The sequence below is a fragment of the Ixodes scapularis genome, unplaced genomic scaffold (genome assembly GCF_016920785.2).
Source record: "Ixodes scapularis isolate PalLabHiFi unplaced genomic scaffold, ASM1692078v2 PGA_scaffold4__175_contigs__length_147842914, whole genome shotgun sequence".
Taxonomy (NCBI): Eukaryota; Metazoa; Arthropoda; class Arachnida; order Ixodida; family Ixodidae; genus Ixodes; species Ixodes scapularis.
In genome coordinates this window covers 11,279,540-11,351,628 of record NW_024609879.1, presented here as the reverse complement: position 1 = coordinate 11,351,628, position 72,089 = coordinate 11,279,540, and the positions used below count along the sequence as shown (strand labels likewise).

The 72,089-nt window shown below is 45.0% G+C and overlaps 2 protein-coding genes and 1 non-coding gene across 3 annotated transcripts in view; all 3 read right to left on the bottom strand.

Moving 5' to 3' along the window:
* LOC115330940 (venom metalloproteinase antarease-like TtrivMP_A) overlaps positions 1–20,961 on the bottom strand; it is a 107,589-nt gene extending 86,628 nt beyond the window's left edge. Inside the window, exons 1-4 of the mRNA XM_042293382.1 lie at positions 20,901–20,961; positions 14,903–15,078; positions 4,328–4,420; positions 816–942 (exon numbers count right to left, since the gene is read on the bottom strand). Coding sequence (XP_042149316.1) covers positions 816–942; positions 4,328–4,420; positions 14,903–15,078; positions 20,901–20,961 — 457 coding nt within the window. The remainder of the gene's footprint in view (positions 1–815; positions 943–4,327; positions 4,421–14,902; positions 15,079–20,900) is intronic.
* Trnas-gga lies at positions 13,535–13,616 on the bottom strand. Its single transcript has one exon. It is a non-coding gene; the product is annotated as a tRNA-Ser (tRNA).
* Positions 20,962–50,473: 29,512 nt separating the features above from the next.
* On the bottom strand, positions 50,474–51,578 carry LOC115320757 (histidine-rich glycoprotein-like). The gene has a single exon (XM_042293404.1). It carries the CDS (start codon positions 51,508–51,510, stop codon positions 50,476–50,478), a length of 1,035 nt encoding a protein of 344 aa, XP_042149338.1. The 5' UTR covers positions 51,511–51,578; the 3' UTR covers positions 50,474–50,475.
* Positions 51,579–72,089: the final 20,511 nt, after the last annotated feature.

The window sequence follows — 72,089 nt, the reverse complement described above, 5'->3', positions numbered from 1 at the left end:
CTAGAATTGTTTATGGACCGCTTAGCAGTGCGAAGAATATTTTTAAACAGTATTGCTATGTTTTTTAGCCAGTTTTGTTGATTGTGTTTTAACTTCCTAAACAATCTGCGTTGCATTACGCAAATGCGTGAACGAAACCTTATAATGCAATTTCGGTAAGGTCATAAATATTTAGTAAACTACATATCTAAATTGTTTTCGCTGTGTACCTTAAATACGTCGTTTAATACTTAACTTCAAGCGTCATGCCAACGTACTAGAGTTTCTGTCCTTAACGACATAAGCGAGTCTTAACAGACTTATAGTTTGTGTATGTGAGCCCTAGACACGCGAAAGGTGAAAAGGTAGTTGCTCGAGAACTCAAAGAAAGATAGTACGGTGGCGTCGTCTTATGGTCCTTCCCTGCTACGGGACATCCAGAACTTGCTCAAAATATCTGTGATCATCTCAGCAATAGTTAAAAAAAAAGATATCGCATGGAGTGTTTCGGAAGTCCAGTTGATGCTAGAAATCATAGGACACTTTTAATCACGATATATTTTTGATTGTTTCTGTCAAGGCTAGACGTAAGGTAAGTACGTTGTAAGTCTTTTAACTCCCCCAAGTACTCAAAATACCAGATTAGTGCAGATATGGTAATTTTTTTGATGTACGCATAATTCAGGAGGTGTTTAATTATTTTTGTCACTTGACAGTGACCTAACCGTTAAAATGTCAAATTGCAAAAAAAAAAAAACATGTCAAACATATTTATATTTTAACACACGCACCCCACGATATCTGCAGTACATAAAAGAATTGATTGGGCCCATTACCAACGTAGTCACGTCCACGGTGAGTTGGTGCATCCACTTGGAAAACCTTGTGCGCGATAGACCCGTCTTCAGATCGAGCCATAAGGTGAAGAGGAAGTATCCTCAGAGTGTCGCTGATGACACCACTCTGGAAACAAAAAAAAGGCAAATATATATTACGTTTAGTTTTGCTTCATAAAGCGTCTCAAATAATGCAATTTCTAAACAAAAAACAATTGCGTTATGATTGACCAAAATAAATTTAATTATATTTCTTCGAAGGTGGTAACATTTTAGCGATAATCATAAGGGTACCAATACTTGAAAGGATGAAACGTCTAGGACGGGGACGGAAACAAGATTCTGAAAGATGTCCTATTTCTGTCCCAGCCCTGATGTTTTATCCTTTCAAGTACTCGTAATTATTCACCAACACGCTCGTTTTCAATCCTTCCTTAGGGTGTTAGGTTGATGCTTGCCCTACAATTGGCGTTCCAGACGCACTGAAATACCAATTACTCTGCAAGCTTCAGGCGGACTTCTTCAATTATATAGTGAGTTCAAGAATTAAAAAATAAACAAAATATACCTCTCAAGCGAGTTTCATTTACTTTGTTGAAGCAGAAATATCTAAAATAAATTATTAATGGCGAATAATACCCAATGATATTGAAAAAACATTAGGCTTTATTTAATTATGTATTTTCCATTGCTGCAGTCGTTTAAAAGACTCATAAATAGTTAAAAATACAAAATGGTAACTTGCATAACATATGATGTCTATCGTAGATAGAAGCACTTAAAAAAAGGCTCACACAAGAGGTGGGCGATAGATCGGTGTTCAAACACGTACTTCCTTCTAAGCGCGCACAGATACATTCGTTAGCAGACTTTTCTCTTGGAGCAACATACGTAGGGTATTCTAGAATTTGAACTAGGCGCTAAAGGAAGAACGCTGCCGGGAAGTACATTTAAACAATCTATGAGCTGAACAAACCATGGTTACCTATCTATATTTATACAAACATTATTAGCAGTCCTCCCTTACAGGTGATGAACAATGCACTGAAAAATAGCTTGCCGACTTCCTTTCTGTGGTTAAACTTACAATCCATGAAGCTCTTAGCACAAACCAGCCATCGCCGTGTTTTTTCTACTCTTAGACTTGAAGAACTCGCAATAAAGCTATAGTTCTAGAAAGCAACGGCTATTCCAAACATTTCATCAACAGGATCAACAAGAAGCTACGCCGCCCCATACGTGCAAGCTCCCGGCTCATTCCAGCAGTGTTTGCCTGTCGTACGTGAGGTACGTCAGGGAGACCATCGGATGTGTCCTTTGTAAACATGGGATCGCGGTGACTCACGAGCCGGTGTCCACCCATCCGTCACCGACTCCATCTCCCCAAAAAGAGACAGGGAAAGGAGATGTCTCGATGCCTCGTCTACCGCATCCCGTACGTGGACTGCCCTGCTATCCTACGTGGAGGAAACCAAATATTTCCCGAAACAGCCAGAAATACGACGTGAAAAAGTCTTCGTTCAAGGTAAGTGCCCTCGCCGAACACGAAGCAAAATGAGGTCGCTGCGAGTGTTTCGACAAAAGCGAAATCCCCTGCATAGGGCGGCTCTGACGGAAACGTCTGCACCTGGAATTCTATTCCATCCAGACAACAAAAGAAACCATTAACAGGTCTTCGGGAACTCTCCCAGCCGTGTACGTCTCAGGACTCTGCCACATCATAAAAAAACCAGGACTCAGCCAGCCTACATCAGCAGCACTTTTACTGTCCACCTGACGGTCACCCGTGAACAAGGGACCGAGATGGTCCTAAAACGTCGGAAGTTTTCTTTTTCTTAAAACTGTGCTGAAAATGTTTATTTTTCGTCAACGCACTTTGTTACAGCAGCAAAGCTCGGACTAAGAACACATATATTCACCCGCTAACGGAAGCACTACTGGTTTGCCCCTATGGGGAGGAGTGGTTCCCTAGATATCTTGGAAGACGGGCCCTTTCCGACATTGGCAAAGCTGAGATGACGTGCCACGTCACAGCCGCAATTCGGAACTAGCGCGGGCCTTAAATCAGCAACAGTTGTCGTCTACCCAGCTAAGCGAATTCGAAACTAATAGTACAGAGAGAGCTGGTCAGAGATTCCGCTAAATCTAGCGGAAAAAATTGCTCTGGGTTGTCACGTGAATTGGGGGGTCACGTGAACCCCGCCGAGGTCACGTGACCCCACAGAAAAAAATTTAGCGGGGGAACTTAGCGGCGCAATTTTTCCGCTAGATTTAGCGGGGAAAATTTTCCCCTAAATCTAGCGGGGAAACTTTTTCGCTAAATTTAGCGGGGAAATTTACCCATAATACACTGCGCGGTTACGCCGACGGCGACGCCGCTCAAGCCGGAAACGGGCGCCTAAGAGCTGCGCTCTAAAAGTCGCATTTCAATATAAAAGTTATCTTACATTTTGATAACGATAAAAAACACATTCAGGTAATTACACGCGGAATGGAAACAGGCCTAAATTTGACCCTCATGAATCCCATGCAAAAGATTGAATGTGTTATTGGTGGTACGTAGAAGCACTTTTGCCATAATATTTTGCCCTAACTGTTTATTTTAACACAAACATTTAATAAACCTTAAGAAAATAGATAAGGGATAGAGACGGCAAATAAAAGAAGTATTACCAGACGTTAAACATAGCATATAATTTAAACCCAAGTATTTTTAATGACTGTTGTTAATAGATTTCGAGGATATCTAAGCAGTTCTTATGAGTTGTGAATGCGAAAGCATAAATGTCATTCTTCCGCGTCCTTAGCTGCTCTGCGGTATACTGCGTGGACGGCCAGGTGTCGCTAATCCCGAGGTTGCGGCCACCGGCGACATAGATGCCTCAGGCGTCGCCATGTTCTGCGGCGCCGAGTGAAGCAAAAGCGGCTGCAGCTTCCCCCGCCCCCTTCTCCGGCAACACCTGACACGAGCGGTCGAGCGCGCGCTGTCGTGAAGCGACCGCCAATGGCTGCCTAGGATCCGTTTCGGTCAGCCAATGGGAAAATGGGCATTTCTTTCATGCTCTTTCGTGGTTACATACGGCGCCGGCTCCGTTTCGTGGGATGGTTAACGCTTTCGCATTAAAAACTAAATTTTAGTTCAATAGGTAAATTTAATTTCAGACTTCGAAGTTTTATTTTGTATTGATAGCACACAAATCTGGTGGTTTCAAAAATCAATCGCTTGCCAGTGTTGAATCGAATGACTGCATGTTACCAAGCTTCGGTACATCCATGATTTCGCTATGTTTAGATTTGGATGTATCCTGAGCACTACCAATTGTCAGTGGTAGAACTTTTTGATAAAAACACAGTTCTCTTTATCCCACACAACCAGTAAGTTGAGAATATATCAGTTTGAGTTTTGAGCAGGGCATGTGAAATATCTTTAGTATTAGATTTGGCCAATTTCATAACGAAGACTGCTTGTTCGAAGTTGTGCACCATTGAAATCACTCTTAGAAGTATCTTACCACTTCCACAGCTCCATTCTCCTCCTTCACCTCAACCGCCGCCATTTTCTCTTTGTCATGGTACAGGTTACGTTCCATATATTTTCCGTTCATCTGAAAAACACCCAACGCGAACTGAATGAAATATTACAAATTTTTGAGAAACGTAATATTGTAAACAATTTAATTTTTATAAAGACCTATTTTTCTCGAATTTCAGGAATTGCTTACGATTCGCGAAACATAGGTCCCGCGAAGAATTCCAGTAAAATGTAAATACATTGGAATCTATATTCAGATCCCACCGCGTCGCGAAAATTATAACCCACGAATTATTTAATTTTGTTCTTTCACCGTGTCACTCTCACGCACTTACTAATTATACGCCGGAGTGCAAACAGCCTCAGGTGTTTCGCGGGCAGAAAAATGAAAAGGACATCTTTTCATCCGTCATTTCGCTGACAAGCGCGCCTACTATCAAACAACGAAGTCAACGGCAGGGATGTTACACTGGCATACTATTCTTCGTTTCAGCTTCGGTCCTAGCGCGGCCGGTTTATGAGCCGAAGGGCCAATCAAACACCGCAAAAAACGCAGCGTCATGGCGTGCTCTTTGCGCTTGATAAGACTAGCCGGCGGAGGAGCACGCACAGAGAGACGGCGAATACCGGCTGGTCCTATCAACTGCAGAGAGCACGCCATGACTTCGTGCCTCTTTCGCTGTTTGATTGGCCCTTCGGCTCATAACATCGGCCGCGCTCGGTCCGAAGCTGAATCGAAGTATAGTCGAATATTGCAGAACACCAAACTGTTTTTGGTGGCGCCAAGTATTGTCATAGAAGATTGAACTGTTAGATGAAATGCGGTTTTAAAAAAAGCATAGTTTATGTCACAATGGACAGATTAATATAATACAAAGCAAAATATTTATTCGATTACATTTTGTAACAGTAAATTTTGAAGAAACAAATGTCTCAAAAGTTTGTTAGACAAAAGTAAATTACGCATTACTTCTCGTGATTTTCTTTCTTTTTTTAAAAAATCTGAGTTGTCACCTAAAAATGCCAATTTTTATGTCAATAAACGCGAAAGTTTTTTTATCATTTAATAACATCATGTCAAATAAGAAACACCAATCTATTGTTAAGTATGTGAAGTGTGCCTTCCCTAAAGTTTATCAGCACGTGTCACGGATCGGGAATCGCATAATGGAAGCTGAAGAACGGGGCATATGTTGATTATGTGTTTTCCCGTATGAACGTACCATTGTTTTTAAACAGTCGTATGTTCATACCTGACGTAACGTTTTATAGCGTTTGCATCTTATACTAAAATGAAGCATGTAACTTTTTTAAGAAAATGACAACCCACTGATACAATGATAAATAATAAGCTCTCCACGCGAACATAAATTACATAACTGCGCTAGCACCTTCCGACAAAAAACGCGTTTGAGGTTATAAAATAAAATGTATGGTGTAAAATCCAAGCAAAATAATATTTCGAAACCAAGAAAAAATCCTCTTTATGTATATGGTTGCACATTCCCGCGGACAAGCAAAGAACTTAAGCATTCTCAAGTTGCAAAACACGCACCAAGAAACCCACAGAGCGCTGTCGGTCCTCATAGTTCGGCCTAATGTACGCATTTTAAGATTGCACGGTTAAAGTTTGAACAAAATGGTTTTTCGCAAACAATTTAACGCCTACGAAGTTCCTTCTGATATGCACAGCGGGCCGTAATTCATCTAAAATATGTCATAAGGAAAAAACGGTTAAGTGCAGGTGAGCTGGTGTAAGTTATACATGATGATTGAAACTGTGTTTCAAACAACAGTCTCAGTTTTCAATCATCATGTATGCCATAAGAGGCGTTTTTTTTATCGTGGTATGCGACGCACCCCGAATTACAAATTATTTAGTAAATGCATGTAGCAATTTGTCATTTATGATAATGATTTAAGCGGCACGTTTTGATGAAAATGCTTTATTTTGCAAAACCGTGCCTATTCCCGAAATTAGCTGGCACCTGTAATCTATGTGAAAGGAATTTTTGACAAGTGCCCCGAGAATTAAAATAAAACTGGAATAATAAACTTAGGGATGGACAGAACAGCACATCTTTCGACTTTCAATACAAATAGGTTTCTGTGTTGGAAGTCGAAAGATGTGCGGTCATGTTCGTCCCTATGTCTATTCTTTCAGTTTTATTTAATTTCACTGACGCGCTCCCGTCAAAATAAATACCCCGAGAACTTACTGCCCGATGTACAAGTCCTTTAAATAAAGAATAATGGTGGTCACTAGATCAGGCATTGCCGGATGATCAGTTTCTAACCAAATATAGCATAAGCATATGAGATTATATGTAAAACTTCTGAATTTACTGTAAACTGACAAAAATATACGGTTAGTGTTTCAGTTTACAATCAAGAAATGGGGCTCATTTCTCGTAGGTGATGCCATTTATACCTATGTATTTGCCGGGTTTTTCTGGCCGCAGAGTTCCGAAAATCGCCTCGAACTTTGGAATCAAAGGTCTGTAAGCCTTGAAACTTTTTTCATCTTTTCTCGAAATCTGGCGCTCGCTACATTTGGACAAAGACCGGGCGCTCATAGTTCCAGTGTTTATTTTTGGAGTGAAAGAGAACGGTTTTCGTTTGCATTGAGAAAACCGGTTTTCGCTTCCTCAGTACGATTTTGATTTGTGAGTACCTCTAGGAGTCAGTTGGATATGTCGCCTCTGCTTAGTTTCACCTCATTTGTAATACATAATAAATGTGGCCGCGAAGTTCTTCTAAATTTGAAATAAGTAAGCATTATTGTAGCTAGGTAGCTTTTGCATATTGTTTAAATTCCGAACGCTGTTTGAACTTCCGTGGCAGTTGATAGAGAACACAAATTATACAGTACAGAAATAACTGGCACTACCGATTGTTTACAGCAGTGGTTCTCAAATGGGGGTCTTCGGACCTTTTTGGGGTCCGCGTAGCTCTGCCTCAGCAGTTAAGCTCGGCACTAAAAGTTTTATCTCTTCTGAGATTGAGATGAAACGTTCCAATTTCCGGGTGAGTTTTCTCGTCTGTATGTCAATCAGAAAATTCTACTTCATACTAACCCTTGGTTATATTCATTTAATAAATCATTACCATAATTAACCTATTCCTTTCCCTTCCCCTCGCCACGAACGGGGTCCTCCATCATCTCCACCGATCCACAAGGGGTCCGCGAAACATCGTTGGTTGGGAACCACTGGATTACAGCAATGAGCTTTACTGGTGGCCTAGAGGGTTTTTGCTCTGAGGACTAACACATTTGACCGGCCTTGCAAAATTCGAATTCCAAACTTACAAACCTAAATTGGGCACGCGAACGCAGTTTCGGTTGGAGATTTACGTTCATTAGTTAAGGTCTGAGGTAGGGAAATATTACAAATAAAACACTCGGAGCCCGTGCATTTTCCTTCTCCCATTCACGCCCATTTGTCATCTGCACACTGGTTTATGAGCTCGCATTCGAATGGCTTGCGAAGCGCGAAAACGCTAAAAACCAGGAGCAGAGCTGGCATTGGAGCAAAATAATTGGGGCAATAATAATTTGAACAAAATATATGAGCAACGACCACCTGGGATTATGCTCCTAGAGCACCGTGCAGAAGACGATAATCTAGTGCAGGGCATCGTAAATTCACGACCGCCGTTTTTGCTATTTGTTTATTGTTTTAGCACATCTGCCTTGAGCTCTAAAAAAAAAATACACATTGCACTTCTTAGGAAACTACGTTCGGGTACCCCGATTCAGGTTTGTACACATTTGGAATTTTAATTTTGCGAGGAGTGCAAACTGTCTATAAGGAAACAGCTTGAAACTGAACACTTAAAGACCAAATGTGTTAGTGCTTAATGACGCAATATCTAAAAAAAATCTACGGGAAGTACTTGCGTACTCGGGTATCGAAGAAGACTTCCGTACGTATTTTTTTAATTAACTGCTTTCTTGGTATCCAAATAAATCTAGTGACACGCGTTCCTTCTATTTAGACAAACGGTGCATTAATCAAGATTACGGGTGTTTTGTCAAAGATAAGCCTGATTCTGAATCATTCACTGTATGTCACACAACACAAACTTAGGTGCATCAAGTATTTTTCTCATCGCTTAGAGCTGATGTACACGAACATTAAAGTTAGATTAATATGGTTTATGACATGCATTCAATGCTGCTTTCTGAACTACAGTTCATGAAGAGAATGTGGACACTATTCTAATTGCTAATGAGATATTTAACCCTGATAGTGCAGTCCTATGCTTCAAACTTTTATATTTAGCTGGTCTTTAAGGACTCTGCAGCCAAGAGATGTCAAAGTTGATGTAAAAATAAACATGATAATATTTGTCCCGATTCTCAGCATTTTGGTGACAAAACTCAAGAAAGTGCCCATATTCGACCTCACTGCCTGGTTATTCAGTCGTTCACCTGTATCTTTCGGCCTCAATCACCGAACAGGGATTAGAGTTAAGCTTCATTACTTGCGGTTTTGTATTCATCTGGCTGATTTGGCCTATGCATGTTACATTATCGCTCCTAAGGCAAACCAGTGAAAAGTCCATTAGTGACTTTCCTCCGGTTAGTGAGGGCCAATGCAAAGTACCCAAGCCCTGTCTGGCCTCTCGGAGCAAAACACTATTCGGCCCACTTCATGCCCTTTGAGATGCCAAACTTGAGTCAAGCTAGCTTTTTCCTTCCGCGGTGTTTGCGGGAGCGGAACGGAATGGGCAAAAGGATGTCATAAAACGAATTTAGGAGGGAATTTGCAACAAATATTTTTAGAGCTATATTTACTACTCGAAACGAATATCTCGTAAGCGCCAGCGGGATCTCAAAGTTAATTGTTACACTTCGTTTGAAGTGCAATGAAAGAACGAATATCAATAAAAAAAAAACATTTAGAGATCATAGGAAGCTTCCGAAAGACCGCAAGCACCACGTGATAGACCTGTGCGCAGGCCAGAAATTGACGGTGGCGGTGCGCCGCAGTGTACCCTTCCGGTAGCGGTGTGGACAGAGGCGTTCAGCCGGCACTCCACACCCAAAGTGTGGCGGCGACGCCGGGGTTCCGGTGATTTCACCGGCGGCGCTGGACGACTCCGGCGTAAAGCAGGGGACAAACATAAGCGGTGAAAACGGACACCAGCATCTATGGCCACAGGTGCTGGCGTCTCTGCGTCGCTGTAACGTGCGCACCTCGCGGCGCGGTGCCACTCCGATCTGGTCGGCCGGATGTTAGCACGCGGTGCGCCTAGCCGCGAGCGCCGGAGAAGCAAATATGGCGACCGTTTGTTTGATCGGTTCGTTTGGGGTTTGGTGCTGTGTGCGTCGCAAACTATCTCGTGAGAACAATCTAGTCGCCTGCGAAGTTATTTGCACTCCCAGGGGTGACACGGAAGGTCTCGTGAGATCACCATCTCAACTAGCAACAAACGAATCTTCACGAACGACAACGACGGGGCCGAGAAGCGGCGGTATGACTCCGAGTGAGCTTGAACATGGTTAAAATTGCGCACAAATAGAAAGGAACAGAGAAGAGGGAAGAGAGAAGAGACAAGCGCAAACTCACAACTCGATGTATTGAAGGAAGAAAAAAGAACAGCCCTCGGTATCAGCTCGAGCCGAGGCCACACTCGCACGGGGGCACCCGAGCACGCGGAGGACACACACCATCAACCACACTCGAACGACTGTAGAAAGGCTATTTCTTTGTCGGTTAAAGCCACAGAAGGATGGCTGACGCAACGCTCGCCTAAGCGGAGTATACTAAAGGCTTCAAAAATTTCGCGAGTGTGTTTTTCGGTGAATCTGCCAATTATCGAGCTTTTCGTAAAGAAACGTGTACACTCACACGCTTGACAATGCAGAGGTAGGTGACCCCCCACTGTTGAATTTAGAGAAAGATTGTGCTCCCTTAACCGGTCATTAATACACCGTCCCGTCTGTCCTACGTAGGATCTGCCACAGGAAAGGGGAATGCTATAAACCACTCTGGTTGAACAGGGCACGTAAGGGCGGACGTGTTTTGTGCGGCACCTGTGTTTTGTAATATTTTCTATTTTTGCTCGAACTTTAGAACAAATTTGACCCATTTTTTGGGGTGCCGACATCACAAGGGGACTCCGTACCTATTGGCTACCTGCTTGAGATTGTGAGATATTCTGTGTATATACGGAACCACCACCACTCTTTTTTTGTCGATATCACGTGCAGCTTTTTCGCATCCTTTTACTTTTTTATCAGAGTTCCTACCACTTCGGTTAGCACCTGCGCTGGAAAGCCAGACGCCGTAAGCCTCTCAATTTGAGTATTAAAACTGCTTTTGATGGTGTGGAGGCATGACTTCTTTAGGGCTGAAGTAAGGCAGGAAAGAGCCATGCCTCTCTTTGCGACTTTTGAGTGCGAGGACGTATAGTGCAGTAAACCTTTTTTAGAACGGGGTGAAAATGACCAGCACAGGTGGTTTGTTTGCAAAGATAGAGAAAGGTCTAGAAATTGCAACACACCTTCCTTAGGAGTTTCACAGGTAAAAATAAGTCCTGAACCGCACTTCTGGAATATGTCCATGATGCTACTAATTACATTATTGTCCAATGTCTTTTGGTACACTAGCAGAAAATCGTCTACATACCTAAACACGTCAAGAACTGGCATAGACGCTATGGCCGTCTTAATGGCGCGGTCGACCCCCGCAAGAAAAATATCACTTAGGACCGGTGCAACGCAAGAGCCTATACAGACTCCCGACTTTTGCAAGAATACCCCGTTTTGCCACCCAATGAATGTCGAATTAAGATAGAAATGTAGCAGCTCAAGAAAACTTTCTATAGGTACACCACTTGAGTTACGGAACGAGAGCTCACCGTGGGACTCAATACAGGACTTAACAGAGGCAAGTAGATGTTCGTGGGGAAGCGAGTAAAAAAGATCTTGAACGTCCACGCTGAAAACACTGTGATTGGACAGTTCATTTGACCTTAGTAATTCAACGACGGCTTCCGAATTGCAGACTCTAAAGGGATCCGTAATCTTCACACCCGAAAGGTGCTTTTGAAGATAGGCCGACATCTGCCGTTACCATGACCCTCTTTCGGTGACAATTGCTCGGAAAGGGCAGGCTTCCTTGTGTGTTTTGGCACTAAAGAAGACTTCAAGGTGTAGCCCTTCAGCTTTTTTGATGTTGCTTGCTAACTGGTTCAACGTGAAACGTTGACAAAGGGAGAGTGCCTGGCTCTTGGCCTTCTTCAGGACTATCTGCACTTTCCGGAAGTTCTCCTGAACCGCTGCGCATGCTTTTTCATTATACATGCCTTCGGGCAGTATCACAAAAGAGCTTTCTTTGTCCGCTTCCAAGACACGCTGCTGGTTGTCAACCAAAAAGTTAACAACTTGTCTAGGATCTTGGGCATGAACTCCCCTTGAGGCCAGATAGAGCGTCAACACATTCGGAAACGCATCTTGATCTAACCTCTTCACTGGTTCTGTAGGCAACCTTCCTTGCCAAAGTAAGAAGCTCCGGTGGTCGCAGGTTCGGTTCAAGGCAAAACTTGGGACCCAGACCCAAGGTTGTTTCTAGGTTCTGGTGAACCGCTACATTTCCGAGGTTGGTAAATCGTCCTGCAGCTGACACAGATCTTTTCTTTTTTGGGAGGTTATGCCGAATTCTTTGCCACAAAAACTCGGTTACGTCAGCCAATGTCCTATTCATTTTCGGAAAGGAACGCCGTTGCCTCTCCAAATTGCCCTCGCGTGCACCACAGGCGACCCATAGGCAGTCTTTGAAGAATCGGGCCTGGCGCCAATACTCAGATCTTAAGATTCTGCAAATCCTTCTTGTGTGACCAACGGATGGTGCAAGGAAGCCACTCAGTCCTAGAAGTTCAACAGGACAAGTACCTTGTTTGATGTGCCAGGATGCGGTTCGGGCGCTGCACACACATTGGGCGGCCAGGTTGACGAGAATGATAGGGTCTGTGTAGGGTAGATTATAGTAGACAGAGGAAAAGCCCGATGCACAAGAAATAGACTGTAGTAAAGTGGTTAGTTGGGCGAGTTGGTAATGATTGAACATGGTTAAAATTGCGCACAAATAGAAAGGTACAGAGAAGAGGGAAGAGAGAAGAGACAAGCGCAAACTCACAACTCGATGTATTGAAGAAGAAAAAAGAACAGCCCTCGGTATAAGCTCGAGCCGAGGCCACACTCGCACGGGGGCACCCGAGTTTGGTTTGGAGCTGGTGGTTTGAGTTCAAGGTGGGGAATCTGTTTGCCGGCATGTTACTGCCACAGCTGATGGAGGAGTTAGCACAAGGGGAATAGAAAGGATGCCTAAACAATGCACTTTGTACGTGAAAGACCTTTGGCGTTGTCAGGTTTGTCGAGCCAGCCATTCGATGCCGGCGGGGAGCGAAGAAACGTGTTATGTGGTTCAGAAGTTCTCTGCTGGGTGAGTACTTTGGAGTGCGTTGGTAGGTATTTTGTCTCATGCGTGATGTTTTTATGATGCTCGGGAATAACGCTTTGCAACTGTTCATTTGACTGTCCCTATCGTAACACCTGATAATTATTGCATTCGATGTGACTTCCTGACATAAAGTCAATGAAGCCTCTCCATGTACTTTCGAACGAGAGCGCCAAGACTCTCATGAAAACTGGTCGGGTCTCGTTCAAGCGATTTGCGCTAGATTTTTGTGCTCCATCTGAGCCTCTTCGGACCCCTGAATGCCTTGGTAGCGGCGTTCTGGGGTCCGCATACCTTCAGCGGTGTATTTTCTTCAAGACTGACCCGCCCTGCACCTTCAGTTGTCTCTGCGAAGTTGGACACGTTGCAATCAATTTTGAAATATATGTTTATATAGTCTACACAATTATTGATTGAAACGATTTTCATTTTTAATTTTTTTTTATTTGAAGTGTATTGGGTAAAAAACAAAAAACAAACACGACGGAGGTAGTGCTGTGAACATACGTTTTGCGCTAATGTTTTCTTCCACATTATTGCTCTAATACTGATATAATGGTAGCACAACAACGTTTATGCCGTTTTTTTTTATTTGAATACTTTAATTTACGTTTTGGGCATAAATATTGTGTTAGGGACGAAACTCCTTAGTGTCTAGCCTTGTCCGCCTGTCCGTCCGGACGGCGTCCGTGCTCACATAAAAAGAAAAAAAATGTTTGCGCAGTCGACAGGATTCGAACCTGTGCGGGGAGACCCCGATGGATTTCCAGTCCATCGCCTTAACCACTCGGCCACGACTGCGGGACGAGTAGGGGGCTCCGAGATGTGGTAGTAACTCAAGAGCTGGGGATGTGGATGAAACGTTGCATGTAGCCGCTCAACGTCTATACAGGAGAGGGCGCTGCGGTCAAATGCGTATATAATCGCGTTAAACTTTGCATGATTTGGCTCAACGTTTATAGACGAGAGGGCGCTGCAGTCAAATGCTCAAATGCGTAAATAACCACGTTCCATACCACAGCTCCTCCTTCTGGCATGGACCGTTGACCTAAGTGGTGGAGATGCGTTCCCACGGTTTCTAAAGGCTCCAAGCTGATCCGCTAGAATAACCACTGGCTCTGCATTTCGCCGACCATAAAGCAGCAATAATGAAGTCGAAACGCAACCCGGAACTCAGCACTACCTATGAGCAATAACAAATAATCGGCACCATCAGCACTACCTATGAACAATAAAATCAGTATCATCAGCACCACCAGAGCTTCGCCCGAGTCAACATCATTCACTACGTGGAGATAAGGTCATTTTTTTAAAGCGACGTACTGGCAGTCGCTCTACGATCGGCGCCACTGGTGGCCCAGCAACTATGTGCCGATCGCGCGACGGGCTTTTGCGTGCATGTGTCTTGGATACACATACATCTCCGTGTGTCGCCAGGTAGTGCGCCATGCGTAGTGCCGCGCTACGTCCAGTTTCGCCGCTCATGTGTTTTATGCTTAAGGCAGGGGAAGCAGCGATAAAAACGGTCGCCGCGCGGCAGCGCACTGCTGTATCCATAGCAACCGGTGCAGGCGTCCCTACGTAACTTTCGCGTGGCGCCGCGGCGCTCGGATCTGGTCGATACAGATAAAGCTGCTCGGTGCGCGTGTGGTGCGCCTAGCGGCGAGTGGCGAGTGGTGTCCAGCGCCTAGCTACAGCGCTCGCGTGTTAAATGCTTAACTTCAGGCGGCAGTGGCGCAGCGCGGCGGCCCACGGGTCTACCACGTAACTCGTGGCGGCTCCAGCGGGCGCCAACTACAAATTTCTTCGCGCTGCAAATGTAGCTTTAAACATTGTCTTTGTTCGTTGTATATTGAATGATTACATCCTTTTCTCATGCAGGCTGCTTAAAATTGTCTTGTCCTTTGCTTTTTTTATGGCAGGTCACAAAATCAAGCATGCGTCTTCTTAAGAGCACTGTGTTACCTAAGCGCGCCACGTGGAGTGCATAGCCTGCAATGTGTGGTACTCTTTTTTTTTATATAGACGTGCAGTTATGATTGACGGCTCTATTTTAATTGTAGGGCATGTTTAATAGTAATGCTTACCGGAGTTACAACTGGCTCCTTGCCACTGAGGTCTGTTAGAACCAAGTTTTCTGAGAGTATTGAACTTTTTTCCAAGTGAAGTATTAGGCCTTCTTTAATGTGGATCACTTTTTCACTTAAAATGCCTCTGCTTTCAAGGAGCTTTGGATAAGCAACTTCAAAGTTTCGGGACTCACCTGTAAAAACATCAATAAAGCTGAACTTAATAGTCAAATACAAAGCCTCTTTACCGTCCTACAGCAATAGTGACATAAATATTCCCGCGAATGTATTTAATACATGGTATTCGGGTAACTCCGGGCCGCCATGATATGTCGCAGGTGAGACTTCCGGTTAGGATATTGTTTGCATGTGTTTAAAGGGCAACATCATTGCTCGTGTGTTTCGCATTTAAATCTGTCTTTCGGTATGCTTACGCCTCTACTGGCCTTTTGAAGTACTTTTGGGCTTAGCAATTGAGAGAACAACTTTACCGTGGAAGATCCCCACGAAAGAAAAAATGGCGCGTGCCTCCGCCTTCGTGCTCGAAATGTCTCAAACGCGCGCCACGATTTCACGCTCAGTACTCTCCTACGCATCATCGCTTAATTTTAATATAAAAAGCACACATCCGACTCTTCTTGAGAGCGAAGAATTTTGATCGAACGAATCACCCACTTCACTTCTTATGCAAATAAATATTAAATGAAAGGTTAATTAATATTCGCCACTTTCGGACGTTCGGACGACGGATAATATAACTTTATAGCATAAACTGAATCCAGACGCTTATGACACAGACCAACTTGGTACTGCATAAAATATTTAATAACTAAAATAATAGTTTTTATTTTTTTATTTTAGAGAAAAATCATTTTCTAACCTTAATTTGTTGGTGTATTTGAGCTTGTGAACAGATGATTTACGCGAGATTTCTGAACAAACTCCAGCAATATCCACCAAAATAACTACGAATACAACGTCAATGATAAGAGATCGTGTCCGCGACGTGGAACTGAAACCCAAGTTCAGTTCCACGTCAATTTCAGACAGGCCAAAGTTGAAGTTCAAAAATGTATTTCTTTTTTTTTTTTCATTATGCAATAAAGCGTCTCTTTGTGACACGATTCAAGCGAGACCTGAAACATAGCATAACCCCACTGGTACCATCCTTTGGATTTCATAACTCGCTCACGTCGTCAAACGCAACAATTGTGTTAACAAAATTTAAAAAAAAAAGAATTATTTGAAAAAATGGGAGATATCTCCAGGGATGTCACGTGATGGTAACAAATCGGACGCGAAACTAGTTTTCTAAGCTTGTTCGCCTGGGTTCTAGAATATGAAAAAAAAAAAGTGCCAACATCGGCACAGACATGTTGGCTTACATAGCAGCCCACCCTCAGGCTAGCGTGCGTGACGTGAGCACTGATGTAGCTGTACTAAAACCGTCCGTTTGCAGGATTCTGAAGGAATCTAGGCTTCACCCTCCCACGTTTAGCTGCGTCAGAATTTTCAGGCTAGTCACTCCCAAAACAGAGCTGACTTTGCTAAACGAATTACGATCAAATTTGAAGAACCAGACTTTTTCAACACCGTGCTGTGGACATTTTGAAGCAAACTTTTCGCGAAACAACCAAGTAAACCTCCTCAACGCCCATTACTGGAGCGAGAAAAATCCCCACTGGCTGGCGCAGTCGCGACATCAGTACCAATCGGCCCTTAACGCCCAGTGGGGGATCACCGACGGCAGCATCGCTTGTCCCGTCTTTTTTGACCTGACGCCAACTGGAAACCCCCGTAAGAACGAGATCCTTGCAGGTGCAGTGGATGATTTCGGCTGTAGTCTTCTATTGGCACGCCTTCTACACCTCCTGCTTTAGCACGACGGTGCCGCCGCTCACAGCTGTAGCCAGCCTCAAGCCTAGCTCAACGGAGCCTTGCAAGAACAGTGTGAAGGGAAGTACGGGTCTGTGGCATTGCCTGCTACGTCACCGAGCGTGACGCCCCTTGATGTCTTCTTGTGGAAGTACGTGAAAGACCATGTCTACAGCACCAAGCCCACAACGCCAAGCGCATTGAAGGTAACAATTACGCAAATTTGCCGCGATATTCCTGGGCGTATTATTAGGAGTGCAACAGCGGACGTGTTAAAAAATATGTGAGTTCTGTATCCTTTCAGGTGGGCATTAATTCAGGCACGTTCTGTACGCAGCCAACTCTGTTTAAAGAACTGTTTTGAACCGTTGTCAGATTAACGTTAAAGCTGGAGACTCCTTCATGACGCGGTCTTGATGCCATTATAACTAAATCTCCGCGTCAGAACGATGTCAACATCAAGGACAACTCTGCCTGTTTGTCTTTTTAGTAAGGCGAGCCTTATATGTCGCATCGTTCAGTCGACCTTCAAAAAGTCTGTGAGCGAGAACACATCGACGACACGAAAACGACGAAATCACGCTCAAACTGTATATAAACTGCGTCGTCAGAGAGCGTGCTGTTTTCGGAGGTTCGCTATCACGTTTACGTCGGTGCGTGGGCTTTCGCTTCCAAGTCGTCTTAGGGATAACATGATAAATACTCCCCGTGACTTTTTCCGGTGAGACGTGTTGCGCGTCTATTTTTTTTTTAATGTTTTTTCAAATGCATTTTGTTTGCCTTTTTTTACTACCTTATTTTTTTATGAACAAATAAAATTATCATTTTCTTCCGTTGCCTCCAGTGAATACGTTATCGCGGGTAGAACTCGCGCACGCGCTCTCTCTACCCTTTCCAAAATGCGGCAGCGGGTGCTGAAGTATATCTTGGGGTCCACACAAACACGAAGCCCTGTCTTGTATAGCGCGAGAGCGATAAGGTGGGCTTTGTTCGTTCAGAGCACGTATGAGAGCGCTGCAATCGCAACGCGCGGGCACCTTGTCACAAGGTTCCTTTTTTTAATTTCGCGGGCTTTCTTTTTAGGTTAAGAAAGACAAGCGCGCAATGTATATCATTTAAAAACACCTTCATTGAGTGTTCCTTAGTGGGCTCTACAGGTTACCAAAACACACCTTGGCTTTTAAACGAGTAATTATAAATTAACTAAATATTCCTAGTAAACTCAAACACTAGACGCACTAAAAAGTTGTGGTGTTTCCCAAAAAGTTTTTTAAAAACATATACAGTTAATTTAACTCTCGCCAAGCGCTCCATTTTTTTTTATTGGCCAAGCGTTGTGCAAGTTATCGGGGACACTTTTTATACACTCCGCAATTGAAAAAAAAAGGAAGACAAAAACATTTGTTATGTGAATACACCGCACTATATGAGTTGCGTCTGCGGTCGGTGTGGTTTACACAATCTCTCTTTCCTGTGGAAGTATTTATATAGACGCTTTGCAGCAGCCGTGCATGGGCGGCGCCATAACCGACTTTCCGTGTTTCCTTCTACTTTTTGCGTTTGCTTCACTTCATCATTACCACAGCAGGAAAGGTTATTGCCATGATAGTTTCTCCTTTGTTGCTCTCCCAAGCGTTGGCCTTTCCGGACGCTCGTGAACGCCCGCTTCAATGGCTACGCATCTCCGTAGGACAAAAGAAGGTCAGCAATAGCGGCAGTAATCTGGCATACGTGCAAAGAGTCTATAGGACAACCGGGCAGATGAGTAAACGACCGGCTTCGTGAGCACTCTCTTTTTTGACGGTGCGCTGCATCGGGACTTCTCGCTGTACCTAGTAATGGATAAGGCTGTACTCCACACTTATATAATGTTGAAACACTGTCCAAATATCAGAGAAAGATCGCTAGAGTAATTTAGATTGCTTTTTGAACCTGTCTTCTGTGGCAGTGGAAAAGTTTGGACGTGAGGTTTGTGCCGGTGTTGAATCAATGAACCCTTTTGGTGGTGACTTATCTCTTATTAATCAGACTGTCAGATTTATGTTACCGTGAGTGTAATATAATACATCCCTGTACAGTTTTTTTTAATATTTTTTGGGGTCAACCTATTTTGTTTTGAAAGAGAACGAGTTTCGTTAGTCAGGGCTGTATTTGTTTTTCTTCTTCTCGTCCTTGTGTTCATTTTTGCTCTCTTTTTTATTTCTTCGAACAAGCACCGACTCGACCATCTTCTACCCTTACTTCAGTTCCTTTAAAAAAATATTCTCGTGTTAAAATAAAACACCCCCTTATATCAGGCGTGGAAAATTCTAATCAGTGAAAGCTTGCAGATTGCGATAGGAGTAGGCAAGAACGCAGCTCGCTTCAGTGATAAGGCTTTTCTCCCGGGAAAAAATAATTAGGTGTTGCTTAAACATGACCTCTAACCCTACAGAAATAGCAGGCTGGCATGTTTATGTAGCTAACATAAAATAGCACCCGATTCATAAAAGTTTTCGGATATTGCTACTTTATTTTAGTAGCCGAATAGATTAAAACGATTGAGTAAACTGATTTTTTTTTCGGGAACGATATGCACATCAAAACGAAATTCTCAAAAATTCTTAACAAGAGGTTCGGTATCAATGAGAAACAAAAATATAGACTACAATATTCTGCCGTACTTGCGGTAAGGCTTCGAAAGGCACAGAAAGGACTATTTTAGACAAATATAGTGTCATAATATGAATAAATTTGAAAGATCCCAGGTTCAAATTTCAGCTAATTTTATCATAGCACCTTGAGTGAACAATATGTCATTAAGATATTTGTAAACTACACAATTAGCCAGCCATTTCATGATCTTGTCGTGTGCTGACCGGTGGAACATTCCAGCGCAGACCCCCAGTACTACTTACTCAAGAAAACATAAGTGCACGGTACTTTTACTTAGTTTTACTGAATTTGCAATTTATGATGTTGGTGTTAGAGTTAAGCCTGTCGACTACTTAGAAGTCTCCGTAATATCACTAAAAAAGCTTAGCGTGTAATCACAAACATTTTTTTTGTGAAATCTGTATGCGGTAAACATTGTAAAAAAAAACTATATCCTTTCAACATTACTGAAGCGTAACAAAATGTTAGTGTCCTTCCATAAATGAAATCAAAACAGACACTTGGAAAACACGGAGTTCAAAGTGTAGCGAGAGATATTGTGGATGGTGTAATCACTGTAAGAAACAATAGCGTTTCCTTATCCGGTTATTGAAAATCGAGCTCCCTTAACATTAATGAACTTCGCTAACACCTCCTGGATAGGGAAGCCGTAGAGCTGATTTTTCTATGCCACCCACCAAAAGCCGTCGCTGACCAGAGATAGAAACGATAATTGAACACGAGTACCAGCTGAACGCCGACGCAGCCTTTCTGCCCATTCTGTTTTGTGCTGGCCATCAGTAAGTGATGAGGAAAAATCAGTACGACGACCATGTTATCAGGAGTTGTGGACGTCGTCTCATATTCACTGCTCTTCTTCATTGATTCGATTATCAAAAGTTGCTTTTCAGTTGTGTAAATACTAGAAAAGCGGTACTTGCATCTTCGAACAGATTTTAAACAGCTTAAGTTTTAATTTTATGCGCGCATTTGTTGAGTACATTCCAACATGCTAGCTAGCATGCAAGGGTCCGTTTACAAAGCATCGTGTGCATATGTTTGACTAAATTACGTCTAGCTAAAGCTGTGCATTGACGAACATTTGCGGGTCGTGTGCTGTGCGACAAGTTACACCTTGAATAGGTTGGCAAGCCTGATAGAAATCAGGGTTGTCTCGGTAACACACATCTGTTTCTTCATGTAAATATCTGCATTACTACGATATTGAACCTCAGATCACCGAAAGTGTCATACAATATTTAAAAACACTCCAAATGCTCTCTGTATAACAAACTTTAGTACATTTTGTCATGGCGTATAATATTTTGTACTCAGTTCCAACAAGCTATGTGGGGCACAAAGCGTAATGGTGGTTCTGTAAAATTGCTTTGACATATACGGAAGCACGCGTATGCACTAGTATATATGATATCTACTAAACTTACAATTCCAAATTAAGTGGTTTGTCAGGAACAAACCAATGAATTTTACTAAAAATTATACATACCTCTCGCAGTGGCATTTTGGATTAAAGCCGACAAAGCGCACATAAAAATATACCGCATCATTTTCTTCTCTACAAGGTGTTAGCTGTTTTATCATGAGTTTTTATAGAAAATGAACATCCTGTTAGTTCAATACATTGACCCCTTCAGTATTGACCTTTTTATTTTCTGGTGCTAAACGGCACCGGAAAATTACGTAAAAACGATGAAAGAGCGCATAGTGTGTTCTTTAATGGTCAACGGCAGTTGTTGCGTTCTTGAAATTTTTTTACAAGAGATTTGGATGTAGTTGACGCAGTATAAGATATTTGCTTTAGGAGTGTTGATTTTGTAGTGTGGTTTCATTTGAAATCGAACATGCGTGTCTAAGTGTGTGTTTTGATTCGCTTAAAAACATATATTTAGCCCCATTTCGCTTATAAACTAACCCACTCCGGTTATTTATTTTTTTATTTCTCCACAAATTTTTTGGACTAAAGCTAGGTAAAACGCTTCGTTTAGGCTGTTTTTTTTTATTCAGTTCTGGCAGTTCTGATAAAAGGGTAAAGGAGAATCACTCAGTAATTATTCTTGTTATCGTAAGTTGCATGGCCGTTTGACCAAACCGCTTTAACATATTTCATGCCCATAATAAAAAAGAAAAAAACACACATTTTTTACCTTTTTCTGCCAAATCTGGAGCCTTGAATCTTCGGATTCGTTGTAAATTTTGCTTACTAAACACCATATGCCTTTAGGCCTATTCATATGCTATCGACAGTTACCATTTTAGTTAAATTTATTTAGAGAAATAATAGCTATACGTTTTTAAATTTTATCAAAAAGTTAATGTAGCCATACTTTGAGCCCATATTATCTAAAAAAGAACTCTTTTTTGTTTCAGCGGGTAATCTGTTTGTGCAGGTAATCGAAATTACCCCTTTTTCGTTGTATTTTAGTTCGTGTGCGTAAACACACATTCACCCGAATCGGCTGTAGGATAGTTTCTCAAGTTGGCTTTAGTGCGAGGCTTTTAGCCTTAGAGTGCTAAGGGAAGGGGTTCGGAAGTGTTCTAGAGGTGAAGGGGCCACAGAACGAGTGAGCTAAAACATGTATTTGCTTTTATCAAATAATATCCTGCCTTGGTCGAGTGTTTTTTTAAGCTTAAGGAAATACAAGGGTTGATTAGGTGATTAGATGAGGAGATGAATACCGTATGTTATGTAATCTATCAATAAAATGAGAAATCCTTTCTTCTGTTGCGACGAGCCCATTGGCTATAATGCGCCTACACCAGCGTCCTTAGTTTGTCTTCTTTTTTTAAATAGTGGTGGAGATGGGCCGACGTGCCCCCAATACTAGAGCAAGTCTGTCCCTACTCCGGCGCTGTTCTGACGGCACTGGAAAACAATGTTTTTTAATGATGATGCTGCTGATGATGATGATCACAATGATGGTGATGATGTTGATGATGGTTATTATTATTATTATTATTATTAATTAAGTTAGAACACATGAATCGGGGTGTATATTCACATATCTTTTTTTTATCTCAGACTAGCATTTATATTATTTGTCGTCCCGCATCGTGTTTGTGTTTTTTTATTTGTTATGTTCATTACCTCCCAAAAGCGCTCGGACTCAACCCTAACGGTTTTTATAACCAGATGATACATTCGCACGGTAGACCTTTTGTTGTCGTTGGCACTGCAGACTCCTATCTGCTCCAGCTCCTTATAGTCGAAGTTGTATAAAGTTTTAGCAATGTGTGACGTTCATAGATATGGTCAGGTCTCAATACGATGGCCGACATGAAATATTATATGTCAGAATAAATGTTTTCTTATTATGAAACAACTCAACATGACTGTGCTAAAGTCAGTTTTGTAAAAGGCGAATGGAAAACAGTTCTTGCTTTGTCTTTCTATCCCTCAGCGAGTACAGAAAATAAAATAAATTGATACAGCACACGTGCACCCATGATGTTTGCTTTGAGCTGATCTTTATTCATTTTAGACGGAGTGAATAGAACGTTCTAATATCCATTTTGAATCTCAGAAATATCGGGCCGGTCTCCTAAATAGCCCTTATCAACGATATTTTAATACGAATTCCTTCCAGCAATTCTTAATTACTTTCACAGCATGTTTAAGTGCGGAATCTAGATAAAACAATCAGGATTATCCTTGTCCAGTTCTTGGTGGCTATGTTCAATATCTAAAGGCTAACCTTCCACGTACTGTAAAAATGGCACACATTTTTCACACGAAAGTGGGCCTGCAGTTCTGTCCATTTCAACAGCAGGTGCTTTTATCATTCGCTGATTAATCGTGAATTACTTAAACGCTTACAGAAATAAACATCAGGGCCCGTTTGCTCAAAGCACTAACCGCGTCTAAAGTTAGCCGCAGTACCTAGGAGAGGGATTTTGAAATCACGTGACTGGCTCAGTAGGGATGCGGGGAGACATGGGCGGTGCCCCGGTGAGTGAGCGCTGCTCGCTTTAAAACTAATATGTCGTTGTAGCTGCAATATCGGGTGCGTTAGACAGCAACGAATGGTGCCGGAGGCTTTCGCTTTGCCTTAACTCACCTAAATCGCAATGCATGAGCAATGACCTCGCCGCATTTTTTAGATAGTCTTTCAATTCTGGCCATTCGTAAGCCTAAATGAACGCGATAATTGACGGCATGGCAAAGTCTTTGGAAAGTGGATTGTCTTGACTTAATCGGCCGAGTATTGACAGCACACGAAAGCAGACAGCGCCCCAATAAATGTTTTTTTCTAAATTGGTTCGTTCAGTTCCCCTACACCCGTTCCAAGATGGTGTGGCAGAAACAAGACACAAACGCACCTTTGTAAACAATCCCACTGTTATACCTCTGTTCAGCATGAGAAACGCGCGCACTGTAGATTTTATTTGACTGACTAGTCCAATGCCCGTAACCCCTATCTTACAAACTGTAGCCCCATGGGATTGCAACCTCATTTTCTGTGACTGCTCACTTACCAAATACAATAAAAAAGACTCTTCTCCAGAGTCCATGGGACAATAGGTTTTTGAACTTTACAAAATAAATTTAGTGCACTGCTCATTGTACATGGATTACCCGAAGAAAGATAGAGTTGTTGGATGTGGCATGGCCGGACCCTCTGTTTGATGTACCCAAAGAATTTCACCCGCAACCACCATTCTAACGGCATAACTATGCGGTCAACGTCTTGCCTTTAACCATACTGTGAAAACAGGCGGCGTGCACGCTGTTGTCTTCAATGACTCACTTAGTTTTCTGCAAGCACTCACATCACTAAAAGCTAGTAAAATCCCGTTAATCACAGAGCTGGAGAACAAAATTAATCTTGCTTCCAGAAAAAAAAAAAAAGGATAGACATAGTTGTGTTGAGTTACTAGCCACGTTAGAATTCCTGGAAATAAAAAAAAGAATATCCCGCAGCCCGTTCTGCTGGTGAGAGGGAAGTGAAATTGCATAATATCCTAAATAAGGATTACCATAGACGTGTAAAACCTCGTGTCACCTGAAACTGGCACCGTCAGTGCGATGAAAATATAACACGCTCTATACAGTAAATCCATTGCCCAGTGAGTGGGAGAGTGCACGGCACAGTGAACATATTTATGAGGTTGTATTGTGCCGACTGAGGATAGAGAAGACGCACCTCACTCACGGCCATCTTCTGCGCAAGGAAGAGGCTTCCGACTGTGTGCACTGCATTAAACCATTGACTGTTCCAGACGTATTGCTTGAATGTTAAGCGTCTGGCTCTCCGCGACGTAAATATTTTCTCAAATATATCAGGAGCATAAACAGTTACACTTTAGAATCCTACTCGGTAACGAGGCGCTTATTGCACGCTCTGTTTTTAACTCGTCTTAGAGATATTGGTCTTTTACGCGTATTATGATGTGAGCTTGCTCATATATATAAAGATATGAGCAAGCTCATATCTTTATATGATATCTTGCTAATATAAAGATATGAGCAAGCTCATATATTTATACGATCATGCCTTCCCGCCAAGAACCTTGAAAACACATAAGAAGAAAGAAAGCCTTGGGAGACTCCTACGCTATATAAGAGAATAAAATATTGAGACTCATTATAACATAATTTTTTCAAGCTAAGAGATATAGATATGATTACAACGCAATTAAATGCAAAGGTGAAAGCGAGTTGGACAAGACAACGAAAATAATCTTTGAGGAAGAGGAGCAAGAGGGACAAAGGACAAACACAAATCTCCAAACACAGCTAGGTGACTGGTCCGCGACCGAAAAAATCAGCCTGGTCCGGGTATCGAACCCGGCACCTCTCCATTACAAGTGGAGCGCTCTACCAACTGAGCTAACCAGGGGTTAGCTCAGTTGGTAGAGTACAATATAGATATCATTGTCAAGTTCAAAAAAAGTTCGAAACAAACTAAATTCTGATCTAAAAAAGGCACGACGAGAATATTATATAAATAAATTTATGAGCATCCTAGGTGACCCGAAGAAAATCTAGAGCACTGTAGGAACTTTGATTTCCAGCCCTAGTGATCCACCTCCTACTGAACTGAAAATTGACGGCGAACGTTACGGAGGTAAACAGCTCTCAGACATGTTTAATATTCATTTTATAACATCAGGAGCATTCTTGTCTCCCCCACCCAATGCAGCTGATGACGTTTCATATATACGTAATAACGTAACCAGTTCAATTTTCTTTTCTCCTACGGACGAGGAAGAAATAAGTACCTTGATTGCTTGCCTTAAAAACAGTACTGCCCCAGGTGAAGGCGGTCTCAAAGCTGAACCAATTAAATTCATTTCAAATGAAATATTAACTCTGCTAACGCACATATGCAACGCGTCATTGTTAACGGGTCGCTTTCCAGATAGAATGAAAGTAGCACGTGTTTGCGTTGTACATAAGGGTGGTGCACGGAATGACCTCAGTAATTACTGGCCGATTTCTCTACTTTCACTTTTTTCTTTATTATTAACAATCGCCTGACTAGTTTTTTTACAAAACATAATATAATCTCGGAAGAGCGGTTTGGGTTGCAAAAAAAAGTAATCGACGGAAATGGCACTCCTAAATATTAAAGATAAAATTATTACAAATATTAGAAATAGACAGTTTGCCAACGAAATATTTCTTGACTTAATAATAATAATAATAGTCTTTATTGATCAAAATCAACAGTATAAAATGTCAGGTCTGCCGAAGCCGGTTAGGGCTTTTGTGGCGCGACCTGGCAGTGGAAGCACATTCTTCACAACAAAAATACAACACAAATTAGCGACTGGTACTCAAAATTCAGAATGCTTATTTCTTCCATTAAACAGTCTCTTGACATTCTTTTTAAGGTGATAATCCGATTTGGAAGTAAATATAGGGTCAGGTAATGCGTTGAATATTTTCGGAACATAAAATGCACTAATGCTTTCCCCATAGCGACTATATACACGTGGGACTTCAAAGCGAGTATTACACCTTGTTGTACGTGGTGCAACTCTTTGAATGATAAAGTCCCTGTTCCAAAAGTAGTGCTGCACGACAGTTTGCGAAAAGAGAGAATAAAAACAAGGTAACTGAAGCAAGGCGAAGATATTGTCACTTGAACATAGCGATAAATTGTAAGACACACTTTTCAACATCCCCTTCAAGATACCATCGATTCTATCGTGCCATTGCAGGGAACAATAAAAAAAGAGAGTAATGCCGTATCGGAGCACACTATAGGCCAGAGAATGCATTATCAACTTTCTCACTGCAAACGGAAGAAACATTTTTAAATTGTAAAGCTGGCATGAAACACTTCGGAGACGGTTCGCAACAAAAGCGATATGCGTATTCCATGATAAATCGAAATCAAAAAAGATACCAAGATACTTCACAGAATTAACATACTGGACAGGAGTGCAGCAACAAGGAACACAGTTAGAGCCATGCAAAAATAAGTTCGGGAAGACAGTGAGCTTTTTCCAAGGGCTGGGAAAACAGATGAACTTAGTTTTTAAAGAATTCACAGTTATTCTGTTTCCTTTGAACCAATCCATAACTGCGACAGCATCCGTTTGTAGCATACGCATGGCGGGTTCAATATCGGTGTGACTGGTAAATAAAAGAGTGTCATCCGCATATTGTAGCATGCTACTAGTGACAACAGCAGGAAGATCGTTTACATAGATATTGAATAATAAAGGAGATAGTATGGAAGCCTGCGGCACTCCAGAGAGAAGAACTTTGCTACTTCGAACATTACCTAAGGACACCAACTGTGAACATGACCGTAAGTAATTTTGCAGCAGAGCGAAGAAAGGACCTCTGAATTTTACACGGTACAATTTTTTAAGTAAAATTGCATGATTAACAGAATCACATGCTTTTCTAACATCGAGGAAAAGAGCGCATACACAGGAGTTGTTATTGAAAGACGAATGAAGGAAGTCGGAGAACACGTCTAGTAAGCATGACGTGCCACGCCCCGTGACAAAGCCATGCTGTGTAGATGATATGATACAATGCTTATTAAGAAAACCATTCATGGAAACCATTACGTGTTTTTCTAAAATTTGTGATATGTATGGCAGTATCGAAATGAGTCTATACGATGACAGCAAGTTACGAGGGCCACCTTTGTGGATAGGTACTACGATTGCTTTTTTTAGATCTGCAGGCAAACAGCCAGAACATATAAACCCATTTATCATAGCTACTAGTACTTCTGCAAGCACATCAAAATTATCACAGAGGTCTATGGTAGATATACCATCGATTCCGGGTGATTTATTTCTTTTGAAAGAAAACAGAATGGAACGTAGCTCGGCCCTTGAAATTGCAGGAAAAAACGCAGATGACGAGACTATATTTATATCATAAGCATTGGGCGCACCATCCTCTGTGCTATTACAAATGGAAGAGGCAAAATGTTGAGCAAAAGAAGTAGCTGTGGTAACTAAATTGGTTTCAAAGCTCTTCTCCAACAGGTCAGAGGCACTTTTTCGAGAGACACCGCGAAGCTCGTTAATTATGGACCACGTTTCCCTAGAGTTGAAACGCGCGTTATAAAGTTTTCCTGTATAATGATTACGTTTAGCACAGCGTATTAGTGCATTTACATGGTTCCGAGATGCCTTGTATTTCGCTCGCTACTCCTCATTTCTGAGCGCACGCCGGCTACGCTTCCAAAGAAGTTTCTTATTTTTGATGGCCTAAGAACGTTGTAGTTAAGCCATACTTGTTTTAATTTACGCTTTTTTACATTAACAGTTACTGTGCTAGGAGTCTTAAATATTTTAATAAGCGAGACTACTTTAGAATAGAGTTGAGATGGGTCTTCGACACGTAGTAGAGACTCCCAATCATAGAAAGTAACAGTAACTTCGGAAGTAACTTCCGAAAAGTCTTTGATTTAATCAAGCATCAAGTACTACTAACAAAGCTAAACACGTGTGGTGTAAGGGGCATAGCGAATGAATTAATTAATAGTTACTTGAGTTGTCGATTACCATTCACCATTTATAACGGCGTCAAATCAGATATCCACCAAATAGCGTATGGCCTCCCGCAAAGATCAATTTTAGGACCATTGCTGTTTCTTATTTACATCCATGATATTGTTAATATTTTGCATCGCTCAAAAATGGTATTATTCGCAGACTCGAGTGTATTTTTTTCCCGATGGTAACCTCCAGTGTCTTGAAAGCACTGCTAATTATTGGTTAAATGATTTATCACTGTGTTCAGTTGCAGACCAGCTTGAATTGAATATTTTAAAACCTAAATTGATTGTTTTGGGGGCAAAAAAGGGATGGTTAACTAAGACATAGATATAAGGTTTAACTTCCACAAATTTGAGAAGGTTTAATGATTAAATTTCCTGTGTGTATGTTTTCATGAACACCTGAACTGGACAACTCATGTGTCCAAGTTGTCTATAACACTATCAAGATAAATTGCCACAATACACAAATTAAAATATTTATTATCAACATGGCTTTAGTGCAAATTATACTATGCACTTGTTCACCCTCATTTACATTACTGCTCGTTGGTTTGGGGTACGACAACTAAAAGTAACCTTGAAAAACTACTAGTGCTCCGGCGGGGTGACGGTTGAAATTATCGTGAAAGGAAAGCGTGGGGGTAGTTCGTGTTCAGGCGGGAGGACGCGACCGGGATGATGACGCACTATATATATATATATATATATATATATATATATATATATATATAGGGTGTTTCAGAGAACGCAGGCCAAATCGCTCCTGCGAAAACTACTCAGTGCAACGAAAAATGGCTTGTAGCGTTCTGGCCCTGGGCCAGGGGCCCATTTAGGAAAATTATTAAATTCCGGGATAATTAAGTTGTTAATTCTTTTTTGCGTAATTAACTTTTTTAATATTGTGTTTAAGGGCATGGTTTAGATTAGAAAATTGCTCAACATCATCGAAAAACACTAAATCAACAAATTGCAGAGGGATAGAAGGCTCGCGACGCATTTTACGACTTTCTGAAAAACCGCCCAAAATCGACGGGTTTCTAAGTTTCGGTTTGCTATCCGAGCGCATCTCAGCCCCGGCGGCACCGCGCCCCGTGGAGAGACAGTGCAACCAGCATCTGCTGCGCTTTCATCGCGCGACGCAGCAGAGGCTGGTTGCACTGTCTCTCCACGGTGCGCGGTTTAGCTCCTTACAAAGCCCGGGCTTTGTAAGGAGATATGTCGATGACATTTTCACCAGCTCATTTCGCAAAGAGGATATACTCGAGTTGGAACGGACAGTGAGGGGAGCAGCGCCGGAACTTAAGTTCACCTTAGAAAAGGCGGACAATGGTATTTCAGAATTTCTGGACTTACGCATTCACGTGAAGGGGGGTTTATGTTGGGAGTACAGAACAATGGCTGCGAAACCCGGTTTGAGTAGGAAAAGTTGTCATGCTAAATTAGCAAAAGCAAGTGTAGTTAGATCTATAATCAGCAACGCACTGGATAAGTCTTGTGCCCATTCATGGGTCGTGCGGTAGAAAGGCAATGGTCAAGGTTAGACGATGCAGGCTATGACAGTGAGTTCATAAAAAGACGAAGGAGGAAGATGTAGCATTTAAGTCCGACTTTATGCTGAACCGTTTGATACCGTTTCAGACGAGTCAGAAAGTGTGTCAGAAAGGGCACCGTGATAAGTCAGTTGATTGCAAGGAAGGGGTGGTCTATGAAATACCACTGGAATGCGGCTTCAAGTATGTGGGACAAACGGCAAGGTGTGCAAATGATAGATTGGTAGAGCACAAAAGAAACGTAAAAACAAAAGCACCCAATTCAGAGATTGCTAAACACATTAGTGAGTGTAACGATTGTACGGCGCATTTGTCGACAACTGACATTGTGCACAGTGAACGCAACACCACTGAGAGGCTCATAAGAGACAGTTCGCATCAAATCCATTGGTAATTGTATCAGCCATGCTTCAATGCAACTGGGAAGTAGTTCCAAGAAGTTTTTTACAATCTAATTTTCTTTTTTTGTAATAGTTGTAAGTGAACGTGGAATTCGTCATTTTGCGGGCAGGGGTTCAGTTGGAAGTCATTTCAGTTCTCGTTTAGATAAAGCACACCCTTTCCAGATTCCGGCTGGAACGGAAGTGGGTCCGTGTGTCTGTTTTGTTTTGTTTGTTTTGTTCAAGGACCTTACCTTTCATTTTAGGATTGAGGTCACCGTTTACGGTTGACGTGAAGACCAGTGTGGTTAGGATTGTATAGATAACAAAGGTTGACCTTGTGACGTCGGTGGTCGGTGGTTAGGTTGTGGGTATATAAGACATTGAGGGAATAAACGCAGTAGCTGAGTTTGAGACGTTCTTTTCTCCTGTCTTTCGTCTTCGACACCGTTTCTCTGCTTTTACCGCAGTCTCGGGTATTCTACATCATGATCAACATCCACCAGCTCACCTGCGCACTCTCTGTTTTTTCACTAAAAATACTGGTGATTGATTTAGGCACTTAGTTCGTCAAAAGTTCCCAGAATGCACGGCGCATCGCGTTAAGGATTGAGCCGTAGCACCACCGGTATAATACGGACAATAATCAGCATATTTTGTCAGCACCTTTTAAAATCAGAGCTTGATAACCACCGCAATAACACAGTATTCCTTATACTTCGTAAGCGACCAGTCACCACAAACCGGCAGTATCTCCTAGGGGGCAATACAATCAACTGGTGGAACTAGGGACATTTTATCAGGAGAAATCTGGACAGATATATACTTGTCCGCAAGGCGGAGGCTTAACAGCCCTGTGATGCAGGGCTTGTTTTTCAAAAGGGCGAGCGAAACTTGAGCGTTTTATGAAATCATATCTTGAATGGCGGGGTTAGCTAATATTTTAAGTGCATATGTCATACTTAGATATTGCCGTCTTTTACCCAAACACACCTGGTTGGAGTCGGCGTATAAACTCAAAATTGGGGATGTACAAAAAGCAACCCTGGCGAGTCGTAAACAAAGATTATTCACTGCTCTCAACATTTTCAGGGCCGAATCTCGCGCTGAACCATACACTATAGCACCATAGTGTATGGTTTCCCTTGTGTCGCGCAAAAAACCACTAGACTATAGCACCACAGTAGAGACGGGACCGCCCAAGGGAACTGTATAGGCGCAGACGACCCCTTCTTCTTGATCCCCAAATCTTGTGTACTAAGACGTTTAAAGGGTTCATTCTTTAAAGACATTTTTTCCCTAGACATTTCAAGTGCGAAAGAAAAGTAAACTTCGTGTCAAAATTATACCCACAAGTTTGTGCTAATTTTAACAAGCAGACGCATAGCGTTTAGTTTTAGGTCTTGATTCAAAGGCAAGGCGCAAGAAAAACGGCTAACAAACCGTTCTGTCTGGAGCAAACCTAAAACCATTTTTGTCTGCCCAACCGTGATTTCCCTACATAAGCCCTCTGGGAAATTTACACCCCCCCCCCTCCATTGTTTTTCTGAAGGCCCTCCCTTAATTCGCAACGACTCCCCTACTCTCAACGACCCCCCTAGCCCCCTCCCTTCCTAAAAAAAGAAAATATACTTCCCTTTTAATTTTAATTTCTGGGGAAACCCCTGCTGCCCAAGTACCAAGTTTGTTTAGGAATAACCAAGCTCGCGCTTACATGTAAACACTTACAAGAGGAACACGAGATCTGAAAATTGTCTCCGTAAAGTGAGTATGAGATAAAAAAAGGGAAATATTCTGGCCGCGGAATTTATCTTGACCGCGAACAAGGTGACGCTTAGGGCATCACCCTGAGCAACACCGATTTCTTGAACGAATATGGATCTAACAAAGTAGAGCCCAATCTAACCTGAATGCCCTGTCTGTAAAAAATTATCCTATAATTTCAGCATTCGGCCCTGAATACCATAGCTCTAGAGGTCTTTAAGTATTCCACACCTCCAAGTGATATCGTATTTTTTTCTAAGTCAAAATAAAGAAACAGAGACGGAACGTTATTTATGCACAAATGCTTCACAGATCATTGTTTCCTGGAGGACGCAATGATTCACCGCACCGCGCCCGCGACGGATGCCGCACTGGATATTTGCAAAGGGATTTTCTTTTCCTTAAAGGTACATTAACCCTCTGTTATTCAGTCTCTCGTATGTTTTCCCGAGGCAGCTACTGATTGCAGTGGGTCAGTGATCTGAAGGTAGCATAGTGTCTTTGCCGTCTTTCAGAAGTGGTATAATGTAAGCCTACTTCTATGCATGACGAAAGCATGCTATTCCCGGAGCTAAAAGGAAGGAGGAGGCTTGCGAGCGAGGGTTGTGGCAACTTTAGAAGCATAGCATAGTGCAGTGAGCCTGGCCCCGGTACTGACATCTTTATCTATATCGAGAGCTTGTTCTATTTCGCACATTATGAAGGGCCAATTTTATGGCTTCGAGTTAACACACCCCTCCCCCTCCACCAAAAAAGAAAGACGAAATAGAGGAGCTTGCGCGAGATTTTAGCTGGTTAAATTCGGCACTAATATCAGAACTAAGCATAAACTAGGAAAATGCTGAGCAAGAAGATTAGCTGCATCTTTGATGCACCCCAGAGGCAGATTAAATACCTCTATAATAAAAACCCGATAGTCATCTTTGATTTACCGTACAGGACTCCAAACCGTTTTATCCGTAACGAACCTACTTATAGATTAAATATATTTTAACCAAGACGGCTTTTTTGCCGGGTTCCTTGTCCAGCGTGCTCGCGCTTTTCGTCTGTTAAATTCAATCTTGTTTTCCAGAATGGGGTAGCTACGGAAAACATACCACGCTCTATTTTGTCTTTTAAGGGTGGTTGAACAATCTTTGTGCCGCCATTACTTGTGATTTTTTTTTTTTTGTAGATTGCTCGAAGTACGTAGGGTGAAGTGCACTGCAGCATTGAATACTTTGCTGAGCACCATGTGTTGTAGCCTTATTCGGGGACAGAATGGCCAATGTGAAGTATCAAGAGTAGCAGTTAGGCTGAAACCTTCAGTCCGCATTGTATAGTTTCCACCTAGACATACGATGTGATATGATATGATATATTCATCTCGGCGAGAGCCGCGCGTCGCAGGAAGGAAATCGCACTTACCTTGAAGGCATGCTGCTTCAATTCTAAAAAACGATAGAGCTGTATAATACAAATTAGTCGTGGTAACTATGACGATGATGGGATGATAAACAGTGTGAATAAGACCGTCGGAACTAGCTGCAGTCTTTGCGACACTGGTCTTCACAGGACGTCCCTACTCTGCTGGCTTCTAGCTGGCCAGGCTCAAGCGCCTGGTGAGGGCTCCCTACTTGCCCAACACGCAGACGATCCGGCCGAGTTTCCGGTCATGCAGGGAGTCCAGCAGCCCCGTGGTGGAAATCCGAAAGTTGGCACCAGTGTTGGCCGGCCGGCGGTGTTCGCGGAAGCAAGCCTTGTTGTTTTTCAGCTTGCGGTCGAGCTTTTAACCGAGCAGCTTGAGCACCCTGTCGATCGAAGACGTTGTGGGTGACAATGGTCCTCTCGGCTCTCTGACGATGGAAAAAAAAACATGCCTTATGCCAAGCTGGCTTTCTCGTCATCTTTGATACGTTTCTGAATGAGCAGCTGGCTTCCTCTTCTGCTTCCATACGTCTCCGAAGTGTTGGACATACGTCTCTGAACTCCGAGGACGTCGATCACACTCTCTAAAAGAACTGGAAAGTGGTCACTCCCGAATGGACTCTCTAAAACTTTCCAAGTAAGTTAGCTATGATGGCAATAAAATGTATAAATCAATTCAGGTGAAAGAGTTTTGCGCGGCCCGAAACTTTGGGACTTTGTTAGTTAAAAGACATAAAATTGAAGACGTTAAAATCCGCGATTTTTCCGCGGAAATCAATTTGTCCAATGTCCTACATGGTGTGCTGAGCATTATAATCGTCTAAGATTAACAGGTTGTGGAAGTTGAGTAACGAACTTCTTGGAGGTCATGAATGTGTAGGGTAGTGTAGGATAGAACGTACAGTGAAACAACAGTAATCAGACGGTCCGTAAGAACTGGTGCTGCCACGGCTTTGAGAGGCATATCAAAGGGGATGTTGGCACATGTCATTCCAGTCTGCACAAGAGTTGTTTCACGTCCACAAGTTTTGTGGACGTGAAATAGGTACCCTTCAATGCTAGAGCTATAGGACGTAGCTAATAATGTAACAAATAAACATAATCTATATTGTGAAGGACACTTCGGCAGTTTCACTGCATGAAACTAAAATGACCCATCACACAGCTTAATAAATATCATTTCAAAACGTGGAATTTACTGCTGGAACTAAGCGAACAAATGCTGAGTTACATTTGTTTGGGAGTGACACGAGGAGGTTGTTTGTCTTCTGGTCCGCTTTTCCGGTGGTAGGTTTTATACCTCCCTTGGAAGGTGGTGGTGATTCTGTGGAGTCGGTGGATAACTCTATGGCCTTCTTTTCCCGCTGCGAGGTGGAAGGAAACGAACCATTTGCGCCCTGAGAGCGATTGGCGTCAAGTAGAAGAAGAGGCGATGGACTTAATCATCCTGGCTAGGCCAAAACAGGATCCCAGTCTACGAGAAGTGGGGACCGAGGTGCGTGTTGCCTCACCCGGGGGCCCCTTAGGGTCCAACAATTCATGGGCAGGGCTCAACCACCTGGAGGCCCTCTTCCCCGGACACCGGAAAGCGACGCACATCCAGACGTGGCCATGCGAATCCGTATAGCTCGGAGTACGTAGTGACACCACTTTCCAAACACCTGCAAGTGTAGGTGACCCTGAGGTGAGACCGTGAGATCTGTCGATACAATTACACACAGTAGTGTCCACTCTCATGCACTACTGCATTTCAAAGAAAAATAAGTTCCTGAATGACATCGGGCTACTGCGTTGGCCTAAGAATTGACTCTATATTGGCAAAAACTATCTTTCTGAATTAAATACATTTATCTTGATAAATAGCTATATATAAACAATGTTATGCTCTTTTCTAGAACAGACAAGTAGGAACATGAAGAGTAATTGCATGAAAAAACTTTATATTTGGTCTTCTTTTGTTTGAAATCATTGATTTTACAGTTATCTGTACATCTTTAATAGTGGTCAAAATCACAAGCGAAAAATGATTGTTTATAGAATCGCTAATAGGATCAAATAACAGATGGCCAAAAATGCTACTTTATAATTTCTCTAACTTCGTTTATTGACAGAAGTTTCTGTTTCATAACTGTGTAGGAAGTGACCTTTATTCGGTAAGAAAAATGTCAACTAATAATTCTGGAAACTTACTTCCACGTTGCAGTGAAATGTTAAAACGCAACCTTTAGTTTCGTTGCAAAAGGTCTCGAATTCGATAGTATGTTGAACTTGTTGCGTCATTCGCTAATGTGTGAAAGATTAATATTAAATATTTTTTTATTTAAAGTGCGCAAAAACAAACAGAATGGTCTGTAGTTTAATGCAGATCCGCAAAAACACCACAAAAAATGTATACATGATCACATTGAAAGCGCTAATATGATTTTAGTTTAAAAACAAAAAATATAAATAAAAAAAATTTCGAATTTGTCAACAGCCGAAGGAACTCAGGCTGGTGTACAGATGTCGAGATCCGCTGTGCATTTTTGTAAGGAGTCTGAATTCGAGTAAGAAGTTGAATGTTGCAGGGGCAGTAAATATCTGAAAATATCAAATGCCTGGTAGAGCGAAAATATACATAACAATTTACAGATGATTTGAGCCCAGCGACTAACGCAGTTCTCAAGCTTATGTGCAGAAAATGAAGTTAGGAGCCTCCCTTTTCCGTACAAAATTGAAAAAGGATATTTTAGGAGATATTCATAGTGACAATAAATTCGACGTGATAAATACCTGTCATACACAGTACAAATTAATATTTTTGAACATTTTCAATATTCATGCCTAATATTTATTGACGAATTCCATGTCAAAGATGCAAATTCCATATGCGACCTTACTAAAGAGATAAAAAGATTAAGCAAGCTATAAGGGTTCCTAAAATCAAATACAAGCGTGAAACAACTCCAAAATTCTCATCACGCTACCCACAATATATTTACATTTAATATTTTATTAATTTTTTTGCTGGTTGCCAACCTCCTTTTGGAGGTTATGGCAGGAGGGTTAAAAGAGTTCATTCAAAAGAAGGTATTGAAAAGATAACGGAAATACGCCAAACTGCTCAGTAGAAATATATGCAGAAATGCGACAATACTCCTTTCCACGAACAACATTAAAAAATATTGAAACATTATTCAGCTGATATCAAATTTAATTGTGCTTCAAAACGTCTATTGTATTCCTCGAAGGTGCGTTAGAAAAACGAAAGTTCAAAAGAGTTACTTCGATAGAGAAAGAGAGCAAGATCCTAAATATGACAATTTCTCGTGGCACGAACCTGTCGGCGCGTTAAATACTTTGTAGTGTCGATGTTAAATTCAACGTTCAACATACCGTGTAATAATTATTGTATCGCTCTACGACGCCTAGTCAATAACAAATAAATTTGAGCAATTCCCTACAGTGGGGGGTTCAATTCGTTTATTTTTGTGTCGCTCTCCCTAAAGGTACGTCGGACGTATCCCGATCCCAGAGTCTAATGATACGTCGGACGTATCCAGAATCTGAAGCCCAAAGATATTTAGTTCAAAAAATTCACTCACTTTACAGACAACAACAGAAAGTAGTCCCGGCTTTTAAGCGTCATGTTTTAACAAAGTTTATGTTTAGTGAACAACATTCACTGAGTTGTTTTCTGTACATGTTCCACAAGCGAGGTGTTTGCGGTAATAGTATTAGGCTTTATAGTACCCGCCATAATAATCCTGTGACGCAGGCTGTTCATTGTCAATAAATGATGAATAAGCAAAGGTATATTAACTCAGCACGATGAATGCGCTTATTTTGACTTATTTAAAAAGAAACAACGCGGGATTTCCTCTGAAGTTTCGCGAAAACAAGAATTGTGGGAAGTGCACACCATTTCACTAAAAAAACAGAAGTAGTGAAATTAGGACTCCCGGCCTTCAAGTATTACGGGTATTTAAAGAAATATTATGATATGTTATCTGCACCTCATCAGTTTCTACAGAACGGTGAATATAGTTTCTTCTGAGTTATCATCATATCATCAAATTAAAGCAAAACAAATATATTATGTTTTTATTATTTTAGGTTTTAGAAATTGTTATCTTGAGAAGGACGTACATGTATATAAGATATAACAAAAATTTGTTTTCGCGAATAAAACGCACATAAAAACGGTCCTTCTTTGTACTAAATATGAGTTGAGTAATGCGTTTCCCTTTCTATATGACCTTTCCGCTGTGAGACACGTGTTGTTTACGCAGGTACAGGGCTGGACTAGTCGAAAAGAAACCGGATATAAAGATAAGCGCGCTTACATTGACGTACACAAATCTGTGGATAACCTTTATATTCGCCATTCCAACACATATTTACTCCCGAAGTATACTGCAACCAAACCTCCCCTTTACTGCAATGACATTATGCAGCTCAGTGTTTGTTAAACGCAGCAAGGCAGGCCTGAGAATACAAAACAATGATCAAGTTCAAGATAGAAAGGTCTAAAGGCTCCATGGCACGAATATGCTGCGAATGACCGACGAATTTTGCCCGGCGGCTTTTGCTCTGCGCGTGTAATGAACACAGTGGTTGCTACGTCGCGCGCACAGCGAGCGTGCCGTTGGGCGGCGTTCGCCAGTTATTCGTCGCATAATTCGTTCCATCGAGTTCCATGGAGGCCTTAACCTTCACATGTCCGGCTTCCTTTAGTTGTTGTCTTGGTCTTTTGCTGACATCTAGATATGTTCGGTTGTACTTGGGTACCAGTCACATTATTTCTCGCAGAACTGTTTAATGCTTATAAATAAACTTGCAGTACGAAAATTAAAAAAAAAATGAAGTATAAAAGGCTAATGCTTTTATATTAGTAAACGTTTGGCTGAATTACGCAAAATGCCAAGGACCGTGGAGCAGGCTATGCTTGTAGGTACACGCGCGCACGGTAATTCCGTCGACAGTGGCTGCCAAAAAAAAACTAATCGCCAATGCCTTATTTTATTATTTAGTACAAAACTTTTATATGGATAAGTCGATCGCGTGCAGAGCGTGTAGTTACGTGCCCGGTGTTCGGATAATTTGGTGAAAGACCTATCCCTTAAACCCGTCCGTTTAAGATATTTTACAACAATGAGTGTTATGGTTCTTCCTACCACCGGAAATAACATTTGTTGTCGGGGTAGTAGGGCGTAGGGCTAAGTAGGTTCGTTGTCGACATGGACAAATGCATGAAAACAAAAGCCGGCTGCAGCGGCTTTCTCAGGCTTCAAGCCTGGGTTCGGTGCTTTTAAAGCGGGCTGGTTACCACAAGGCCGCGCGTAAGCTTTGAGACTCTGCTCTCTCGATATTTGATGAACACACCGCGTATGAGTCCTGTAACGCCCGATAGATGTCTTAGTTGCAGTGACGTGGAGTTGAAAATTGTCGTAACTCTAAATTACATATAATTCTTGCTTCAGACACTAGGCTAAGCGACGCCACCAAAGGAATGCGGAGAGTAAGTTCGGCTGCTTCTTTCGCAGGGGTTATGGTGACGTCAGAACGCCGAGCTCTGGTTAGTTTTGACACTCTAAAAAAAAGGTGTAGCTTTTACACCCCGTGTCACATATTTGACACCCCAAAACTTCAGTTCGACATACAGCGCACTGAGGTTGAACCGAAGGTACCAACTTTCACGAGCGGTTTGATAGCCGAGTTGTACAACTTAATAAAATATCTAATGCACGTATGAATCAATGCAAAAAAGTTATCAGAGTTTTCTTGGCCCTACTCCGAAAACCTCATTGATTTTCTTTTCAAGTCTTTGATAAGTACTTTAGCTGCTGAATATGTCGTATCCAACCGTCATCAAGCCTCTCGTAAAAGTTGCTGCCGTCATTTCGACGTTATTGCGCTGTGCGTCGAACTGAAGTTTTGGGGTGTAAAATTTGTGACAAGAGGTGTAAAAGCTACACCTTTTTTTTTTTTTAGAGTGAAGGAAAGTGGGTAGACCTCAAGGCAGCTTCCTTTGAGGTCTACCCGCCGTCCTTTCAATCAAAGCCAATCAGAGATCGGCGTCGTTCTGACGTCACCGCAACTTCTGCACCAAAGCAGACGACTTGCTCTCCGCATAGCTCACGTCTGTACAATGCAGCCTTCACTTTCCGGCATACCCAATATTTTTTGTTTCAGTCGCAAGATAATATCAAACCAAAGATAATCGCAGGTTGCCGATTTCGCTTGGTAACGTTAATTACAAGGTTTCAATAATGTTTAGTCCGGCAATTACAAAACGTTATTAACGAAATAGTTGTAAAGCACTAGCCTTGTGGCATCATAGGGGGAACTAACAAACGTCCACAGAGCGAGGAATGCAATTGAGCTATGTGGCGACGACCTCAATCAAGCTTCCCCTATTGAAAATTCTCATTTGTATGAGAAATTTCTGTGTCCAATAAACACATATGAATCATACAAGATGTATAAGAACATATAAGAACCGTATAAGAACCATATAAGAGCTATATAAGAACTATATAAGATATATGAGAACATAGAAGCACCATATAAGAAACTAGTGCGAAGTTTCTTATAAGTTTCTTATATGGTTCTTATATATCTTATATAATTCTTATATGGTTCTCATATATTTCTTATATGGTTCTTATATGTTCTTATATGTTCTTATATATCTTGTATGATTCATATGTGTTTATTGGACACAAGAAATTTCTCATACAAATGATTTTTTTTACTAGGGTCCATGCTTATGAACAAGGCATTTTAGCGTGTGCAGCGTCCTGTGAAGTATACAATACGGGAAAATGTCGAGATGGGCAAAGTCATACCAAGTTTTTTATCAAATGGCATATAGTGCATGTACCACGCAGCTTATAATCAATTGGAAGCCAACTGCGCGAATTCGTGTGTAATGATCCGACAAGGAAGGGTGTCAGTTGTTGCAATTTTTATGTAGTACCTATTTAGAAACGTTTTGTAAAATGGTATTCGAAAATTGTTTCAAAACTGGGCTTTCACTCCAAGACATTGAAGTCAATTTACTGTCTTACGCGGTCAATGTAGCCATACTTTGTGAAGAAAGAAAGAGTCTATCGAAATCCGTACGTGAAGTGAAAGGTTATTGCGAACTGGCGGGCACGGCTGCAAATTGACTCAAGTTGGCCTTTGGCACGGTACAGGGGCCGCTTAGCGAGCCGTGTTTCAAGAGGTAAATTTCGTGACTGTGCCAGTCAAGTACAGGGTGTCACAAAACAAAATTTACACGGTCTTTTTTACAGCAAAAATAAACTAGGCATCGGCGAACGCTCATTCTCCGCCCAAAGGTAGAGCTAGAGGTCACAACCAGACGCCAAAGTTTCAGCCCGATCCGATAGCTTAATCGAAATTTATAAGTGATTTTCTGAAAATTTCAATGGGAAAATAAAGCCCATTTTCGCCCGTTTTCGATTTCTGGCGCCATAGAGCCCCATGTGTTTGAAAACTCCGTCGGTCGCCATTTTCCCATTAAAATTTTCACAAAATCACTTATAACTTTTGATTAAGTCATCGGATCCGGCTCAAACTTTGGCATCTGGTTGTGACCCCTAGCGCTACTTTTGGGCGGAGAATAAACGTTTGACGATGCCTAGTTTTTTTGTTTTTTTTTGCGGTAAAAAAGACCGTGTAAATTTTCTTTTGTGACACCCTGTACATAGGCGTACCGTTGCAGTACTAAAAAGATCCAACGGGCACTGGTCGACACTATTTCAGGAAACGCGTGATAAAGGTAGTAAATAGAACGGATGAGAATTGTCACTTTTTACGCGAGTCAGTGCTAGCGATATATTTTTCGTTGGGAGTTCCTGATATGTGCTACAATTTTTGCAGTGCTCGAGGGTAAATTTGCGGACATCGTGTAGTAGCGCTGTGTCCATCTGGCGGTCGAGGCGGCAAAGAGTATCTGACGACAAATTGTTTCGTCGCGTTAGTATGGAGGACTTCCGTTATCCCACGTATTTGAAGAGCACGTTTTTCCATGTTTTACACTTTTCAAAGATCCTATTAATCCCTTTCTTCGTGGTGCAATTCAGAGCAGACTTCAAAATTAAATAAACTTGTTTATTCTTCTTTCTTTTTGTCGCGACCAATGTATAATCAAGAATGGTTGGTGCATGCTGCTTCTACGCCCGCGTTTTTTACTTGATTACTTGTCAACTCTCACCTGTAAGTTTTTAACCCACAACGTTATTGAAGTTGTATTTTCGGTACCGGCATACCGTTCCATGTACCAGGCAGGCTCAGGGCATGACTTTTTATCCAGATTAAAAATATGTCAATTCCACCTTCCATGTATTTTTTTTTTTAAGTTTCATGCGAATTTTTTGTTAAAGCCTGGCTCGAATAGAAAAATATCTTCGTTCCTTGGCGTGTTGAATGTTTTTTTTATTCTACAAAAAAAGAAAAAAAAATTGAACACGTACTTCTAAATTGCTGGGATGCCCATCTGTTCTGCGATGTACTCTAGCGAAATATCTATAAAAAAAAAAAAAAATTCCCTCCGACCCCAAACTGCCTTCGGTTCCTGCCCGAGGAAAATATTTGTGACAATCTTATCGATTTTGTAATGATCTTGGGCCTGTATGAAATAATGCCAAGCGGAATAGCTCCGCGAGATACAGCTATGAACGTTCGCATTGTGGCAGTGCATTTTATAAAAAAAAAATGTTTTCTGTTTTGAAATTTGTTTACTCAATGTTATAGTGCCTACCAAATAGGTGCCGATTTCTGAACGTTCTAGAGTATCTTAACAAATTGTGAATGGCGTGTGCACTTACTGGATGGTGCAATTTTATGATTGTGATTGTCCTTGTGTTTACTTGTTCCAAAACGAAAAAAAAAAAGCCTCTTTTTGGCCCCGTGCGAAGATGCCGGAGACTGCGGGGCGCACATTCCGCGGTTCAACTTCCGCTGAAATCCGTGTTCAATTTCTCTGGTTTCGACTGTTTGTTCCTAGATGTAATTGCGTATGGATTACAATGACAAATTATGTTTTCTAAATGGTGCATATGCGTTGTTTTGCACGGGATATGCATCCTTTGCGTTGCCTTGGTAGGCGCGTAACGCTTTTTTTAACGCGAGCGTCACACTTCTTCATAAAATTCAGCCCATAGAGATATGTTATGCTAAAAAACTCACTCTTTCTGCGGTGCATCGCTACACACTACGTCAAAAAGCGATAGCATTTCGGCGTTACATCTACGAATGCCATATTCAATTGATTAAATTGAGACGAACTTCGTTCCCTGGCTCAGCTCTTGGCTGTAGTTTGAATGACCCAACTGATCGCCTATGTACCAAGCTAGACGCTGTTTTCTCTTTTGAGTCTTCTGCTTGACACGACAAACAAAGTGAGCCTCAGTAAGCCACTGCCTTTATTGTGCAATGTTCTCTTCACTATTTGTTTACGAGGCCGTGCGAAGAAAACCAGTTCGATTACAGCAAGCGTATCGTTATAGAATGCATTAATGGATGAATGTTGTTGGCTATAGCTTCTGTATCACGCGGTAACTTAAGTCATCTTGCCTTGCATTACGAAATTGAGCTAGTTGGTACACCGTCTATGATGCCAACAGAATGTCTTAATTGTTTAAACGTATCCTTCAAAAATAATTCAGGGGTTTGAGAAGTTCGTCGAAGATTTCTAAGGGGCCTGCCTACTTATTAAGAATCCCTAAAGAATGTAGGAAAAGCTTCATGGATTTCAGACGCCTATAAGGTCTGTCCCAATTTTTTTTCCCGTTTTTTAAACACAACATTCTTGAAAATTGTATTAGCGGGTTTGCGGGATAGATGACGTGACCCTTCGGGATATTTGCGTCAGGGAAGCCGCTTGACCATTTTGTATCGAGCAGCCACAGTGAACGCCGCACTCCTACGATCTCCGTTTTCTCTGTGAGAGAGAAGAGGTGAGTTGGTAATCATGGCCTTCGGAATCCGCGGTGCCTTGAGAGCCAGAGTAGTCTGGCTTTCTCAGCGCGCAACTGGTAGGGGCGCCCTGAAAAGTAGAGTAGCTGTGACATTCCCGCGTCCCTAGCGGCAAGGGTCGGCGGGAGGGACTTTGTTTTCGCTTGACTGTTGGCGCTCTGTTGGCTCAAAAAAATATGCCAGGGCCAAGAGCGCCGATGTTCCAGGTGGACCTCGCGGCCTAAGACGCCCTCCAAGGAGTTTGTGGTGCACCTCATGGCAGTGCACTTTTGCCTGAGTTTCATTCGTTCGTGGAGCAAGTGGTCACACCGCAGGACAATGTGCGAGTCATCCGCTCTTTCCTCGTCGCAGCGCGAGCAACGGCTGCTTCTGGGGTACGCCAGCGGGCCAGGTGAGCTGGGGCGAAGGCGCTGTTTGTGCAAGGTCTGCGCATTGCTGCAGCTACTTTGCTTGGCATATTTTTCGGTAGTCTACGCGGCGTGGGGTCGTTTTCAAGATCTGGGTGGCACACGCCGCTGGACCGCCCCAAAAGGAGTTGTGCGTCCAAGAACGCAGCCACGACGGAGGTAGGGCAAGCTACTTCGCCTAGGGCCGAAGAAGCCAGGTGATTCGCCTCTCCATTTCCTCAAATGGCGCAGTTGGGCGGCAGACAATGGAAGGTCATTCTCTATTTTCGCCGCTGCAACAGGATCGCTGCGTTCAAAACGTCTCTGGCGAGCGATGCTGCACGGTCCAGGTTGACGAGCTGGGTCGGTGCCGCCTTCGAGTTGCTCCGGTTTACCAGGCGTTCAAGCAAACATTGTGCTCCAGCCAAAGACAGCGCCCGGGGCAGCGCCGCCATCTTCTTGTCGTCGAGGATGCAGAGGAGAGGCGCTCCGCTGCTCGTGCTCCGAAGTCTGTCGACACTGCTGCGGCTGTGGCTGTGTGTGCGTCGAAGTCAACGTACTCCTCCGCGTAGCATCGCGCCCATCCTCTGAAGCGCATTCCTGCTCGAGGCCGGCGTCCAGTTCCATTCTGAGGGGGAGGGGGGGGGGGGAGTGCATTTCCTCCGTTTTATTTGTTGAACTACCGCACTTCTCAAGAATTTACCCAGCGGCATTGTGAACACCTAGAAACATAATTTGTCCGACGAAAACCGCTGATGTCTTTTCTTGATGTGATCGCTTTATCTACAGCTCCTTGCGTACGGGTTTGAGTAAACACCTTACAGATATTTGGGTCCGTCGCGGCCTTCAGGAAAGGTGTACTTCTGGCTTGAAAGCTATGTTGGCTGTGGGGTTAGTAGGCTGAAAGGGTAAAATCTGAAGGTCTGAAGTGTGAAAGTCCGAAGTGCTGAAGCATGATGTCTGAAGTGCTAAATACAGAAAGCGTAACAGACTGAATTTTAGAAGTTTTATTAGGGTCCCACAGCTCATCATGGATGAAAAGTCGTTTTTTATTAGGGCTAGAACACTTTAATATTGACTATATACATTCTATTCAAATAATCGACTCCACAAAATGTCTGTATGAATTTCCTTCTCGAGAGCTCCTCAACCAATCTTTTAGCCTCCTTTTTGTGATTGCAATCTTCTCCGTTCTTCTATCCTCGCAAGCAAAACCATGTGCTCCCCCCATATACGTTAACCCTTGTGGCGGTGTCCTGGGCTTTCTGCCGGTGTAGCGCCGCAATCAATAGAAGCACGGGGCTTGGATCATGAGCTGGGGGCGGGTGGAGCGAGAGGCTCGAGCTAGTCGGAGCTCGGCGCCTGGTCAGTAAATATTGCAGTCGGTCAGCAGGGAATGTTTAGCACAGTAAAGGTGCGTGCTTGTTTTTTTATATTCAAGTTCAAGTTCAAGTTTTATTCGCCTCAAAGACGTTCGTTCGAACGTATTACATGAGGGGGGGGGGGGTAGAAAAATACAATCAAATGCAAGATGGAATGGCAATCAAAGAACTAACTGAGGTGAAAAATTAACAACAAGCAAAAACAAAGAACGAACTATACAGGATTCGGAACAAAGTTTACACAAACCGGGCACAGCAGAACTGGGAACACAGTGTGCAATTTATAGTAAACACAAGCAGACATGGCGCGGAAAACATATCATGGAACCAAAGCCGAAGTTTTTTCGCGGAATATTATTTCGTTCTGTTCAGTGACTATGTCGTTAGGGAGAGAATTCCAATTTTTAATGGACAGAGCAAGAGGAGAGTATTTGTATCTATTAGTGCGACCGAACATAGGTGCAATTTTTAAGGAATGATCATGACGCAAAGAAATGTATGAGGCAGGCTTACAGTGAGTGAGCATGAATGATGGCATGTTGTAATAAAACTTATGAAAAAGAGTAAGGCGAGCGACTGTCCGACGTGATTCAAGAGAAGTTAAATTAGAAAGAACCTTTAGTTGGGAGACACTGATTTTCGTACTGTAGTTTCGATGAATGAAGCGGACGGCCTTATTCTGGACTGATTCTAGTCTATTAATGAGGTAAAGTTGATGAGGAGCCCATATGGTGCTAGCAAATTCAAGTTTCGATCTAACGAGGGTTTTATATGCAGTAAGTTTCACGTCCTGTTGAGCAAGGTATAAATGCCTTCTCAGAAATCCCAGAGTTCTTAATGATGTATTAACGATGTTTTCGATATGGGCATTCCAGGTTAGATCATCGGTAAAAGTGATACCAAAGTACTTGTATGAATGAGTAGATAAAATAGGATCGCAAAAAATTGAGTACGAGGGATTGTGGTGTTTTGAGGAATTAAAAGAAACGAGCTTGGTTTTAGTAACATTTATGTTCATTTGCCATGTTAAGCACCATTCACCCAAGATGTCGATGTCGCGTTGAAGGAGTTCCGAATCGCTAGGATGAGAAATTCGGCGGTACAGTACACAGTCATCAGCAAAAAGCCTTACTGATGACGAGATTAGTGAAGGTAAGTCGTTTATGTAGATGAGAAACAAAAGTGGACCTAAGACGCTGCCCTGTGGAACTCCGGATTTAACTGTAATGGCGGGCGAGGACGTGTCATCTATACATACATACTGCTTACGATTGGTGAGAAATGATGAGATCCAACTGACGATTTTGTCATTTATGTTTAATTGAGAAAGTTTTAGAAGTAAGCGTTGATGAGGGACAGTATCAAAGGCTTTAGCGAAATCAATGAAAATTGCGTCAGTAGTATAAGAGTCGTTAAAGTTATCGTGGAGATCTGTTACGAATTCAAATAACTGAGTATCACAGGAAAGATGTTTGCGAAAGCCGTGTTGTTGAGGGTGAAGATAGCTAAAGTTGTTAAGATAGTCCATGACTTGAGAGTAGATGACATGTTCGAATATTTTACATGGTATGCTTGTCAGAGAGATGGGTCTGTAATTTGAAGGGTCATTGCGGTTTCCATGCTTATGTACAGGGATGACTTTTGCAACTTTCCAATCGAGCGGTAATTCAGACAAATCAAGTGAAGCTTGAAAAAGGCGGCACAAGATAATTGATATTTTGTCTTTCGTTATTTTGAGAAAGTTAGAGGTGATGTTATCGTCCCCGCAAGCCGAATTTGCACGCAAACGTTCGATGACGTTCGCTACTCCGTTTGGTGTAAATGTTATGTCATCCATGCTCGTGCTGGCACGGCACAACGTCTGCGGTAATGGCAATGACTCATCCGTGAACACGGAACTAAAGAACGAGTTAAATATGGTTGATGAGTCATGAGGTGACAAAATGGTTCCACTACTATCGTGGAGAATGGGTGAGGGGTTATGCTTGCTAGGCGAGACCGCTTGCCAGAACTTCCTTGCATTAGTAAGTAACATGTTAGCCAGGTCGCGATTCAAAAATTTGAATCTACTCTTCTTTATCTCTAACCTGTAAGTTTTTGCACTTTCGTTATATTTAGACCACAAGTCAGGAGTGTCTCTTGACTTGGCTAAAGAAAATAACCGTTTCTTCCTGTTTAAAAGTTTTTTATGATAGTTATTAAACCAAGGACTCTTTAAGTTCTTATTAATGAAAACTACCGGAACACACTCCTTAACAATTTCGGTTATTTTATCCTTCAGTAGCGCCCAGTTCTCAGATACAGAGCGAGTGTCGAAGAATTGCAGGTACTCGCTTGAGAATGAGTCAAAAGAGAATTGCAGTTTATTGGCGTCCACCTTGGAAAAGTTTAGGAATGTTTTTCTAATGATATTCCGCTTAGCCGGCGAGAATGTAGAGTTGATAAGAACAGCGTTATGGTCGCTAATGGTTTCTAATATATGACAAGCAGACATACATTCAGGGTGTGATGAAAAGAGCAAATCAAGAACAGAATCACCTCGTGTAGGATCTAAAACAATTTGAGTAAGGTTGTACGACTGAGTGACTGCCAAAAAATCTCGGCACTCAGATGAATTACGGCAGCCTGCTCGAAGCGAACAGTCACTCCAGTTGATCCCTGGATAGTTAAAGTCTCCGGCCAACACTACTGGGCATCTGGGATAACTACTGACTACACAGTTTATGCACTCGTTAAGTTTATCACAGAACTGCCCAGAGAATGATGGTGGTCGATAACACACTCCAATGATAATGTAGGAGCATACTAATTTCACACGAACCCAAATTATCTCAAGTTCAGATGCGATTTTAAGGACGTCGGATGAGAGGACGTTTTTTACTGCGATCATGACCCCGCCGCCTCTCGAATGAATTCTGTCTTTACGGAAGATATTGTATTCGCCAGAAAAAGCAAGCTCCTCATTATCTATGTCCTCTGATAACCAAGTTTCGGTTCCGAGGATTATATGCGGACTACACGTGTCAATGACTGAACAAACGTCATCTTGTTTAGACAAGATACTACGAAAATTACACAGCAAAAACGAAAAGTTAGAGGTAGAGTTAAGAGATATCGTTTTATTTCGATGACAGTCAGAAGGCCGAGGTGGATGAGATGCAGGTTTAGTCTGTCATCGCGTACACTCTATTACACTGTTGCTGACATCATCATAAATAAAGCACTTGTTCCCAACAAACATCTTATCGAAGCGCAGCCTGAACGTGGCATTCGTATTTTTTGCATACTCAATCAGGCGCTTTCGAGCGTAGACTACTTTTTGGGAGTAGTCCTCACTAATAGAAACTGATTGGCCTTTTAGTTTAGGAGCACTTAAAAGAATCGCCTCTTTAACTTTGAACTGGTTGAAGCATACTATAATCGGCCTTTGCTTCCCGTTTTGGAATTTACCTAAACGGTGCGCCCTGTCGATCAAACTCGGCTCTAAAGGTACTTGCAGTGACTCAGAAACGAGCTTCAGTACCGCAAGTTCAGACTCATGCCATGTTTCTGTTGGCTTATCGGCCAAGCCAAAAAAGAGCAAATTATTTCTTCGTAGTCTATTCTCAAGGTCATCTTGAGATCTGGAAATTTGTGTCGTAAGTGCCGAATTTTCACTCGCAGCAACTTTAAGTTGTTCCACGTCAGTTTTTAGCTCATGCACCATCACAAGTTCCTGTTCTATTTTAGCCATCCTTGTGTCAATCGCGGCGAGCGCGTCATCAGCTTTCTTTTGTTTTAACTGAATGTCGTGAGTGACCTGCAGAAGCTTCTTCTGCCCGGCTTCTAGTCTAGTCAAAAAAGCAATGACTTCACTGTCTGCTCCCGGTACCCTACTCGAGGTAGCAACAGATGACGTTTCAACCCCGTCGGGGCCGGGATTGGCTTCAATATCTCCCGCGCTCATTAAAAGTGATTGAATAACAGCAAGAACACTCCACGTATTGTGAAACACAAAACAGAGTACAGTATGCAAGACCATGGGGCATGGCACCTCAAACAATGAAACTTTCCTAAACCGGTATTTTGAACATGATAAGTAACTAACCTGCAGAAAACATAAGGGTGAGCTGGACATCCTTCCAGTGCCAAGCCCCGAGTGATGCGAGGGCGGTTGTTGTTCTTGTAGCCATCCTGTTGCGTCAGTCGTCCCTTGTTGCCAGATGCCGAGCTGGTGAAAGCGTAGTCGTTGGAAATCCGGGAAATTGCTTTCCCGGTCCGCTGTCGAAGTTGGTGAAGATATCGGCATGGATTCCGAAGGTGAGGGCGAAAAGCTCGCTTCCACGGTGAAAAGGCATATCTGCAGAAAACATAAGGGTGAGCTGGACATCCTTCCAGTGCCAAGCCCCGAGTGATGCGAGGGCGGTTGTTGTTCTTGTAGCCATCCTGTTGCGTCAGTCGTCCCTTGTTGCCAGATGCCGAGCTGGTGAAAGCGTAGTCGTTGGAAATCCGGGAAATTGCTTTCCCGGTCCGCTGTCGAAGTTGGTGAAGATATCGGCATGGATTCCGAAGGTGAGGGCGAAAAGCTCGCTTCCACGGTGAAAAGGCATATCTGCAGAAAACATAAGGGTGAGCTGGACATCCTTCCAGTGCCAAGCCCCGAGTGATGCGAGGGCGGTTGTTGTTCTTGTAGCCATCCTGTTGCGTCAGTCGTCCCTTGTTGCCAGATGCCGAGCTGGTGAAAGCGTAGTCGTTGGAAATCCGGGAAATTGCTTTCCCGGTCCGCTGTCGAAGTTGGTGAAGATATCGGCATGGATTCCGAAGGTGAGGGCGAAAAGCTCGCTTCCACGGTGAAAAGGCATATCTGCAGAAAACATAAGGGTGAGCTGGACATCCTTCCAGTGCCAAGCCCTCGTTGGTCCTTCTTGCGGTGAGCAGTGGCATCGAACCTTACATTACCTGGTGCCAAACGCGGGCCTACTGCTCTCCTGCGGATGGGACCGCAGGCTGTGTGGGTCGCTCTACTATACTGCTGCCCAATTGGTCCCTGCCTGGTCCGCCCTCCCAAGAAGTCACACGAGCAAGGATTGATTCAAATCGTTTTACTGTTCGGCGTCTTGGTTCTGGGCCTGGCAGTCGCTGTCGTTGTCCTGACCGTGCCTGGCGGAATCCCTCGTGCACTCTGTCACGCGCACTGGGCCGCCGGCCACCGCTCCTGCCCCCTCGCGCGCCGTCGTCCTCCTCGGCTTCCCACACTTCCCCCCCCCCCCCCTCAAGGCCCGGTCTTCGGGGGGCCCCGGGTGCTCACTGGTGTTTGGCCGAGGAGTTGTTCCACCTCGGCCATGATGGCGTCGTCGGAAGTCGAGGGGGACGGAGGGGGCTGGTGGACGACACTGGCCCGATGGCTTGGGCCGCAAGATGTGGTGGCGGCCGATGTTGTGGGTGCCGTCGTGGTGGCGGGTTCGATAACAGCGGCTGCGGCAGCCGGTGCGGCGGCACGGTTCTCGGGAGGCCGGGCTGGCTGGACGGAGGCCAAGGCAGCGGGAGCCAGGAGGTCCGGGCGGCTTGCCCTCAGGGTCTGGACCGCTGCCGCCACGTTGTCCGGGAGGGGTTGTGCCTCCAGCAGGTCAGAATGGAGTCGACCTGCTTCGTGGGTTTCCAGATGTATTATCGGGACCCCGTACAGCCAGCAGGTGGCAGGCGCTCCCAAGACCCGTGGCGCCGCCGGCTGCGTGTGGCCACAGAACGGGAGTGGGACTTGGTGGTCGGGCTGGCCAGGCGTTGGTCTGGGTTGATGCTTCCAACGCCAGCGGGAAACGAAGTGGACCGCCCCTCCTTCCTCCCACGCCGTCCACGTGGCCACGGTGTGGCAGGGGGGCCGACTCCAGGCAGGTCCCCCGGTCGTAGACGGACCCGCTCCGTGGTGCGGGGGCTCCGTCGCGGACGGCCCTGCCTGGTGCCGCGATGTTGCTGCGGACGGCTCTGCCCCGTGCCGCGTAGGCCTGCCGGCTGCCGGGCTCGCGGTACCTGCGGAGCCCGGGCGGCGCTGCCCCGCTCCGCCGTTCGGCCATCCCCGGTGTTGACGCCTCCCTGGGCGGCCGCCCCGAGGGTTTGGTTGACCGGACCACTGGGGTCCAGCCGCCCCGGGGCCTGGCCCGTCCGGTGGGCCTCCTGGGTGTGGCCCCCTGGGGCGGTTTCTCCAAGGAGGCATCCTGTGTAGAAAGAACACTGTCAGACACCGGAAAATCATCACTTTCTGTGGCCGAATGTGGCGGCGGCGGTAGTTTTCATTCACTATGTTCCCCATCGCGATGGTAATACCCCTTCAAGTCCGCGATGTGAACTGGACCCGACTCCTCATTTGTATTACACCGAGTGAGTTTATAAGTAAGCCGTGACATTCGCGTCTTTACCTCATAGGGCCCTTCCCATCTGTGAGCAAGCGATGCGGCGAAACCACTAGCTGCGTTACTCAGAGGGTGGGTTCTTCTCAGGACCAAGTCACCAACCTTGAATTCCAAGTGCCTATGGCTCCTGTCATACTGCGCCGCTTGCTCGATCCTTGCGGCATCAAGATTTTCTCTGGCATCGTGCAGCGCCCCAGACAAGCGGTTCGTTAGCTGTTCCGTGTACCTAGAGAGCGGGCGTCCTGGTGTTCCTTGGTTGCTCCGTAACTCGTTCTCCAGCGGAGACGGGATCTCTTTACCCAGGTTCAGAAACGCTGGCGTGAAACCAGTCGATCTGTTCACGGTATTCCGGATGGCAAAACCCATCTCAGCGATGTGCTCATCCCAGTCTCGGTGTCTCTCCGTTAGCGCGATCAGCATGCTTTTGATATTCCGATTCACACGCTCAGTGATATTGGCTTGGGGATGGTACGGTGTTGTCCTCTTGTGCTTTATGTTCAGCGCCAAGCAGGAGTCCACGAACACTTTACTAGTAAAATAACTAGCGTTATCACTAATGAGACACCTGGGTGTGCCGAAGCGTAGGAAAGTATCCAGTAACTTTTCCCAGATCCGCTCTGAAACCAGCTTCCTCAGTGGGTACAGCTCTGCCCACTTTGAGAAATGATCGGTAATAACCAAGAGGTACTGGTTTGCCCGCGGACTTCTCGGCAGTGGGCCGATGATGTCGCAAGCGACGATCTCCCACGGGTTGTGACTCTCCACCGACTGCATCAAGCCCGGAGGCCTGCCCCCTCTGGGCTTCGCTTTCTGGCAGGCTGGACAGCTGCGGGCGTATCGGAGTGCGTCTTGCCTCATCCGCGGCCAGGTCGCGGCGCGGCATAACTTATGAAAAGTCTTGCTGCCACTGCCATGACCTGCCAGAGCCGAGTCGTGGAAGTACCCGATAAACCTCTTCCGTAGCTTCCTGGGAATCACCACCCTGAAGGGAGACTCATTACCCTCCCCTTCATCGATCGTTGGGATGTAGCGAAGCAATAAGCCGTCTTCGCCCAGCAGATATGAATCAAATTGATCATTAACTCGACCGCCAGCCTTCCCGGTGTTAACCGCAATTTCAGCCAGTTTACCCAACACCCGCTGGCTAAAACCATCTGCTTTCTGGGCCTCGACAAGCTCTTCCTTGCTGACCACTTCACCCCAAGCGACGATCCTTTGCTCCTTCGTGCCGCGCGCTAAGGCTGCTACGAGTGCCGGTTGCTTCGCCTCCTCCCAACCGTCCGTGAGGGACCTCACCCCTGCATCCGGAGACATTCTCCTGTTCTTCCCGCGCTTCTCGCTAGACTCTGGTTGCGTCACCTCCTCCCAACCACCATCCTGGGGCGCCCGAGAGAGCGCAGCCGCGACCTTGTTGGTCGATCCCTTTCGGTACTCAACCGTGTACGAGTAGCGCTGCAAGGTTAGTACCCAGCGGGCCAGCCTTCCCGCGGGCTCTTTTAGCCTCTGAATCCAGGTAAGTGCTGCGTGATCAGTCTGAATAACGAAAGTCGTACCGTCTAAATAGAGGTCGAACTTCTTCAGAGCAAACATGACGGCCAATCCCTCCTTTTCCGTCACGCTGTAGTTGCGTTCCGACGGTGTGAGCGTTCGACTTGCGAATGCCACAGGGCGCAACTGTCCATCGTGCTCCTGTAGCAATACTGCTCCGACACCGTAGTCGCTCGCATCTGTCTGCACAACAAAATGCCGATTGAGATCTGGCAACCGAAGGCTAGCGGTGCTTGCTATTGCCCTCGCAAGAGACGAGAAGGCAGCACCCTGCTCTGGACCCCAGACCCACCTCGAGCCTATCCGGAGCAGCAAATTCAATGGCCGCGCCAGCTCCGCGCACATCGGGATGAACTGCCGGTAAAGGCCAACCATCCCCAGAAACCTTTGAAGGCTCTTTACATCGTGCGGTGGTGGATAATCGAGAATGGCCCTCAATTTCTCATCGTTCGGCTTCAAGGTACCATTGTCTACGACAAAGCCCAAAAGATTTACCTTTGAGGCGGCCAGTTGCACCTTTTTTGGATTAATTGTTAGACCGGCCTCACTCATTCGCCTTAAGACGATCCCGAGATGAGTTAGGTGCTCTTTGAACGACTTGGAGAATACCACAACGTCATTCATGTAGGCCATGGCGAAGTTAAATTTCGCATCGCCCAGCACGATGTCCATGAGCCGTTGGAAACTCGACGGCGTGTTCGACAACCCAAACGGAAGACGCGTAAACTCAAATAACCCCTGTAACAGGTGAACGCCGTCTTTTGGACATCGTCTGGCGCCACCTGGATCTGGATAAAGCCCCTGCTACAATCCAGCGTGGTGAAAACCCTCGCGCCTCCAAGCGAATACATTATAGACTCAATAGAGGGAAAAGGATACGCGTCCCTTCTAGTGACCTCATTAAGTCTTCGGTAATCAACGCAAAGGCGCGCGGTGCCGTCTTTCTTTGGCGCCAAAACTACTGGAAACGCCCAGGGACTCTGCGATGGCCGCACCGCCCCTGTGTCCAGCATCTCCTCGAGAGCCGCGTCTAGGAGGGCCCGTTTGTGTACGCTTAGTGGTCTAGGATTACAACCCCACGGTCTCGCCTCTCCTGTATCTATCCTATGTTGTAAAACAGTCGTAAGCCCCGGTCTCTCGGTAAACATAGCTGCGTGTTGGGACAAGGCGTTCGCTAGCATCCGCCGTTGGTCTGCGGGCCCATCGAAAGACGCAATTATCATTTCGACGTTCCCGGGCACGAGTCGCGCAGCTAATACCTGCTCCTGGTGTGATGCAGCGAGTGAACGTTCCATTCCCTGCACCAGAGCTGATGGGGCAACAAAGGGAATAAGGGGAGAAAACGCACTATAACGATACCCGTTGTTCCTCAAGCTCAGGATTATGCCCTCACGACAGACGAAGTCCTGCCCTAAAATAACAGGAATCGACATACCGGGCAAGTTAACGAAACGTTGCCTCCTTCGTCTGCCGCCAAGGCCAATGCGAAGGCGCATCGCCCCTTGCGCTTCGGCCAATTCTGTCGCTAAACGCAGCGGAGTTACAAGTTCCCGCGCGCAAAGGTTCCTGTTACGGCAGTCCTCGTACACATTATCGCCAATTAGAGAAAGGGTAGAACCGGTGTCAATTAGTGCCGAATATTCTCTACCACCTATCTCTACACGCACGTACGGGCCCTTCTCAGGTGTCGTGCTCTGAGCCCGACACGCCGACGGGGCCATCGCCATGCGGTCGCCGGCCACAATTTCAGCCCTGTCGGCACACTGATACTGGGCCTCGGCAGCGGCCGGCAACCTCGACTCAGAGGACCTGATTAGCGGCGCCGGCCTCTGGCGTTTTCCTGGGAACCCTGAGAACCAGACGCTACCCACGTGCAATGCCGCCTGATGTGCCCAAGACGGTGACAGTTGTAACACCTGACTTGTGGCCGGTCGTTACGCGCAACCTGTCCATCGTTACTCTCACGCGACACTTCATCTGCGGCAAACCGCGGTGTGTCATGAGTCCCGCGACTGTCGTGACCAGTCGCGCCTCTGCGGTGGTTGACCACTGCGCCACCCCTACGGGTCTGCACTCGGGCCGAGTTTGCGTTGGCTGCCCTGCGCCTCTGCTCGTAAGCGAAGGGGTCCAAAGCCCGGGGCGTTATAGTTACCCCGTGACCGCGCTCCGCAACGGCCGTATACGCTGTCCGCGACTCAATGTGAGTGTCTGCGGCGCGTCCTGCCCACGCGCATCTTGGCTCTAGGGAGTCCTCGGCCCTCGGAGGGGGGCGGTACTGCAGCTCAGCGAGCAAGCCCGCTTGGACCGTTCGCGCCTCTCTGGCAAGTGCCTCCAGATCCGCGAAATCCCGTCCGCGCAGAATAGGCTTTGAATCTAGGGTGACACTGCCGTATCGCTCTAGCTACCTTCTCTGCGTCGGACGCGAATGGCTCGGCCCTCGAGTAGAGCTCCTGGAGCGCGCGAACGTACTCCACGAGGCTCTCGTCGGGGTGCTGAGTGCGATTAGCTAGTTCGTCCCTAATCCGCATCTCGTAATCAGGGGGCAAAAATTCCTCCCTAAACCGCGTCCGGAAGTCCGCCATCGATAGAAACGGTCGTTGCAACCGTCTCCAGCGCGACGCGTCGCCCGTTAACGCGATTGGCACGATCTGCACCAAGGCCGTTTCGTTTGAAGCTCCCAACGCGGCTACATACGCGTCCAAGTCCTGTAAGAAATAGTGGACCGATTTCCCGTCGGAATATCCCGCGTAGGTCGGCGTCGGTACGGACAACCGCGGTCGGGGCAGAGACATAGGCGCGGCACTCGCGACTCCTGGAGTCGTCGCGATTTGTCGCGAGAACGTCTCCATCATCGCCGTCATGGCGCGCATAAACTCGCCGACGTCTGTCGCGCCTCCAGCTGGAGCTGGTGGTAAAATCCCAGCATCTGGAGATGCTCGCGTACTAGAGCCTTCTCCGGCCCCCGCAGCGTCAGACGGTTCCTGAATTCCGCTCTCAGACGAGTCGTCCCCGTCCCTATTGGGGGTCGACCTCGTCTTGGGGGGCATCGTTAGCGTTTACCCTTCTACACCACGCTGAACGCTCAATAGATCTCTGTGACTCCCCGGGACGAACAGAACAAGCAGCAGACCAATTGGGCCCCACGTTGGAAGCGCCAGTTGTGTGGGTCGCTCTACTATACTGCTGCCCAATCGGTCCCTGCCTGGTCCGCCCTCCCAAGAAGTCACACGAGCAAGGATTGATTCAAATCGTTTTACTGTTCGGCGTCTTGGTTCTGGGCCTGGCAGTCGCTGTCGTTGTCCTGACCGTGCCTGGCGGAATCCCTCGTGCACTCTGTCACGCGCACCGGGCCGCCGGCCATCGCTCCTGCCCCCTCGCGCGCCGTCGTCCTCCTGGGTTTCCCACAGCTTTCAGCAAGTTTTAGACGTTTTTAGTCAGGTTTTTCTGTTTTTAACTTTGCCCGGCCCGTTAGGTGTACGTAGCCGTTTGATTAGGCTTCGGCCACTGGACGCCATCTTTTCCATTCTCTTTCGCGGCACGGCCCTTGTGTATATTTCTTCGCGCGTTTTCTTTTGTTTCGTATCGTTCCTTTTGTGTTTTTGTTTTTTCGCGGCCGTTTTCGCGATGAGCTGCCGCAGCGACACCACAGCGCAGAGCGAGATCGCAGAGGAGCCTGACCCGACGTCATAGGAACTGACAGCAAGGGTTGCCAACCTTTGCGACACGGTCGTGAAAGGCCTTACCCTGGATGATCACGGACTTCAAGGGCAAGGACCGCGGCCCCAGGACCCAGTCCCGGTGTACAAGGCCCATGACAACCGGAAGTTCGTGGCCGACTTTCTGGCTGAGCTGACGCCATACAAGCTCGCCACTGCTGTCTCGGAAGATTATGTCCTTGCACGGCTGCTGCTCATGGCGTTTCACACCAGGGCCGCACGCTGGTGGCGCATCGTGGCCCCGCTATCTCCCCTACAGCGTCTTCAGTTAGCAGGCCTATGTGTACTATTACTCTGTAGCTATCTGTAGCTCTTACCAACCACTCTTATCTGTGAAAACAAATTTGAAAACACCTAATTTTAACACGAAGGTTTTTAGCGTAATTTTGACAGAATTCGGAGTTTGCTTTAGAGGTTCACTCAATCTTGTAAGGAAGCTCTCCTATTTACATGCTCCCTTCATAACATGCTTGAAATGGGTCACAACACCCAACACAATCCTTCCTATGTAGAGCCATGGACAACATGAGCTGAAATGACCGAGTAACGACCGAAACATAACCGTTGCGCTGCCCCGACACGAGAAGTTGAAATACCCACAAAAGATGGCACGCAGACAAATGTCCGTATGGTACGGGTTTCCGACTCGGCCTGATCATGCTTGAGAACTGTGCGCTCTTTCTAGGCACATGCTGCAACAGTGAATGTTCGCAGTTATTATCACGTTTGCTTGTTCACACATTGATATAAGGATTAAACCAGACTCGAGATCACAAGCCCAGATAATGAAGACAGCGTCGTGCCATAGAAATGACAGGAAAAAAGTGGAGTCCAGTCATACTAAAGTTCTACCGAAATGCGGGAAAGGAAACTCATTATTCATATTGCCGTGGCCTCGGCAGTCTGATGCGGATGCTATTTCTTGTTGCTCTATTTTGGTTCCGCTCTTTTTTTGACGCGCAGCCTATCCAGCGTGCGACCGGAGCCAATCGGTCCCGGTCGCACGTATTGGTCATATTGGTCACATGTTCCAGTTTCCACTTTGTTTCGACTGCACGGGGCTGACGGGCTGTAAAGGGTAATGAGGCTATTTCGTCTGCTGCCAGAGAATCGACGGTGTTGCCTGCTGCAGCATCAAATGGGATATTTCGCATCCTGAAATGTTATCAAGTACATGCATCCTTAATGTATTTACTAGTCTTTGCTAAGAAAAAAGCATAGCCTACAAACAACATGATATAAAGCATAGCCACGTGCGTGGCCAAGTGGCAACGCTCCTAACACGCACGAAGAGGCACCAGGATTTATCCCTGAGGGCCGCACACCTTTCAATATTGTGTTGTAAAATTAGTTTCTACAACGTCCGAGAAGGCTCACGATTTAAGTGCTCGAAGGTCGAACATTATAGCAAATACCATTGACTACCTATACTGGAAACTCGAGCCAAAGTGCATGGGAGACACAGAAGTGCTGCCATCTCTCGGTGTGGGATGGTGAACTATGCGCTCGAAACTAAAAGGAAAACAGTCATTCACTACACTATTTCTTCTCTTCACACTATCAGTATTTGTGAATATATGGCAAATCGGTGTGCCGATTTCAATTGAGCAAGAGCTGATACACGGTATTTCTGATAATGAGGTGCGCTTCATATTGGCACTAAGTATTTAGATTATATAGACCTATGTATTACACCTGGTACAAATGGCCTACCGGCAATTAGTGACTTTCTAGTAAATTGACAGTTTGTGGAGCTGCAGTGACTGGCTCTTTGCAGTTAGAAATAAAGCACAGCAATTCAAATATGTAATTGCTCCATGGGTCATTATTTTAAATTGTATGAGATTCACTTCCAATGAGTCTGGAAATGCTACACGACGTAGATATTACAGCCAGTAAATGCTACACTGGCTGTTTAACGAAGAGTCAGTATTTATAAGGAAGTGAAAATAGTGTCCGCTTCAGGTTTACATGTCGTTTTGGGGGCCTGGTTAGCCTCTAATGACTGCAATTACTATTGGATTATATTTCTAAGTTATTTGAACGAGTATAAACTAGATTGCCTTCCAAGGGCTATTAATGGCCCTGGGCCAATATCCTAAGCTATTTCGGGGCATATAGACCAAGCAGCTGTTTATTAGTTAATTCCACTTCTGATAGACTTCAATGACCATTAGTGATAATTTCGTGATAGTTTTGAGGTTATGTCTCAGATTGGATTTGCATGACTATTATTTACTATTTGATTTTATTTCCTGATTATATGGCGGATTTGGGTTCCAATTGACATTTAATGACTATCAATGACTATTTGTAACTATTTTGAGTTATTTGATTGCGCGCGGACTGAGTTGGCTTTAAATGGCTAATTTTGGCTTTTTGATCAAAATTTGACATGATAGATATGTAGTTCAAATGACTTCTAGTTACTTTTAATGAGTTTTGGACACTATTTTGAGTTATTTGATTGTGTGCAGACTGAGCTGACTTCATATGGCTATTATTGGCTATGTGATCATGTTTATAAATTATATGGCAGATTTGGGGTCCAAATTACTTCAGTGACTATCAATCATTATCGGTCACTTTTTCAACTTATTTGTTGTGTGCAGACTGAGTTCGCTTCCAATGGCTACTATTGTCTATACATTCATATTTATAATTATATGGCAGATTTAGGGTCCAGATGACTTTTAGTGATTGCCCATGATTATCAGTCCCTATTTCGAGCAGGGTGTCGAACCGGAACCGAACCGAACCGAAAACCGGAACCGAACCGGTATTTTTTCCGGAACTGAACCCGAACCCGAACCGTTATATTGTTATCGCGATGAACCCGAACCCGAACCGGAACTGAACCGGAAAAAAAATAACGGTTACCGGCTCAAGTCAAAACGGTTCGGCCACGCGCTGTTGACAAATGTGCTATCAATGCCATTTGTTTTTCAAGTGCCGTCAACTGACACAAATCTCGCTTACATATTTTTCTTCTCCACTCAGTCTTAGGAATATAAACGCTGCATCCATGAATCTTGACAAACGCTGCATCCATGAATCTTGACATAGGAACCAGTGTTGCGCTGGTCGCGGCTTGCACGAAAAAAAAATTGGAAGGCTGTGAAAAAAAAAAAAAAAAATCGCGTCACGGGATTTTATTTTTTTACAATCTCGTAAATCCTAAATGCTGCTGTGTGCTCATTTCATAACACGTTTATAGAACGCGCGAGCTCTTGAAGCTTGCTTCCATCGGAATGAGAAAAGAAAAGGCTGTGGAGTTTGATAATAATGCATCCGGTTTTGTATAGGCACTTAGAAGCTAACATATTTGTGAGACAGCGAACTCTTCTATTTTAATATTTATCCTATTACGTCCTTCTGGCGTTGCGTTCGGTGAAGTGTTTTTCATATTCCGTATCTTGTTTAATGAAAACTTCTTTAAGGGTCTAATTTGAGTTACCGAAGGCTAGTTCAAATAAAGAAAGCTGTATTTTCTCCCGACTGTTCCTTCAATTGCTTACACGCCCAGGTGGCGGGATAGTTAGCGAGTTCTACTTGTAAGTGGGTTTGTAAGGAGGTCGCGGATTTTACAGCTACTGCGTCGGACCCAATTAGATCAAGTCCGAATGCGTAAACGTCGGTGAGGTAACCTTCGAGTGCACATAAAGAAACCATTCCTAGTAGAAATCCCTGAGCCTTACACTACGATGTATCCCGTTTCGTATGTGCTGATTTCAGATGTTTTATTTGTAATTTATTTTGATGTTGCAATTTGTCATTTACAATTTCCGAACCGGTTCGCGAACCGGTTCAGCGCCCCGAACCGTTTTGCGAACCGGTTCGCGGATCAAATTAATCGAACCGGAACTGAACCGGAACAAAATTAATTTACCTGAACCTGAACCGTAACCGAACCCGTATTTTTTTCGGTTCGACACACTGATTTCGAGTTAATTGATTGTGTGAATACTGAGTTGGCTTCATATGGCTATTATTGACCATATGATTATATTTATAAATTACATGGCAGATTCGGAGTTCAAATGACTTAGACTGACTATTAATGACTATTGGTCACAATTTTGAGTTATTTAGTTGTGTGCGGGCTGAGTTGGCTTCTAATGGCTATTATTGGCTATACAATAATATTTTTTTATTTATATGGCAGATTCGTGGTTCAAATAACTTCTAGTGACTATCCATGGAGTCACTATTTCGACTTACCTGATTGTGTGCAGACTGAGTTGGCCTAATATGGCTGTTATTGCTATATGATCATGTTTATAAATTATAAGGGGGGCTTGGGGTCCAAATGACTTCTAGTGACTATCAATCGCAATCAGTCACTAATTCGACTTATTTGATTTTATGCAGGCTAGTTGACTTCCAATGGCTACTATTGGCTATACAATCCTATTTTTTATTTATATGGCAGATTCGGGGTCCAAATTACTTCTAGAGACTTTCAATGGCTGTTAGTCACTATTTCGACTTACCTGGTTGTGTGCAGACTGATTTGGCTTCATATGGCTATTATTGGCTATATTATTATGTTTATAAATTATATGGCGGATTTGGGGTCCAAATGACTTCTAGAGACTATCAATGATGATCAGTCACTATTTCGACTTATTTGATTTTATGCAGGCTGAGTTGGCTACCAATGGCTATTATTGGCTATAGGCATCTGTTATTAACCTGGTTGTCTGGCATCTGTTATTAACCTGCACTAATAGCCAAAAAATGGCTATTAGTGCATATCGGTCGAAATATTCTGCTATTCTCTACTTATGAATGAAAATGGCTTCAAGTGGCTATTGTTAGCTATTGCGTATCATCTTAACAATATCACCTTAAATTGCTTCAGAATGAACATTAGTGACATTTAGTGATATAGTATTCATGATTTTTTGAATAGGAATGGATTCTAATGTCTACTATTATTGGCTATGGGCAGTTCTTGGCCAAATCGGCTTGAAATGGCTATACATGTCTATCAGTGGCTATTATTGGCCATTTATGCTATTGGATTGGGTCTAGATTTGAATTACTTCAACTGGATAGTATTGGCTATAGGCATCTATTCTTGACTTGGTCGGCTTAAATTGGCTTTTATTGGCTATAATCATCTGTTCCTGACTTGGGTGGCTTGAATTGGCTACAAATGGCTTAAAGTAGCTAGTATCTATAATTAGCATCTATTTCTTTGTCTACAAACTGAAATGGCTTCATGTGGCTAGTTCTGGCTATTACCATATATTTTTTACCAGACTGGCTTCAAATGGCTATGAATGGCTATTCGTGGATATAGTTGACAATTCTATGCTATTTCACTGAAAATAACTTAAAATGACTATTATTGGCTATTACCATGTATTTTTGTTAGATTGGCTTAAAATGGCTATACATGGCTATCAGCAACTATTATTGACAATTTATGCAATTGGAGTCTATATTGATTCGAATGACTTCAACTGGATATTATTGGCTGTAGGCATCTGTTCTTGACTTGGTTGGCTTGGATCGGCTACAAATGGCTTAAGGTGACTAGTATTTATAATTAGCAACTATTTCTCTGTCTACGAACTGAAATGGCTTTATGCGGCTAGTTTTTGGCTATTACCATCTATTTTTTACCAGATCGGCTTCAAATGGCTACAAATGGCTATTCATGAATATAGTTGACAATTCTTGCTATTTCGGGGATTATGATGGAAAATGACCTCAAATGGCTATTTTTGGCTATTGGTATCTATTTTTACTAGATTGGCTTGAAATGGCTATACATGGCTATCAGCAACTATTATTTACAATTTATGCAATTGGAGTGAGTATAGATTTAAATGACTTGAACTGGATATTATTGGATATATGCATCTATTCTTGACTTGGTTGCTTGGATTGGCTATTATTGGCTATAATCATCTGTTCCTGACCTCGGTGGCTTCAATCGGCTACAAATGGCTTAAAGGGACACTGACAGGGTATTGATGCTCGAAGAGGTTTTTAGTTGTACGTGTCATATGAGAGCTCAACTACCCAGAACAGAATTTGCGGCTCGAAATTCGGTTTCTTTCCGCCTGAAAACCGCCGATCAAGAACTGGCCGGTTCGAGTCTCGCTCACTCTCTTTTTCGAGGTCACGGGCCGTTTTCTAAGGTATCCATGCGACCACCAAATTTAATCAAAGTCGTGGGTCACTGAAGGCACACACTCAATATTAAAAATAGAAAAAAATATGAAACCCATTTTTTGTGGCTTCTAAAAAGCTGTAAATACGTTGATTGAAAAAAAAAGTTCCACAGACAACCGGAAGCATTCTGTGCGTTCGTTGTTTCGCGTATCGTGGGACTCGCGGGGACGGCGATGGCAGCGGACGACGGGCGTGGGGCCTCTATTTCAGAACTGTCGTTCGCGGTACCGGCGAATTCTGTCTACCTTTAAAAGAGAAATTTGGGACTGATCAAAAGAATTGGTATTCATCCCGTACGACACGCCCGGCCACCAAGCCGATTTGCACGAAGACGTCGCCGAGCTGTCGCTCCCTTCTCGTGGCTGAAGACATCGCTCGCGCAAACGTCAAGCACGACGTGTCTACTTCGAGTTGAATATGCACGCGTACGATTTCTTTACTAGGTGCGAATGTCCCCAAAGCGTGGTGCTTCCCGACTTCGACTCGGGAGTGCTTTTGCTAGAGAAAAATCGACAGCAAACTTTCCAACTTAGTTTACCGGCTTAATTATTACAAAGGAAAGAGATCCATCTGAGAAGAGATCCCCCAGTAGCGCAGTGGGGAAAGACGTCCGGTTCACACGCGGTAGGACCAAGTTCGATCTCCGGTGAAACTTTATTTTTTTTTCAAACATTTTCCGATGTTTACGTATCTTTTTTTCTTTTTTTACAATCATCACTGAAGAAACAAACAAAAAATATCAAACAAATGTTGCGGACGATACTTCGCTGAATTAAATGGTATGTGATTTCCTTTTTGACACCTGCGAACTCAATGTAATCACTTTCCACAAAATGCAAGGAGCATATAAATCAGGTAGCGTCCGCTTTCCGAGGTGCCCGTAAATGGTCAACAGAAATTGCAGCCAGCCATTGGTTTCGATCCCGTTGATCTTTCGGAAACTCTGACGCACAATGCCACTTCTGTTTCGGACGCGGGACATGTGAGCCAGCTCTTCACGCAACATCTTGGGTGTATTCTTATCGGTGCCGATCATGGAAATTCACCATGGGCCCTCGCTACTCATCTCCGACTCCTCAATGTACAAAACAACTCATCTTGGAGTACAGAACAACGAGCGTAACAAACATAACTGCAAAAGAATCGCCCGGAGAGCAGTTCCCGCACGCCGCATCGCACGCCGCATGTCGTGTCGTCTGCTACGGAAAAGAGAAAAAAAAAAAAAAAAAAAAAACGCACGGTCGGGTGTAGCCACGTGACTTCCGCCACTCACTCTCTTCTCTCCACTTCTCCGACCTCCGTCGGGTTTCGGTTTCGGTTTCGAGCAGTTGCGTCTTTCGGCTTTATTAAAAAAATACGCTACTCTGTTGCAAAATATTAATTGGGTATTCCTCCGACACCATAATGAAGCCCCTGGCAAAAAATGAAAAACAATTTTTGGGGGGTGTCAGTGTCCCTTTAAAGTGACGAGTATTTATAATTAGCAGCTATTTCTTTGTCTACAAACTGAAATGGCTTCATGTGGCTAGTTTTGGCTATCACCATCTATTTTTTACCAGAATGGCTTCAAATGGCTCTGAATGGCTATTCGTGAATATCTATTTAATGGCTATGCATGGCTATTAATGAATATCCATTGAATGGCTATGCATGGCTATTAATGAATATCCATTGAATGACTATGAATGGCTATTTATGAATATCTACAGTTATACTTGCTATAGCCATTGCTAGCCCATTGAAGCCAATCTGGTTAAAAATAATGATAATAGACAACAGCTACTAAAAGCAAGTCCGGTTAGTAAACACTAAAATTGCTCATAACTATCAAGACTAGCCACTAATAGCCATTTGTAGCTATTTCAAGCCAATTTGATAAAGAATAAATGCTTATAGTCAATAATAGCCACTTGAAGCCAGTTTCGTTCATAAAGAGTGAAATACCACAGAATTGTCAATTGTACTTACTAATAGCCATTGCAAGCCATTTGAGGCAAATCTGGCGAGAAATAGATGCTAATAGCCAACAATAGCCAATAAAAGCCATTCCAGTTAGTAAACATTGTGGGCTCTGCGGCCCATCATGGGCTAAAAGAACGTGTGCTCCGCGCCCGGCGCGCAACGTGCGCGCGAGCCACGTTGGAGTCGGTTGGCTGCCACCAGAAAGTAAAGGTGTGCTTTTTCCGGAGATCCGCCTCGTTGGTCCTTCTTGCGGGTGAGTAGTAGCACCGAACCCCACATTATTTGGCGCTCCACGCGAGGCCTACTGCTCGCCCACGGGTTGGACCGCAGGCTTTTAGCCCGTTTTAGGCGTGTTAGCCTGGGTTTTCTTGCTTTTGCCATCCCCGATAGGCCTACGTGGTCGTTCGACTAGGCCTCGGCCACCGGACGCCATCTTTGCCATCGTGGCTTGGACATTGTGAATAGTGTGCATACTGTAGTATATTAAGTGTCTTTTTCGTTCTTTTGTGTTCTGTTTTGTTCTGTTTTTTCGTTCGGCTGTTTTTCTGCGGTTGCTTCTGCGATGAAGGCCCGCCAAAGAGCCGCCGCAGACCAAGGCGAGACCGGAGGGGTGCCGGACCCGACGTCCATGGACCTGATGGCTCGGGTGGCCAACCTGTGCGACACGGTGCGCAACGCCTGGTCCTGGCTGACCACGGACCCCAAGGGCAAGGGCCATGACCCCAAGTGCCGGTCCCGTTGTACACGGGCTACGACGACCGGAAGTCCGTGGCCGACTTCCTGGCCGAGCTGGCGGCCTATAAGCTCGCCACGGGAGCCTCGGACGAGTACGTCCTTGCCCGGGTTCTGCCCGTGGCGTTCCAGGCGAGCGCCTCGCGCTGGTGGCGCATCGTGGCCCCTTTCCTCACCTGGGAAGACTTTCGGCGGAAGTTTAGTTTCAAGAAGAATTTCTTCCACCTGGGTACCAGTCTCGAGTCCAGCGAGAACTGGAGCGCCAGACCCAGCACCCGGACGAGACCCTCGTCGAATATGTACGGGTGATGCAGGAGCTCTATGACAGAGCCTGCCCAACGACGTCGGAGTCGGACAGGGTTGCTCGGGTGATGCAGCAGAGCCACCCAACATTCCGGCCCTACCTGCATGGCCGCACGTATTCCACCCTGGAGCAACTGGCCCGGGACGCTCACGGCATACAAGAGACGCTCCTGGCCGAGTTGCAGTATCGGCCCCCGCCACCGCCTGAAGAAGCTCTTGAGCCGTCCTGTGCCTGGCGAGCTCCCGGGCCCAAAAGAGGTCCGACTCAGCGCCAAACCCTGGATGGCGCGGTCTGTCCCCCCCGTGCGCTGGACTCCTACGCCTTCGGGCAATGGGAGCGCGGGAGACCACTCGATGGTTCGGACCCCCGGCTACGTGCCCGGCCGGCTGGATCGAGACTACGGCAGGGTGAAAGCCGTTTAAGGTCCTTCCCCCGCAATGCCAACCGGGGCGCCGATCGCTGGTCCAACGAGGGACACCAAGAAGGGCCGCAACGACAAGCGCAGGCAAGCCAGACGCACGGCCCTGACCGGCGCAACTCGGTGCGGTGCTTCGGCTGCGGTCGCCATGGCCACTTGCGGCGTGACTGCCCCGACCTACTGCGCAACAGCAATGCAGCCTCGGGAAACGAGTACGGCCGGTGGTGTTGACCCCTGAACGCCTGCCGGCCGCGATGACCATGGACAACTCGGCAAAACTTCCATCGGTATGTCGAATTCCGCCTGACCTTGAGCTAATTGAGCCTCGTATGACAGTTACAGTGCTCGGAGTAGCTGTGGCAGCGCTGATTGATACCGGTGCGAGTCTGTTGCTCATTGGGGACTACCTGATTGAACGCTACAAAGAGCAGAAAGCTAACCTGCGCGAGACTAACGTCCTCTTACAGCTAGCGTCAGGACCAGAAATGCTTGCGAGTCAAGCCGTGAGGTTACAGATTGGGTTTAACGAGAAAAAACGCCGTCACCGTTTCGTTTGCTTACCTGGTCTCACGGTACCGATTATTTTGGGGCGAGATTTTCTTTTCGGGGAGAAGCTGGTTCTGGACTTTCCGAACAATTAAAGGCTACCGGTTGGGTAGTGACGCGCAACTGATCCCATTTACTAGACGAGAGGATTGTGTCGTCAGTGTCGAGAACGTTGGCGTTAGAACGCCTGCTTTGCGACTCCCATGTGCGGTAAGCGATTCTTTGCAGAAGTGTCCTGCTACGGACTAGAAAAAAGCGGCGTCTCCAAAGACTCCTGGAGGAGTTTTCGCCGATGTTCACGGAGAATCCTGGTAGAACCGGTGTCCTAAAGCATTCAATTGACACCGGGAATACACGGCCTCTACGCTGCAACCCTCGACCAGTCAGCGTACACAAGCGAGACCTGCTGGACAAGGCGCTCCAAGAGATGATCGACACGGGGGCAGTACGTGAGTCACAGAGGCCTAGGGCCTTCCCGATCGTCCTTGCCCCCAAGAAGGATGGAACGGCTCGGCTTTGCGTCGACTATCGACGCCTGAATGCGGTAACCGTTCGTGACGCGTACCCATACCCCTCGATTGAGTCGATCATGTACAACTTGGCAAACGCGAGTTTTTTCACGACTCTTGACTGCAGTCGCGGTTTCCTCCAGATAGAGGTCGAGCCTGCTGACATTGAGAAAACAGCACACATGCTACAGAGGGTTGTACGAGTTTGTGCGCATGCCTTTCGGCTTGAGCAACTCTCCTGCCACATTCCAGCGTCTTATGGACATTGTGCTTGGAGACGCACGGCACAACTACGCCATGGCATATATGGATGACGTAGTAGTCTTTTCACGCACGTTTGAAGAACATCTTGTGCACCTTCGGACTATTCTCGAACGCATGCGGAATGCTGGTTTGACAGTTCACCCAGGAAAAATGCAACTGGCAACATCTAAGATTAACCTGCTCGGTTTTGTAATCGACGATGGATCGCTTCGCCCTAATGAGGACAAGCTGAGGGCCATAACTCAGTTTCCTCCCCCACATGATGCAAAGAGTTTGCAGCGATTTCTTGGCATGGTTGGAGTTTACCGTCAGTTTATTTCCCACTGTGCGGCCTCTGAACGAACTGCTGCGCAAAGGCGTCAAGTGGCGTTGGACGGAGGCACAGCAAAATGCTTTCCTTCAACTGTCCAGAGCTATTGCTGAGACAGCATCTTTGAAGCTCCCAGACCTCAACCGTCCGTCGGTGCTGCAAACCGATGCGAGCGGCTACGATTTAGGTGCTGTGCTGCTTCAAGACTTTGATGGTGTCTTACGGCCCGTAGCGTTTGCTAGCCATACGTTGACAGCAGCTCAGCGGAATTATAACGTTTGCGAGCTTGAGTGCCTAGCCATCATATTCGCCCTGCAGAAATTCAACATGTATCTTGATAGCGCGCGCTTTGTGATCCAGTCGGATAAAGCCGCCTTGTCTTGGCTTCAGCGGCTGGAAAATCCGGCAGGACGATTAGCACGCTGGGCACTAACGCTTCAGAAATATGACTACACTATTGTGCACAGACCAGGCTCACAAAACAAAGTTGCAGACGCTTTGTCGCGCGCTCCGCTCGGCAAAGAGCGCGTGCCCGAGGGTGCCAATGTTGTGGCTGCGATAGATGCTCGCTCGCGCTGGGGTACTTTGATTAGCCGAAATGAGCTTCGTGCTTTACAGCAGAACGATGGACTTTGTCGCAGGGTATCTGAGTGGTTATCTTCACGTGACCGACGTGACAACAGAGACGCTGACATGGGTTTTGACTCGTACTTGCTGGCCGAAGACGGTCTGCTCCTCCGGTACATACCTCAGATCGACGACGAGGAGGGTGGTTCCACAGATACTCCATTTCGAGCCGTGATACCTCGCCGACTTCGCACGTCCTTCATTAGATACTACCATGACTCTGCTTTGACTGGTTACAGTAGTGGCTGCAAGACTTTTGAAAAGTTAAGCCGTACTGCAACTTGGCCAGGAATTCGTCATGACGTGCTGAGGTACGCTCGTTCATGACCGGTTTGTCAGAAAGCCAAACCGCGTGGTGGTCAGCCCCCTGGTCTCATGCAGCCAGTCGTGAGTCGGACCCCATGGGAATGCGTTGCTGTCGGCGTCATGAGCCCTTTCCCACGCAGTCCGCGTGGCAACCAGTACTTGTTGGTTGTCACGGATCACTTTAGCAAGTGGGTGGAGCTATTTGCATTAAGGTCGCTGACGTCCAAAAGAATCTGGTCGTGTCTGATGGAGACGTTCACACGCTTCGGATTTCCGGCGAAATTGATTAGCGACAACGCTACTTACTTTGCCAGCAAAGTGTTCCGAGACTCATGTGCCGCATTGGGCATACAACACAAGCGGACGTCTCCCTATCACCCGCAGGCAAACATCACAGAGCGGGTGAACCGAAACCTGAAATCAATGTTAATAGCTCACACCGAACGTCACCCTGACTGGGACGCAAAGCTCTCAGAGCTCGCGTTCGCAACACGCACAACCGTTAACCGGTCTACAGGTTTTACGCCAGCTTGCCTTAATTTCGGAAGAGAGCTGACTTTCCCGCTGGAAAACACTTGCACGACCAACAACCGTGGCGCTGCTCGCTCATACAGTCAGTTTGCAGGAAGCCTACGACGCAGACTCAAGGACATCGTTCGTGATACCCGGGAGAGCTGGGACGCCGCACGGCTTCAGCAGGCTGTGCAGTACAATCGTGGCCACCGGGACGTGCAATTAGAAGTTGAAGATCTTGTACTCCGGCGGACACACCCACTTAGTGACGCCTCCAGAGGTTTCACAGCTTCCCTGGCGAACCGGTGGGATGGTCCGTATCAAGTGCGAAACAAGGCCTCACGCCTTACGTACACGCTTGTTCATTGTGAGTCTGGTCGACACGCCGGACCTGTTCATGTCACCAACCTCAAACGGTATTACGAATTGGATGACGAACTTCTCTCGCAGGTGGAGAGTGATGCCGATCCGGGTTATACTTAATTCTGCGAGGACTATACCTGATGTTGGTGACGAAGACGAAGATCTAAGAAGATGCGCGTTGCAATAGACTTGAGCCAGAACTAGTGCTCTCCCGACTGAATTTCCGCGGGGTTTTGTGTGATGGACGCGCAGACGCGGATAGTATCCTCGCAAATTTAACTTGTCTATTGCCGCGCCCAACGTTATGAACGCTTTCTCGTAGAAGAAACCCCGGTAGAAGACCACTCACGGGCCCCTTTTTTTTGTTTCTCTCTGCTCTCCAAGATGCCTCGCTACCACCGACGGAGACGCTCAGCTTCCCCCCACCGCTACCACCACCCTGGGGGCACCACGGCCGTCGCCCTCCGGCTCCGGGACAACATCGCCGCCGGCCCTTCTACCGACGCCGGGGCAACTCCGCAATCTGGACCGTGCTGGGCCCCCAGGGCCTAGCCATCTCATGGACCTCGAACCTGCCCTGGGAGGTCCAGCCCCGGCCCCTGACCACGGACCCCCCGGCCGAAGTCCCGGAGCCGTTTCGGGGAAACACTCTTACCGACCGCCATCCCAACGACCCGGTGCAGTTCTACGATGAGAAGGAGCGCCGGCTCCTGTGCCCCCTCTGTGGGGTGCCCGAGATCCACGGGGGCATCCACCAGGCCGGCGCTCTCCACCGGGCCCGGGAGTCGGCCGCCGCCGCCAGGGCAGCCGTCTTGCGCCTCGCGGCCATAGACGAACACAATCTCCAGCGGGCCCTGGCGGTCGTCCGGCGCCTAAGACCCGCCCTCCGCCGCCCCCCCTCGCCGGCCGACATCGCAATTAACATTGACGAAAACGAAGAACCCTTCTAACCACCCCGTTAACTCCAACGCACTCGGGGAGGGGGGGGGGGAAGTTTGTGGGCTCTGCGGCACATCATGGGCCAAAAGAACGTGTGCTCCGCGCCCGGCGCGCAACGTGCGCGCGAGCCACGTTGGAGGCGCTGGGCTCGGCAGTCGGTTGGCTGCCACCAGAAAGTAAAGGTGTTTTTTTTTCCGGAGATCCGCCTCGTTGGTCCTTCTTGCGGATGAGCAGTAGCACCGAACCCCACAACATGAAACCTGCTTATAAATATCAACACTAGTCACTACAGGCCATTTGTAGCAATTTTAAGCCAATCTAAATGCTTATAGCCAGTAATAGCTACTTGTAGCCAGTTTCATTCAAAAACACTGAAATAGCACATAATTGTCAACTATAGACGCTTTGCAGCAGCTGTGCATGGGTGCCGCCATAACTGACCTTCAGTTTTTGATCCCCCTTATTACGTTTACTTCACTTCATTATTACCATAGCAGGCCAGGTTATTGACATTTTAGATTTTATTCTGTCTTGGTCCCCTTTGTGGAGGCTCGTCCACACCAATTTCAGTGGCTCGGTATCTCGGTAAAACAAGAGAAGGTCAGCAATGGCGCCTGTATTCTGGCGCGTGTGTAAAGCGTCTATACTCACTAATAGCCATTGCAAGCCAGTTGAGGCAAATCTGGCCAGAAATGGATTCTAATCGCCAACAATAGCCAATAAAAGCCATTCCAGTTAGTAAACATAAAACCTGCTTATAAATATCAACACTAGTCGCTACAAGCCATTTGTAGCAACTTTTAAGCCAATCTAAATGCTTATAGCCAGTAATAGCCACTTGTAGCCAGTTTCATTCAAAACACTGAAATAGCACATAAATTGTCAATTATACTCACTAATAGCCACTGCAAGCCATTTGAGGCAAATCTGGCCAGAAATGGATGCTAATAGCCAGCAATAGCCACTAAAAGCCATTCCAGTTAATAAACATAAAACCTGCTGATAAATATCAACACTAATCAGTACTAGCCATTTTTCTAGCAATTTTAAACCAATCTAAATGCTTATAGCCAGTAATAGCCACTTGTAGCCAGTTTCATCCTAAAATACTGAAATAGTACATAATTGTCAATTATACTCACTAATAGCCATTGCTAGCCATTTGAAGCCAATATGGTCAGAAATAGATGATAAAAGCCAACAATAGCCGCTTAAAGCCAGTCCAGTTGGTGA

Coding starts and splice junctions, on each gene's coding strand:
- LOC115320757 (XM_042293404.1), bottom strand. CDS start 51,510: ATGGGGAACATAGTGAATGAAAACTACCGCCGCCGCCACATTCGGCCA.